This window comes from Triticum urartu, chromosome 2A (assembly GCF_056163025.1).
Source record: "Triticum urartu cultivar PI428250 chromosome 2A, HENAU_Tu73, whole genome shotgun sequence".
Taxonomy (NCBI): domain Eukaryota; kingdom Viridiplantae; phylum Streptophyta; class Magnoliopsida; order Poales; family Poaceae; genus Triticum; species Triticum urartu.
Genome location: NC_141874.1, coordinates 4,872,638 through 4,944,726, shown reverse-complemented (window position 1 = coordinate 4,944,726; position 72,089 = coordinate 4,872,638). Strand labels below are relative to the sequence as shown.

At 42.5% G+C, this 72,089-nt stretch overlaps 2 protein-coding genes and 2 pseudogenes across 4 annotated transcripts; 2 read left to right on the top strand and 2 right to left on the bottom strand.

The window, feature by feature from the left end:
• The first annotated feature begins 36,454 nt into the window (after positions 1-36,454).
• LOC147982719 (cytochrome P450 89A2-like) lies at positions 36,455-39,247 on the top strand (annotated as a pseudogene).
• Positions 39,248-42,862: 3,615 nt separating this feature from the next.
• LOC147982718 (tau-cadinol synthase-like) lies at positions 42,863-47,233 on the bottom strand. Of its 2 annotated transcripts, none has more exons than XM_087539327.1 (7): positions 47,141-47,233; positions 46,192-46,450; positions 45,598-45,967; positions 44,974-45,192; positions 43,915-44,050; positions 43,515-43,763; positions 42,863-43,144 (listed from the first exon to the last, which is right to left on the bottom strand). In XM_087539327.1, exons 1-7 carry the CDS (start codon positions 47,231-47,233, stop codon positions 42,863-42,865), a joined length of 1,608 nt encoding a protein of 535 aa, XP_087395453.1. The 2 variants fall into 2 exon arrangements, with proteins under 2 accessions (XP_087395453.1, XP_087395454.1); XM_087539328.1 differs by having other exon boundaries at positions 43,548-43,763.
• A 13,715-nt stretch (positions 47,234-60,948) lies between these two features.
• LOC147982717 (cytochrome P450 89A2-like) lies at positions 60,949-63,742 on the top strand (annotated as a pseudogene).
• A 3,615-nt stretch (positions 63,743-67,357) lies between these two features.
• Positions 67,358-71,724, bottom strand: LOC147982716 (tau-cadinol synthase-like). Of its 2 annotated transcripts, none has more exons than XM_087539324.1 (7): positions 71,632-71,724; positions 70,683-70,941; positions 70,089-70,458; positions 69,465-69,683; positions 68,422-68,557; positions 68,010-68,258; positions 67,358-67,639 (listed from the first exon to the last, which is right to left on the bottom strand). In XM_087539324.1, the coding sequence occupies exons 1-7, from the start codon at positions 71,722-71,724 to the stop codon at positions 67,358-67,360; spliced, it is 1,608 nt and encodes a 535-aa protein (XP_087395450.1). The 2 variants fall into 2 exon arrangements, with proteins under 2 accessions (XP_087395450.1, XP_087395451.1); XM_087539325.1 differs by having other exon boundaries at positions 68,043-68,258.
• Between the last annotated feature and the right edge of the window lie 365 nt (positions 71,725-72,089).

Sequence of the window (72,089 nt, the reverse complement as noted above, 5' to 3'; positions counted from 1 at the left end):
ATCTCTGAATAATTTCATTGTGGGCTCCTCTTGAAAGAACACCTCACAGAGCACTTGGAAGTGGCACATATTTGTAACAGAGTTGGGGCCAGTGTCTTGCGGATGGAGTTGGAGATCAGCTAGAACATTCCGGTAGAATTTAGAACCGGGCGGTTTAAAACCCCGGGCTAAGTGGTCTATGAAAACAACAACCTCTCCTTCTCGAGGTGTGGGGGGGCATTCTTTGCCAGGAGCCCTCCAATGGATGGTATCTTTGCTGCCCAAGGCGCCAATCAGGACTAAATCGTCCAGTTGATCCTCTGTGATGCGAGAAGGGACCCAATTGCACTCATACACTTGCTTGGCCATGATGGAATCTACAAGGTAGAAGATCCCGGTTCAAAAATGCATTTGATCAAGATACGTTGGTATGGACACTGTTAAACCAGAGACAAAACTATCTGAACCGGAGTTTCATGAAGCAACCAACATCTGGCGGTTCAACAAGGGGACTAATGGTATATACCGGTTCGTAAAATTTTTCTACAAAGTTAAACCGCCTGATCTAAGCATTGAACAGTCAAGACTGCGGATGAGTAAGTACACAAAAACAGATTTCACAAGATTATACTACAGCTTTGGATCTGGAACATGTTTATAAAGGAGATAAATATTCAAGGCCCTAAAGGAGCAGTGCCGAATCAATAAGCGAAGGTACGGATAAGATCTATGGTCTTAATATGCGAAAGTGAAAATGAAGGATAAAAACTACTGCTACACAGAGCGAAGATTCACAGAACTCGTCTAAGGATCTATCATATGAACAAGAAGCAAGCCATGAATAGTCGAGAACATGGAAACCCTAGAACAGATCTATGATGAAAGGGATAGAAGACTTACCGGAGCAGAGGAAGAAGCGGAAGGTCGCCGACGGCGGTTCAAGGACAACGGACAACGACTCGAGACATAGGCGAAGCTTATTTGCTCCCTAGTCATCGAAACACCCATCAATTCCATCATAACTAGACGTAGGCTTTTACCTTCCTTGAAGGGCCAAACTAGTATAAACTCTCTTGCGTCCTTGTGTCCGCTTTAACCCCTTCAAGCTAACCCGTAGCGATGGCTCCACGACTAAGTCCTTTCTCTAGTACATCTGCCGTGACAAAACCACGACAATACCCACGGATACTTGAGGTGACATTGGAGTATCTAGGTGACATTAGGGTTTTGGTTGATTTTTGTCTTAAGGTGTTATGCTAGTATGAACTCTATGATAGATTGAACGGAAAGAATAGCTTCATGTTATTTTACTACGGACTCTTGAATAGATCGATCAGAAAGGATAACTTTGAGGTGGTTTCGTACCCTACCATAATCTCTTCGTTTGTTCTCTGCTATTAGTGACTTTGAAGTGACTCTTTGTTGCATGTTGAGGGATAGTTATATGATCCATCTATGTTATTATTGTGGAGAGAATTTGCACTAGTGAAAGTATGAACCCTAGGCCTTGTTTCAACACATTGCAATACTGTTTGTGCTCACTTTTATCATTAGTTCCCTTGCTGTTTTTATATTTTCAGATTACAAAAACCTTTATCTACCATGCATATTGCACTTGTATCACCATCTCTTCGCCGAACTAGTGCACCTATACAATTTACCATTGTATTGGATGTGTTGGGGACACAAGAGACTCTTTGTTATTTGATTGCAGGGTTGTTTGAGGGAGACCATCTTCATCCTATACCTCCCACGGATTGATAAACCTCAGGTCATCCACTTGAAGGAAATGTGCTACTGTTCTACAAACCTCTGCACTTGGAGGCCCAACAACGTCTACAAAAAAAAGGTTGTGTAGTAGACATCATCGCCAGGAACCATTGCAGCTGCTGTGACGCGTCGGGTACGCACAGCGTGCCGCCGTGTCCGATCCAATGCGTCGCGTCCCGGGCGTACTCGTCGGCGGTGGCCACAAACGCCGAGAAGGTCATGGTCGCCTTGATCGCCGGAGAAAACATGCCGGTGTGCACGTAGAAGGGGACCTGGCACTGCACGTAAATGCCCTTGCTCTTGTACTCCATGTCGAGGCAGCGCCACAGGTGTTGCACGTACCGTTTTATGGCGCTGTACACGGTGTAGAGCGGGAAGGAGAGCACGACCACCGTCGACCCCGACCCGACGTTAACAGTGGCTCCCCTTCTCTATGCTCTTCAACATGTTAGGGTATTTCACTTTTGTACATAATATTACTCCATCCAATCCGATCCGATCCATATTAACTGTTGCCGATTTAGTACAACTTTGCATTAAATCAGTGACAATTAATATGGATTGGAGGGAGTACTATATTTTTTAAAATTGACCAACATGGATACAAAAACATATGTTAACGTTGTTGCTTTGCTACCTCCGGCTGTGGGCTGAGCTCCTTTGCGACTCCATGATGTGTGGTGCTCCCTACTTATATCCATGCAAAACCTTATGTAGTGATCCCTATTTCATATGTTCACTTGATGTGTGAGATATTTTCAATGAGTGCCATCTCCAATACACGGTCAAAATCACTATTTTTACCTTTAATGAACAGTTTATCACAAAATGACTCACGTCTAAAACTACTTCACGATCTGACCTTCTTGTCTGCCACCAAACACCGTGGAGGTAGAGTAGACAAGGTACCGTCATAGTCTATAGTGGTAGCCCTCGGTCCATATTTGGTCATCGTCCCCTGACCACATTATAATTGCAGAAGTCTACCGCCGATGCCGATGGTGTCGGAGGTAGATTTTTAGGCTACCTCAAATGGCATTGGCAGTAGGTCTCAAGATTACTTCCAACGACAACAGATGTAGACTTATGCATGCTATCTCCAAAGGCATCGGCAGTAAAGTCTCAAGGATACCTCCAACGGCGTCACAGATAGACTTGTGCCACGTAAATGGTCAGCAGGCTTGGAATAGAGTTTAGCATCATTAACCATGGCGGTAGCCCACCAAACCCTACGGCCGCTTTGTATCACAATAGACCAGAGGATCAGATCGTGTAATAATTTAAAGCGGGTCATTTCATCATAATTTTGTTAATAAAGTCAAAACAGTGATTTTGGCCCAAGTTTTTATGTGTCCAGCAAAGATGGCAAATGGAATTTACTCGTCAGTGTCACTAGCAAGTTCTAGCTGTTAGATCCACTTGTCAAGTCGATGATCATATTGGTGCCAAAGAAAGACAGAACGGTCAGCCTATCACCCTAAAATCTAACCATGACCCCCTTCCCGCACCCCCGGCCCGCGGGTGACTGGGAGGGAATGCTAGCACTGCCACCGAGAGATCCCCCCTCTCTCGTCCCTCACCACTGCTAGAGGGCACAGCTGGGCAGAGCTCGGCCGGCACCGACGGGGACTTCTCGTCTCCTTGCATGGCTGCCTTGGTGCGGGTCGGGGTGGCCTGGCCTAGATGTGGCGCATGGCGGCGGGTGCGGCCGCGCAACAGCAAGCCAGCATAGCTCATCGTTGGCAGGTGGTGGCCTTGTGAATGGCGTCGCGGAGGTGGTGTGGGTTGTTGGTTGGGGATGGTGCAGCGGATGCTCGGCCAGATATGCCATTGCGGTGTCGTAGGTTGAGGGTGGCCAGGGCTGCATGCGGTGGCCTCGACTGGGCCATCTCAGGGTGTCGAGGTGGTGGCAGAGTGGCGGTGGTTTGAGCCCCCCCTCCTTCTGGTCCATGGGGTGCTCCAATCTAATGTTGGTGGCGCACCCAGCGGGTCGAGTAAGGCGGCTCGACGCGCTCTCATCTAGCTAGGCTTGCCAGCGCTGGCAAGGGCATTCTAGAGATGATGGCTGGGGTGCCTCTGGGACTTGCTGTCGCCACGGGCGGTGACGGTGGCCGAGGTCCTACATCGCGAAATGGCGAGGTGGTTGCGGCTTCGACGGTGGCCTTCCCGTGTGTGCGCTACTTCGGCCGGCTAGGCCCCATACTCACCATAGGGTTCACTTTTGGGGAGCAGATTGAGGGGCCTTCTGCCCCTTTATCGGCAGCAGCATCGGTGGACCATGGTGAGGGTGGTGATGTGGTCTCGGATCCCAGGGAGGTGGCTCTGGTGGTGGGAGCGCGGTGCGCATGGGGGAAGCCTGTGGCTCAGGTGCTGGCTGGTGACCATGGACGTCTAGGCGGCGTGCTAGCCGAGGTGTGACGTTCGGTGGAGGTGGTGCAGCGTCCGTACCAATTGTCTATGGCAGTGAGTGTTGGTCTGGGTGAAAACATGTTCTGTTTTCGGTCTGACCTGCAGCGCGAAGTTTCTGCGTAGTCCCCTTCTTGAAGGCGTCGTCGCGGCTCTCATTGCCCGTCGTGTTGCTTCAAAGGAAGTCGTGATCCTCGGATCAGGCGGTGGCAGCGCTCCGGTGTTATAAACTTCTTGAAGGCGCCGCCTTGAAGCTCATGGTTCGTCGTATGCGGCTTCATCTCATCACGGCGGCGTGTTCATGGTTGAGGACCACGGTAGCTAGTTGTAATTGTAGGGGTTGGTGTTGTTGCGTTAGGCTACTATGTATTCTTCCTTGGGTGTGTGCGTGTTGTGGTGGCGTGTGTTTGTGTTGGGTTGTTGATGGTCATTGCTTTATATATGAAATGGGGTGACGACCTTTTTTAATAAAATCTAGCCATGACGACAATTGAGGTGGCAATGTGACGTCTACAAATTAACCAAAGTGTTCGTATTAGTAAATTCCATTTTGGTTACTAGGTTGATGCCACACTTGCACAGGGAAAGCATAGGACAGATCCCATACAAATTAACCAAAGTGTCTCGACGATGTGGGACACAGATGGCTTAATTAAGAAGGTGCTTGGATCCAAGGCACTTATCTTAGTCTGGCTAAAAATAGTCTCTTTAAGAGGTTAAAGTTCCAAGCACCCCTGACTAAAGAGGGGCTAAAACTATTCTTGAGACTAAAAAAATTTAGTCAGAGGTATCCCTACTAAAATGTGGATTAGTCATCTCTCTCCTCATTTAACTCCTCTCCTTTAACACATGCAAGTTCTGGATTGGAGGGTTTGAAGGATAATAAATGCTCATTAACTTGATTTTAGTCTCTTTAGTATTTGGATCCAAGCATATGTGAGACTAGCAAATTTTAGTCCCATTACTTTTAGTCATGAGACTAAAACGTATCCAAGCACCCTCTAAGGCTCCAATGTATGGGCTAAATTGACCAATACTACCTTCGTCCTAGTTTATTGATCCTTTTAGTATTTCTTATTAAATTTTGATCATGAATTTAATTAACAAAATATTAATGCATGTCAAAAAAATAGTATCATTAAAAACTATGTTTGAATACAAATCCAACAATTTTTTATGACATGCATTGACATTTTTCTAGTTAAATTTATGGTTAAATTCTGGCACAAAATACAAAGTGAAGAAATAAATCAGGACGGAGGTTGTACATCATTCTCAACATGGCTCAAAATGGCCAGGCTGTCTTAGCTATGGATTTGCTGGTTCTTAAAAATGGTGGATGCAGCAGGGCCATTAATACAGATGGATGCAGCGCTAGTATGCCTTGCAGGCTTGTCTGTCCAGATAGATATAAATATGTGTGATCGATATGGTGCATACGTGTTTGAAGGGCACGTGTGTATAAATCATAATTTAACGGTAGATTAATTGCATGAAAATGATGAAACTAGCTGTTGTATTTAACTCAATGAGGAGACAGAAAACTAGGGCACGATCCTCAGACTCAGAGCCAGCCTACATCACCAAACCATTCACTCTTACTATTAATGTATTTTTTTTATCAAGAATCAGGGGAACCTGTCTAGACCTCTCTCGATCTATCACGTAGTAGGCTGTAACTTCGAGTTCTACTCATTAATTCCTTTCCTCATTGCAATAAACATCAGAAATTCAACTTCGTATCATCTGGTATCAAGTGTTCCAATCTTTCATTAAGATGGATAAGGGCATCTCCAACGTTGATCCTCAAAATAAACACGGTATCCATCTGTGGACTAGTTTGGACCAGCCCTTGCACAGTGATGCGGATGGTGTTCCATCCAACCCCGTTCACAATATCCGGCTATGTTTTTTTTCTAACTGCAACACCCAAAATAATTATAGAAAGCAGTACAATTCATTTATAAATAATATGCAAATATCCCTAATACAACAATAGTTTAAATGTAAATATTACATCCGAAATAACCAGATGGTCAACAAGTTTTTCAAATTCAACGATCCTAGAATCAGAGCAGATGAACCCTGGAACACCCTGTCTCGTCTTGTGCATACTACTGCTACCACACCCATTGACTGGACCTTTGCTACTTCACCATCAACATTAAATTCATGAAGTCAGCCGGTGGTGGAACCCAGCGCGGACATGCCGCCGTCGCCGTGTTTCTCATCCCTGGTTCGGCCGTTACAATTTGTAGCTCGTCTTCAATCCTGGTAAGGAGGCCGTATTTTGTCATCGGACTTTGATATATACCTTTGTGTATCACCTTTCTCCTTGCAGACCAAATCGCCCAAAGGATCAGTAGTGCCGTTGAGAACTCTTCATGTGCTGTTATTTCTAGAAGGTGGAAGAGCCATTCCCGAGCATTTTCACAAGTGTTTCCACTAACATGGTTCGCAAGCTAAGAATCACACAAGGCCCATATACGCATCTAGCCATTGTATAGTCAGCTAAAGAATTTGGCCAGGTATCTCAAGCTCCGTGGCATATCGCACATCTAGGTGTCTTGGCCATGTTTCTGCGATGAAGTACTTCTTCCCGTGGGCAACGATGGCTGAGCCAACATCCATGCGAACAACCGCACCTTTGACAGAACTTTTATTTTCCATAGACGTGAACAACACTTTCCCTCTAACCAGTCCTCTCTAATTTACTTTGTTGTTACGAGCATTCTGTAACATGATCTAACTGAAAAAATTCCATTCTTTTCATGGAACCAAGCCCAGAAATCATCTTGATTCCATGTAGGGATTGGTATTGTATGGATAGGTTCAATTTCCATTGGAAGGATGTTTTCCGCCAAAACTTGTTCATTCCATTCGCCAGAAGCAGATCATTTAGATTTGAAACCTTAAGGGGAGGTTCTTGTTGGGGAACGTGCAGAAATTCAAAAAATTTCCTACGTGTCACCAAGATCAATCTATGGAGAGACTAGCAACGAGAGAGAGGAGTGCATCTACATACCCTTGTAGATCGCTAAGCGGAAGCGTTCAAGAGAACGGGGTTGATGGAGTCGTACTCGTCGTGATCCAAATCACCGATGATCCTAGCGCCGAACGGACGGCACCTCCGCGTTCAACACACGTACGGAGCGGAGACGTCTCCTCCTTCTTGATCCAGCAAGGGGGGAGGAGAAATTGAAGGAGATCTAGCAGCACGACGACATGGTGGTGGAAGTAGCGGGATCCCGACAGGGCTTCGCCAAGCGCAAGCGGGGAGGAAGAGGTGTCACGGGAGGGAGGGAGGCGCCAGGGCTTCAGGTGCGGCTGCCCTCCCTCCCCTCCACTATATATAGGGGCCTAGGGGGGCGCCGGCCCCTTGTAGATCCCATCTAGGGAGGGGGGCGGCAGCCCTAGGGGTGGCTTGGCCTCCAAGCCAAGTGGAGGCGCCACCACCCCTTAGGGTTTCCAACCCTACGCGCATGGGAGGCCCAAGGGGGGCGCACCAGCCCACCAAGGGCTGGTTCCCACGCACCTTCAGCCCATGGGGCCCTCCGGGATAGGTGGCCCCACCCGGTGGACCCCCGGGACCCTTCCGGTGGTCCCGGTACAATACCGATGACCCCGAAACTCTCCCGGTGGCCGAAACTGGACTTCCTATATATAAATCTTTATCTCCGGACCATTCCGGAACTCCTCGTGACGTCCGCGATCTCATCCGTTACTCCGAACAACTTTCGGTTAACCGCATACTAATATCTCTACAACTCTAGCGTCACCGAACTTTAAGTGTGTAGACCCAACGGGTTCGGGAACCATGTAGACATGACCGAGACAACTCTCCGGCCAATAACCAACGGCGGGATCTGGATACCCATGTTGGCTCCCACATGCTCCACGATGATCTCATCGGATGAACCACAATGTCGAGGATTCAATCAATCTCGTATACAATTCCCTTTGTCTACCGGTATAGTACTTGCCCCGAGATTCGATCGTCGGTATCCCGATACCTTGTTCAATCTCGTTGCCGGCAAGTCTCTTTACTCGTTCCGTAACACATCATCCCGTGATCAACTCCTTGGTCACATTGTGCACATTATGATGATGTCGTACCGAGTGGGCCCAGAGATACCTCTCCGTTTACATGGAGTGACAAATCCCAGTCTCGATTCGTGCCAACCCAACAGACACTTTCGGAGATACCCGCAGTGCACCTTTATAGCCACCCAGTTACTTGTGACGTTTGGTACACCCAAAGCATTCCTACGGTATCCGGGAGTTGCACAATCTCATGGTCTAAGGAAATGATACTTGACATTAGAAAAGCTTTAGCATACGAACTACACGATCTTTGTGCTAGGCTTAGGATTGGGTCTTGTCCATCACATCATTCTCCTAATGATGTGATCCCGTTATCAACGACATCCAATGTCCATGGTTAGGAAACTGTAACCATCTATTGATCAACGAGCTAGTCAACTAGAGGCTTACTAGGGACATGGTGTTGTCTATGTATCCACACATGTATCTGAGTTTCCTATCAATACAATTATAGCATGGATAATAAACGATTATCATGAACAAGGAAATATAATAATAACTAATTTATTATTGCCTCTAGGGCATATTTCCAACAGTCTCCCACTTGCACTAGAGTCAATAATCCAATTCACATCGCTATGTGATTAACACTCAAGGTCACATCCCCATGTGACTAACACCCAAAGAGTTTACTAGAGTCAATAATCTAGTTCACATTACCATGTGATTAACACTCAATGAGTTCTGGGTTTGATCATGTTATGCTTGTGAGAGTTGTTATAGTCAACGGGCCTGAACCTTTCAGATCTGTGTGTGCTTTACAAATCTCTATGTCATCTTGTAGATGCAGCTACCACGCTCCTTTTTAGAGCTATTCCAAATAACTGTTCTACCATACGAATCCGGTTTACTACTCAGAATCATCCAGATTAGTGTCAAAGATTGCATCGGTGTAACCCTTTACGACGAACTCTTTTACCACCTCCATAATCGAGAAAATTCCTTAGTCCACTAGTTACTGAGGATAACCTTGACCGTTGTCTTGTGATCCATTCCTAGATCACACTTGTACCCCTTGACTGACTCAAGGCTTAGCATGCTTCAGGTGCGGTACACAACATTGCATACTTTAGAGCCTACGTCTAAAGCATAGGGGACGACCTTCGTCCTTTCTCTCTATTCTGCCGTGGTCAGGTCTTGAGTTTTACTCAATACTCATACCTTATAACACAGCCAAGAACTCCTTCTTTGCCGATCTATTTTTGAACTCCTTCAAAATTTTGTCATGGTATGTGTTCGTTTGAAAGTACTATTAAGCGATTTTGATCTATCCTTATAGATCTTGATGCTCAATGTTCAAGTAGCTTAATCCAGGTTTTCCATTAAAAACACTTCTCAAATAACCCTGTATGCTTTCCAGAAAATCTACATCATTTCTCATCAACCATATGTTAACAACATATACTCATCAAAAATTCTATAGTGCTCCCACTCAATTTTTGGAAATACAAGTTTCTCATAAACTTTGTATAAACCCAAAATCTTTGATCATCTCATCAAAGCGTACATTCCAATTCCGAGATGCATACTCCAGTCCTTAGAAGGATTGCTGGAGCTTTGCATACTTGTCAGCATCTTTCAGGATTGACAAAACCTTCTGGTTGTATCACATACAACATTTCCTCAAGAAAAACGTCGAGGAAACAATGTTTTGACATCCTTTCTACAAGATTTCATAAAAAATGCAGTAACCTAACATAATTCCAATAGACTCTTAGCATCGCTACGAGTGAGAAAGTCTCATCGTAGTCAACTCCTTGAACTTGTCGGGAAACATCTTAACGACAAGTCGAGCTTTCTTAATGGTGACACTTACCATCATTGTCTGTCTTCCTTTTAAAATCCATCTGCACCCAACAGCCTTACGACCATCAAGTAGTTCTTTCAAAGTCTATACATTGTTTTATACATGGATCCTCTCTCGGATTTTATGGCCTCGAGCCATTCGTCGGAATCCGGGCCCACCATCGCTTCTCCATAGCTCGTAGGTTCATTGTTGTCTAGCAACATGACTTCCAAGACAGGATTATGTACCTCTCTGAAGTAGTACGCATCTTTGTCGACCTATGATGTTTGGTAGTGACTTGATCCAAAGTTTCATGATCACTATCATAAGCTTCCACTTCAATTGGTGTAGGTGCCACAAGAACAACTTCCTGTGCCCTACTACACACTAGTTGAAGTGATGGTTCAATAACCTCATCAAGTCTCCACCATCCTCCCACTCAATTCTTTCGAGAGAAACTTTTCCTCGAAAAGGACCCGTTTCTAGAAACAATCACTTTTGCTTCTGAATCTGAAATAGGAGGTATACCCAACTATTTTTGGGTATTCTATGAAGATGCATTTATCCGCTTTGGGTTCGAGCTTATCAGCCTGAAACTTTTTCACATAAGCATCGCATCCCCAAACGTTTAAGAAACGACAGCTTAGGTTTCTCTAAACCATAGCTCATACGGTGTCGTCTCAACGGAATTGTGTGGTGCCCTATTTAAAGTGAATGCGGCTGTCTCTAATGCCTAACCCATAAACGGTAGTGGTAATTCGATAAGAGACATCATGGTATGCACCATATCCAATAGGGTACAATTATGATGTTCGGACTGTTGGGGAACGTAGTAATTTCAAAAAAATTCCTACGCACACGCAAGATCATGTGATGCATAGCAACGAGGGGAGAGTTTGATCTACGTACCCGTAGATCGACAACGGAAGCGTTTGGTTGATGTAGTCGTACGTCTTCACGGCCCGACCGATCAAGCACCGAAACTACGGCACCTCCGAGTTCTAGCACACGTTCAGCTCGATGACGATCCCCGGACTCCGATCCAGCAAAGTGTCGGGGAAGAGTTCCGTCAGCACGACGGCGTGGTGACGATCTTGATGTACTACTACTGCAGTGCTTCGCCTAAGCACCGCTATAATATTATCGAGGACTATGGTGGCTGGGGGCGCCGCACACGGCTAAGAATAAGAACACGTGGATCAACTTGTGTGTCTCTAGGGTGCCTCTGCCTCAGTATATAAAGGACAAAAAGGGGGGGAGGCCGGCCGGCCACATAGGGTGCGCCAGGAGAGTCCTACTCCCTCTGGGAGTAGGATTCCCCCCCCCCCCCCAATCCTAGTTGGAATAGGACTCGCGGAGGGGGGGAAAGAGAGAGAGGGGCCGGCCCCCTCTCCTTGTCCAATTCGGACCAAGGGAGGGGAGGGGCGCGCGGCCCACTATGGGCTGCCTCTTCTCTTTTCCACTAAGGCCCAATAAGGCCCATCTAGCTCCCTAGGGGGTTCCGGTAACCTCCCGGTACTCCGGTAAAATCCCGATTTCACCCGGAACACTTTCAATATCCAAACATAGGCTTCCAATATATCAATCTTTATGTCTCGACCATTTCGAGACTCCTCGTCATGTCCGTGATCACATCCGGGACTCCGAACAACCTTCGGTACATCAAAATGCATAAACTCATAATATAACTGTCATCGTAACCTTAAGCGTGCGGACCCTACGGGTTCGAGAACAATGTAGACATGACCGAGACACGTCTCCGGTCAATAACCAATAGCGGGACCTGGATGCCCATATTGGCTCCTACATATTCTACGAAGATCTTTATCGGTCAGACCGCATAACAACATACGTTGTTCCCTTTGTCATCGGTATGTTACTTGCCCGAGATTCGATCGTCGGTATCCCATACCTAGTTCAATCTCGTTACTGGCAAGTCTCTTTACTCGTTCTGTAATACATCATCCCGCAACTAACTCATTAGTCGCAATGCTTGCAAGGCTTAAGTGATGTGCATTACCGAGAGGGCCCAGAGATACCTCTCCGACAATCGGAGTGACAAAACCTAATCTCGAAATACGCCAACCCAACATGTACCTTTGGAGACACCTGTAGTACTCCTTTATAATCACCCAGTTACGTTGTGACGTTTGGTAGCACCCAAAGTGTTCCTCCGGTAAACGGGAGTTGCATAATCTCATAGTTATAGGAACATGTATAAGTCATGAAGAAAGCAATAGCAACATACTAAACGATCGGGTGCTAAGCTAATGGAATGGGTCATGTCAATCAGATCATTCACTTAATGACGTGATCCCGTTAATCAAATAACAACTCCTTGTTCATGGTTAGGAAACATGACCATCTTTGATTAACGAGCTAGTCAAGTAGAGGCATACTAGTGACACTCTGTTTGTCTATGTATTCACACATATATTATGTTTCCGGTTAATACAATTCTAGCATGAATAATAAACATTTATCATGATATAAGGAAATAAATAATAACTTTATTATTGCCTCTAGGGCATATTTCCTTCAGTCTCCCACTTGCACTAGAGTCAATAATCTAGATTACACAGTAATGATTCTAACACCCATGGAGCCTTGGCGATGATCATGTTTTGCTCGTGGAAGAGGCTTAGTCAATGGGTCTGCAACATTCAGATCCATATGTATCTTGCAAATCTCTATGTCTCCCACCTGGACTAGATCCCGGATGGAATTGAAGCGTCTCTTGATGTGCTTGGTTCTGTTGTGAAATCTGGATTCCTTTGCCAAGGCAATTGCACCAGTATTGTCACAAAAGATTTTCATTGGACCCGATGCACTAGGTATGACACCTAGATCAGATATGAACTCTTTCATCCAGACTCCTTCATTTGCTGCTTCCGAGCAGCTATGTACTCCGCTTCACATGTAGATCCCGCCACGACGCTTTGTTTAGAACTGCACCAACTGACAGCTCCACCGTTTAATGTAAACACGTATCCGGTTTGCGATTTAGAATCGTCCGGATCAGTGTCAAAGCTTGCATCAACGTAACCGTTTACGATGAGCTCTTTGTCACCTCCATATACGAGAAACATATCCTTAGTCCTTTTCAGGTACTTCAGGATGTTCTTGACCGCTCTCTAGTGATCCACTCCTGGATTACTTTGGTACCTCCCTGCTAGACTTATAGCAAGGCACACATCAGGTCTGGTACACAGCATTGCATACATGATAGAGCCTATGGCTGAAGCATAGGGAACATCTTTCATATTCTCTCTATCTGCTGCAGTGGTCGGGCATTGAGTCTTACTCAACTTCACACCTTGTAACACAGGCAAGAACCCTTTCTTTGCTTGATCCATTTTGAACTTCTTCAAAACTTTGTCAAGGTATGTGCTTTGTGAAAGTCCAATTAAGCGTCTTGATCTATCTCTATAGATCTTAATGCCTAATATGTAAGCAGCTTCACCGAGGTCTTTCATTGAAAAACTCTTATTCAAGTACCCCTTTATGCTATCCAGAAATTCTATATTATTTCCAATTAGTAATATGTCATCTACATATAATATCAGAAATGCTATAGAGCTCCCACTCACTTTCTTGTAAATATAGGCTTCTCCAAAAGTCTGTATAAAACCAAATGCTTTGATCACACTATCAAAACGTTTATTCCAACTCCGAGAGGCTTGCACCAGTCCATAAATGGATCGCTGGAGCTTGCACACTTTGTTAGCTCCTTTTGGATCGACAAAACCTTATGGTTGCATCATATACAACTCTTCTTCCAGAAATCCATTCAGGAATGCAGTTTTGACATCCATCTGCCAAATTTCATAATCATAAAAGCGGCAATTGCTAACATGATTCGGACAGACTTAAGCATCGCTATGGGTTAGAAGGTCTCATCGTAGTCAATCCCTTGAACTTGCCGAAAACCTTTTGCGACAAGTCGAGCTTTGTAGACAGTAATATTACCGTCAGCGTCAGTCTTCTTCTTGAAGATCCATTTATTCTCAATTGCTTGCCGATCATCGGGCAAGTCAACCAAAGTCCATACTTTGTTCTCATACATGGATCCTATCTCAGATTTCATGGCTTCAAGCCACTTTGCGGAATCTGGGCTCACCATTGCTTCTTCATAGTTCGTAGGTTCATCATGATCTAGTAGCATGACTTGCAGAACAGGATTACCGTACCACTCTGGCGCGGATCTTACTCTGGTTGATCTACGAGGTTCAGTAGTATCTTGTTCTGAAGTTTCATGATCATCATCATTAGCTTCCTTACTGACTGGTGTAGGTGTCACAGAAACAGTTTTCTGTGATGCACTACTTTCCAATAAGGGAGCAGGTACAGTTACCTCGTCAAGTTCTACTTTCCTCCCACTCACTTCTTTCGAGAGAAACTCCTTCTCTAGAAAGTTTCCGAACTTAGCAACAAAAGTCTTGCCTTCGGATCTGTGATAGAAGGTGTATCCAATAGTCCCCTTTGGATATCCTATGAAGACACATTTCTCCGATTTGGGTTCGAGCTTATCAGGTTGAAGCTTTTTCACATAAGCATCGCAGCCCCAAACTTTCAGAAACGACAACTTTGGTTTCTTGCCAAACCATAGTTCATAAGGCGTCGTCTCAACGGATTTTGATGGTGCCCTATTTAACGTGAATGCGGCCGTCTCTAGAGCGTATCCCCAAAACGATAGCGGTAAATCAGTAAGAGACATCATAGATCGCACCATATCTAGTAAAGTACGATTACGACATTCAGACACACCATTGCACTGTGGTGTTCCGGGTGGCGTGAGTTGCGAAACTATTCCACAATTTTTCAAATGTACACCAAACTCGTAACTCAAATATTCTCCTCCACAATCAGATCGTAGAAACTTTATTTTCTTGTTACGATGATTTTAAACTTCACTCTGAAATTTTTTGAACTTTTCAAATGTTTCAGACTTATGTTTCATTAAGTAGATATACCCATATCTGCTTAAGTCATCTGTGAAGGTGAGAAAATAACGATATCCGCCACGAGCCTCAATATTCATCGGGCCAAATACATCTGTATGTATGATTTCCAACAAATCTATTGCTCTCTCCATAGTACCGGAGAATGGTGTTTTGGTCATCTTGCCCATGAGGCACGGTTCGCAAGTACCAAGTGATTCATAATCAAGTGGTTCCAAAAGTCCATCAGTATGGAGTTTCTTCATGCGCTTTACACCGATATGACCTAAACGGCAGTGCCACAAATAAGTTGCACTATCATTATCAACTCTGCATCTTTTGGCTTCATCATTATGAATATGTGTGTTACTACTATCGAGATTCAATAAGAATAGACCACTCTTCAAGGGTGCATGACCATAAAAGATATTACTCATATAAATAGAACAACCATTATTCTCTGATTTAAATGAATAACCGTCTCGCATCAAACAAGATTCAGATATAATGTTCATGCTCAACGCTGGCACCAAATAACAATTATTTAGGTCTAATATTAATCCCAAAGGTAGATGTAGAGGTAGCATGCCGACCGCGATCACATCGACTTTGGAACCGTTTCCCACGCGCATCGCCACCTCGTCCTTAGCTAATCTTCGCTTAATTCGTAGTCCCTGTTTCGAGTTGCAAATATTAGCAACAGAACCAGTATCAAATACCCAGGTGCTACTGCGAGCATTAGTAAGGTACACATCAATAACATGTATATCACATATACCTTTGTTCACCTTGCCATCCTTCTTATCCGCCAAATACTTGGGGCAGTTCCGCTTCCAGTGACCAGTCTGCTTGCAGTAGAAGCACTTAGTTTCAGGCTTAGGTCCAGGTTTGGGTTTCTTCTCTTGAGTAGCAACTTGCTTGCCGTTCTTTTTGAAGTTCCCCTTCTTCTTCCCTTTGCCCTTTTTCTTGAAACTAGTGGTCTTGTTGACCATCAACACTTGATGCTCCTTCTTGATTTCTACCTCCGCCGCTTTCAGCATTGCGAAGAGCTCGGGAATAGTCTTATTCATCCCTTGCATATTATAGTTCATCACGAAGCTCTTGTAGCTTGGTGGCAGTGATTGGAGAATTCTGTCAATGACGCAATCATCTGGAAGATTAACTCCCAATTGAATCAAGTGATTATTATACCCAGACATTTTGAGTATATGCTCACTGACAGAACTATTCTCCTCCATCTTTGCAGCTATAGAACTTATTGGAGACATCATATCTCTCAATCCGGGCATTTGCTTGAAATATTAACTTCAACTCCTGAAACATCTCATATGCTCCATGACGTTCAAAACGTCGTTGAAGTCCCGATTCTAAGCCGTAAAGCATGGCACACTGAACTATTGAGTAGTCATCAGCTTTGCTCTGCCAGACGTTCATAACATCCGGCGTTGCTCCTACAACAGGCCTGGCACCCAGCGGTGCTTCCAGGACGTAATTCTTCTGTGCAGCAATGAGGATAATCCTCAAGTTACGGACCCAGTCCGTGTAATTGCTACCATCATATTTCAACTTTGCTTTCTCAAGGAACGCATTAAAATTCAACGGAACAACAGCACGAGCCATCTATCTACAAACAAGCATAAACAAGCAAGATACTTATCAGGTACTAAGTTTCATGATAAATTTAAGTTCAGTTAATTTACTTAAAGAACTCCCACTTAGATAGACATCCCTCTAATCCTCTAAGTGATTACGTGATCCAAATCAACTAAACCATGTTCGATCATCACGTGAGATGGAGTAGTTTCATTGGTGAACATCACTATGTTGATCATATCTACTATATGATTCACGCTCGACCTTTCGGTCTCCGTGTTCCGAGGCCATATCTGTATATGCTTGGCTCGTCAAGTATAACCTGAGTATTCCGCGTGTGCAACTGTTTTGCACCCGTTGTATTTGAACGTAGAGCCTATCACACCTAATCATCACGTGGTGTCTCAGCACGAAGAACTTTCGCAACGGTGCATACTCAGGGAGAACACTTCTTGATAATTAGTGAGAGATCATCTTATAATGCTACCGTCAATCAAAGCAAGATAAGATGCATAAAAAGATAAACATCACATGCAATCAATATAAGTGATATGATATGGCCACCATCATCTTGTGCTTGTGATCTCCATCTCCGAAGCACCGTCGTGATCACCATCGTCACCGGCGCGACACCTTGATCTCCATCGTAGCATCGTTGTCGTCTCGCCAAGCTTGTGCTTCCACGACTATCGCTACCGCTTAGTGATAAAGTAAAGCATTACATCGCGATTGCATTGAATACAATAAAACAACAACCATATGGCTCCTGCCAGTTGCCGATAAACTCGGTTACAAAACATGATCATCTCATACAATAAAAATCAGCATCATGTCTTGACCATATCACATCACAACATGCCCTGCAAAAACAAGTTAGACGTCCTCTACTTTGTTGTTGCAAGTTTTACGTGGCTGCTACGGGCTTAAGCAAGAACTAATCTTACCTACGCATCAAAACCACAAACACCAAATAACAATTATTTAGGTTTAACACCAATCTCGATGGTAGAGGGAGCATGCGATGCTTGATCACATCAACCTTGGAAACACTTCCAACACATATCGTCATCTCACCTTCAGCTAGTCTCCGTTTATTCCGTAGCCTTTTATTTCGAGTTACTAACACTTAGCAACTAAACCAGTATTTTAATACCCTGGTGCTACTAGGAGTACTAGTAAAGTACACATTAATATAACGTATTTCGAAAATACTTCTGTCTATCTTGCTAGCCTTCTCATCTACCAAGTATCTAGGGTAGTTCTGCTTTAGTGACCGTTCCCCTCATTACAGAAGCACTTAGTCTCGGGTTTGGTTCAACCTTGGGTTTCTTCACTGGAGCAGCAACTGATTTGCCGTCTCATGAAGTATCCCTTCTTTCCCTTGCCCTTCTTGAAACTAGTGGTTTAACCATCAACAATTGATGCTCCTACTTGATTTCTACTTTCTCGGTGTCAAACATCGCGAATTGCTCAAGGATCATCATGTCTATCCCTGATATGTTATAGTTCATCACGAAGCTCCAGTAGCTTGGTGGCAATGACTATGGAGAACTATCACTATCTCATCTGGAAGATTAACTCCCACTCGATTCAAGCAATTGTAGTACTCAGACGATCTGAGCACATGCTCAACGATTGAGCTTTTCTCCCTCAGTTTGCAGGCTTAAGAAACTTGTCAGAGGTCTCATACCTCTTGATATGGGCACTAGTCTGAAATCCCAATTTCAGTCTTTGGAACATCTCGTATGTTCTGCGACGTTTCAAAAAACTGTCTTTGGTGCCACAATTCTAAACCGTTAGCATCACACACTGAACTATCACGTAGTCATCAAAACGTGTATGTCAGATGTTTCCCAACATCTACAGACGACGCTCGAGGATCAGCACACTGAGCGGTGCATTAAGGACATAATCCTTCTGTGCAGCAATGAGGACAATCCTTAGTTTACGGACCCAGTCCGCATAGTTGCTACTGTCAACTCTCAACTAAATTTTCTATAGGAACATATCTAAAACAGTAGAACTATAGCGCAAGCTATGACATAATTTGCAAAGACCTTTTGACTATGTTCATGATAATTAAGTTCATCTAATCAAATTATTTAATAAACTCCCACTTAGATAGACATCCCTCTAGTCATCTAAGTGATACATGATCCGAGTCAACTAGGCCGTGTCCGATCATCACGTGAGACGGCCTAGTCATCATCGGTGAACATCTTCATGTTGATCGTATCTTCTATACGACTCATGTTCGACCTTTCGGTCTTCCGTGTTCCGAGGCCATGTATGTACATGCTAGGCTCGTCAAGTCAATCTAAGTGTATTGCGTGTGTAAATCTGGCTTACACCCGTTGTATGCGAACGTTAGAACCTATCACACCCGATCATCACGTGGTGCTTTGGAACAACGGACCTTAGCAATGGTGCACAGTTAGGGGGGAACACTTTCTTGAAATTATTGCGAGGGGTCATCTTATTTATGCTACCGTCGTTCTAAGAAAATAAGATGTAAACATGACAAACATCACATGCAAATCATAAAGTGACATGATATGGCCAATATCATCTTGCGCCTTTGATCTCCATCTTCGAGGCGCGGCATGAACACCATCGTCACCGGCATGACACCATGATCTCCATCATCATGATCTCCAGCATTGTGTCTTCATGAAGTTTCCTCGCCAACTATTACTTCTACTACTATGGCTAATGGTTAGCAATAAAGTAAAGTAATTACATGGCGTTTTCATTGACACGCAGGTCATAAATAAATTAAGACAACTTCTATGGCTCCTGCCGGTTGTCATACTCATCGACATGCAAGTCGTGATTCCTATTACAAGAACATGATCAATCTCATACATCACATATATCATTCATCACATCCTTTTGGCCATATCACATCACATAGCATACCCTGCAAAAACAAGTTAGACGTCCTCTAATTGTTGGTGCAGGTTTTACATGGCTGCTATGGGTTTCTAGCAAGAACGTTTCTTACCTACGCAAAACCACAATGGTGATATGCCAATTGCTATTTACCCTTCATAAGGACCCTTTTCATCGAATCTGATCCGACTAAAGTGGGAGAGACAGACACCCGCCAGCCACCTTATGCATCAAGTGCATGTCATTCGGTGGAACCAGTCTCACGTAAGCGTACGTGTAAGGTCGGTCCGGGCCGCTTCATCCCACAATGCCTCCGGATCAAGATAAGACTAGTAACGGTAAGCAAATTGAACAAATCATCGCCCACAACTACTTTGTGTTCTACTCGTGCATAGAAACTACGCATAGACCTAGCTCATGATGCCACTGTTGGGGAACGTAGCAGAAATTCAAAAAATTTCCTACGTGTCACCAAGATCAATCTATGGAGAGACTAGCAACGAGAGAGAGGAGTGCATCTACATACCCTTGTAGATCGCTAAGCAGAAGCGTTCAAGAGAACGGGGTTGATGGCGTCGTACTCGTCGTGATCCAAATCACCGATGATCCTAGCGCCGAACGGACAGCACCTCCGCGTTTAACACACGTACGAAGCGGAGACGTCTCCTCCTTCTTGATCCAGCAAGGGGGGGAGAAGTTGAAGTAGATCCAGCAGCACGACGGCGTGGTGGTGGAAGTTGCGGGAACCCGACAGGGCTTCGCCAAGAGCAAGCGGGGAGGAAGAGGTGTCACGGGAGGGAGGGAGGCGCCAGGGCTTCAGGTGCGGCTGCCCTCCCTCCCCTCCACTATATATAGGGGCCTAGGGGGGCGCCGGCCCCTTGTAGATCCCATCTAGGGAGGGGGGCGGCAACCCTAGGGGTGGCTTGGCCTCCAAGCCAAGTGGAGGCGCCCCCACCCCTTAGGGTTTCCAACCCTAGGCGCATGGGAGGCCCAAGGGGGGCGCACCAGCCCACCAGGGGCTGGTTCCCACGCCCCTTCAGCCCATGGGGCCCTCCTGGATAGGTGGCCCCACCCGGTGGACCCCCGGGACCCTTCTGGTGGTCCCGGTACAATACTGATGACCCCGAAACTCTCCCGGTGGCCGAAACTGGACTTCCTATATATAAATCTTTACCTCCGGACCATTCCGGAACTCCTCGTGACGTCCGGGATCTCACCCTGGACTCCGAACAACTTTCAGTTAACCGCATACTAATATCTCTACAACTCTAGCGTCACCGAACTTTAAGTGTGTAGACCCTACGGGTTCGGGAACCATGTAGACATGACCGAGACAACTCTCCGGCCAATAACCAATAGCAGAATCTGGATACCCATGTTGGCTCCCACATGCTCCACGATGATCTCATCGGATGAACCACAATGTCGAGGATTCAATCAATCCCGTATACAATTCCCTTTGTCTACCGGTATAGTACTTGCCCGAGATTCGATCGTCGGTATCCCGATACCTTGTTCAATCTCGTTGCCGGCAAGTCTCTTTACTCGTTCCATAACACATCATCCCGTGATCAACTCCTTGGTCACATTGTGCACATTATGATGATGTCCTATCGAGTGGGCCCAGAGATACCTCTCCGTTTACACGGAGTGACAAATCCCAGTCTCGATTCGTGCCAACCCAACAGACACTTTCGGAGATACCCGCAGTGCACCTTTATAGCCACCCAGTTACGTTGTGACGTTTGGTACACCCAAAGCATTCCTACGGTATCCGGGAGTTGCACAATCTCATGGTCTAAGGAAATGATACTTGACATTAGAAAAGCTTTAGCATACGAACTACACGATCTTGTGCTAGGCTTAGGATTGGGTCTTGTCCATCACATCATTCTCCTAATGATGTGATCCCGTTATCAATGACATCCAATGTCCATGGTCAGGAAACCATGACCATCTATTGATCAACGAGCTAGTCAACTAGAGGCTTACTAGGGACATGTTGTGGTCTATGTATTCACACATGTATTACGGTTTCCGGTTAATACAATTATAGCATGAACAATAGACAATTATCATGAACAAGGAAATACAATAATAACTAATTTATTATTGCCTCTAGGGCATATTTCCAACAGTTCTTCCACAAGTGCAACTATGGGTGAAAGCCTTTCCTTGCGTGGGATCCAATTCTTACTCCAAACTCTACTACACCGGCTATCTCCGATGCGATGAACCGGACCAGTCTCAAGCACATCTCTTCCTTCAATAACTGCCCTCCATACCTATGATGGCCGACTCCCGAGAGTTGCACTATGGATATCTCCCTAAGGGAAGTACACTGCTCGAAGGATTTTTGCTCTTAACGTCTTTGGGAATTGGAGAACATGCCATGCTTTCCTTTGCCAACAATGCTAAATTGAAGAGCTGAATGTCTTGAAAGCCCAGTCCACCCATGTAGTTAGGCATTTTCATGGTATCCCAGCTGACCCATTGCATTTTATGTTTACCTTGTTTGCTTCCCCACCAAAAAATTCAACAAATCAATTTTCTGACAGAGGCCTCAAGGGAGCTTGAAAAAAATACATTGAGTGTGTTGGAGCCACTTGATCAATATATTTTATTAGTACTTCTATTCATGCACCCAACAACGTTTGCTCAAACCATCAACTGTGGGTGTCACTACGATGCTTTGAATTACCCCTGCTCCTTAGTAGGCAAGACAAACCTTTAGCTTCTAAAAAAATAAGGTGAGATGGGGCCCCCTTGATGGATTCGCCGAGTTGGCTTAAACTCCTCGGTTTTTTCTCCGTTAAAAAGCATTGAGAACTTTACTGACTAAGCAGCTTCATGATAGAGGGCAGTCATCACTAACTGAAACAAAGTTTTTAAATTATAGCAACTAGAGAATTCCATTCCACCATGTCATAAGCCTTCATCATATCCAATTTAATGCACAAAACTGCGACCCCCTTGCTCTATTTTTCTTCATAAAGTGGAGAAACTCATATGCCGTTATAATATTTTTCGTGATCATCCTTCCTGCTGGGACAAACGTGGATTGCTCCTCAGAAATAATTTCCGTTAAGAATTCTTTCAACCTGCTAACTTGTACTTTGGAGGCAAGTTTTAGCAGAACATTGGATAAATTGACCGAGCGAAATTGAGTTAACGATGAGACTCCCTTCAACTTAGGGATGAGAACTATAAGTGTATGATTTACCTCACCGGGATCCTCTAACCAATTAAGAATGCTCAGTACCGCTTTAGTAACCTCCTCCCCATGGACATCCTAGTGGTGTTGGAAAAAATATATTGGATATCCGTCTGAACCCAACGCCTTAGTGGGGAACATTTGAAAAAGGGAAGCCTCACCTCATCGGCCGAAAACTCCTGGTCGAGTCTGGAGTTCATTCATGTCGTCGCATTTACTCGAATATTTTCCAAGACTATGTCAGTCCCCGCTGTCACTTCAGAAGTGTACAATGTTTTATAAACCAGAACTATAAGGTTATGCAGCCCGTGAACATCTGTCACGATTGTTCCGTCAGCCAAAATAAGTTGTTCGATCTTATTCTTCTCTTCCACCCACTTGCCCTATGATGATTTTTTTGTGGTATTGCTGCCTCCTTCTAAGAGCCACTGAAACCTCGACCGTTGTTTCCACATAATGTCCTCCATATGGTTCCATTCAGTAAGTTTGTCAAGAATTTTTTAACTCCTCCCGTGACAATCCGACTCAGTGGGACGGTGCCCACAATTGCTCAAGTTCAACAAGCAACTCCCTTGTCTGCTTATGCACGCGGCCAAATACATCATCATTCCAAGTTGCAATATCACCCACCTTAGTATGTAATTTAGTATGCAACTCCTCCATGGCGTGCCACAATGCAGGTTGTTTCTCCAAATGCTTTCAATAAGTGATTTGAACTGTTGTGTGTTTCCCACATAGGTTCATACCCAAAGCTCCTATATATCCAGGCACATCTTCGGTCTCTTGCAAGGTTCGGTCAGCTTCAAGAGAAGGGGGTTATGATCTGAGTGCGCGGCTGTTAAGTGCAATATAGACCAAATGGAAAATGTGCCCACCAAGATGTTGATGCCAAAGCGTGATCAAGCCGAACCCGAGTGTATGTGCCGCCTCATACCTTCTTCTCAAAAGCCCACGGTAGCAAACTAAACCCCAAATCACACAAACCTATTATGTCAACTGCTTCACACGAAAGCTACTCAATTGCTTGGTGTCTCTCTCCTCAACACCATCATGCTCACTCAGGTGTAATACTTCATTGAAGTCTCTAATGCATACCCATGGAAGATCAGACCCGGACGCAAAAACTTAAGGAGTTACCATTTTTTTGTCTTTCCCTCATATTGGGCTCTCCATAGATGCTAGTGAGGTGCCATTATTCTTCTCAATAAATCCTAATTTTCATATCAATATGGTACTTCGAATTGTCAATTAATTCCACTGAAACATCATTATTCCAGTACATAGCTAAGCCGACCCTACGACCATCACTTCGTACGGCATAGCAATTACCAAAACCCAAACTAAAAGTTTGCTGCAAGAGGTATTTTTGACTCACCTACATGAAGGGACATGCCCCCAAAAGTAGATCATATGGCCTTTCTTTCACCAAAATCAAGTAAAGCCCCGGCCCAAGACATGCAGCAAAACAAGTCATTTTTGGTTCGGAGCTAAACTCCCGGATGTATAGGCTTCATCGAGTGCCTTACCTGAAATCGGCGATATAAAGTGGCCTGTTTAGCTTGCTCCGATAGAGGTCTCCTTCTCCCTTAGCAGCGAGACCAATCCTGTTCAAACTTGGCCGACCCACTGACGGTGTTTTTTTCTTCGACTTGCGATCATGTTCGTTCATTTTTTTCTATTTATTATATTTTATAAATATTCTAAATACATTTATTCCGAAATGAATTCACTTAATTTTTGTAAAACGTTTATCTTGTACTATTATGTTCATGCATTATAAAAGTTTGTTGCAGTTTGTGCAAAAATGTTCGTACCATTGAAAAAATGATTGTGACATGAAATGTTCCCACATTAAAAAAAGTCTTCAAAAATCTTCGTGACATTTTAAAAAATATCCATGCAGTCTAAAATAATTTGATCCTCACAAAAAGGGTTCTGCAATTTAAAAAAAATGTCCCACTCGTGTTTCAATACAAAGTTTGTGATACTTAAAAAATATTAATACAACATAATTTTATTTTTCATAGTAAAAAAGTTCTGTACCATTCAAAAAAAATGTGCATCACATTAAGAAATTTTTTATACAATGTAAAAAATATTAATACAACATAATTTTATTTTGCATAATAAAAAAGTTCTGTACCATTCAAAAAAATGTGCATCACATTAAGAAAAATTTTATACAATGTAAAAAATGTTCGGTACCATTCAAAAAAAATCTTCTAACACTTAAAATGTTTTGCACTTCAAAAAATATTCATGGCATTTATGAAAAATGGTCAATGTGTGTTACAAAAGGTTGACCGTGTATTAAAAATAATAAATGTGCATTTGACAAATGTTTAACCTGCATTTTCAGAAAAATGTTATACATGAATCTAAAAAATTTCAACTTGTTTACAAAAAGTGTTCAACGTGTAAGCCCAAGCCCAACTGGCGCTTAGCTCGACCATAGTCAATCCTGGATCAGATCTAGCTGACTCGGTTCCTCTGCTATCGATGTGTTACTTGCAGGTGGCTAGGGGAGGTCCGGAGGGTTTGCAAAGATACATGTGGATGCTGGCATTACGAGCTCCAAGCTTGGAGGTGCGACAGCAGTAGTGTGCCGCGACGCAGAAGGAAACTACCTCAGCAGCTCTTCCCTGGCGTAACTGATGTAGCCACTCTAGAAGCTTTCACTTGCCGAAAAGCGTTGTCCCTCACTGAGGATCAGCTGCTACAAAACTTCATCATCGCCTAGGATTTGAAGCAGATAGTGACTGACATTGACAAAGGCACACATGGCAGCTACTAGATAAGGTGTCATCATCAACGAGATCAAGCAACAGGCAAGGATGTTCAACTGCAAATTCACTTTCAAAGGACGAGTTGTTAATACTGAAGCTGAATTGTATCACGTATCAGTTTGTGTTCCCCACTTGTTGTTGCCCTGTTTTGCCTGAATTTTGTCTCTCTGTGATCCTTATTGGTCGGCCGATAACTAGATGACAGGATTGGTTGATTTGTTGCTTAGTACGATTGTTTAGCATGGCAGAGTAGCTCTCAAGAGTACACTGCTTATCTTGTACCCACGCCTGAGTTCGTCGGAAGGCATGGAGTAATCGGTCGTGGAACACCTCATTGACGTGGTGTGTACTTTTGGCCCGACGGTCGGTTGAGCTAATTAATTGTACTAACATGGACTCTTGATGCGTGAAATGCTCGCTTAGAGCATCTCCAACAGCTGCGCTATATAAACGTCGCGTCGGAAATTTATGGTTTTTAGCATGCGCGCAATCGCTAACTGAGCTCCAGCGAAGGCGCAATAACCGCGCGCGCAGCATAAAGAGTTTAGCGCGCGTTCTGAAACACCATCGTGCACCGTTTATTTGGTGCGCCCGCTTCGGCGCGCCGCACTCTCTCCGCCGCGCCACTTTCGCCCCGCCCGCACCGGCACCCCCCCTCACTCCTTCCTACACCCGCGAACCCTCCGCCGCTGCTGCAAACCCTAGCGTGGGGAGTTTTGGCTTCGCCTCCGCCAGTGCTCCTCTGGGCACCGGTATCTATCGTATATGAAATTGCATAAGAGCACCCGCGGGCGCAGCCTCCTAATATCTCACCATTGAATATGCATAGGGATCTGCACCATTATATGTATTCATCATTTTAGTTGCACGTATGTTCTGATTTAGAGATGCATAGCGCTGTATTCTCTGCATGCACTGGCCCACTCAACAGCATGCTCCTCTAGCCGCCAACATCCAACTACTAAAGCTACATTTACTCAAGCAATGATCACATCATCGGTTAATGCCTTTCCCATCGATTCCATCTATCCTGTTTCATCTTCCTTCAATTCCTTCGTCTCAAACTTAAAAGCCATTTCACAAAATCACACATTTCTACAAAGCTTAATTTTTATGATACTAATTCTTGTGAAATTATCTAATAAGATTTGAGAGATTTTCAAAGATATTTCATATTTTTCCCCGTTAATTGAGAAACTGAGTACACCATGAGAATAATTCCAGAAATCTTTTCTATAACAATCTCAGGTATTATCCTGTTCTAAGAAAGCCGAGAATTTACTGTACTCCCTCCGGTTGTCTTTAGTCATATAAGTTTTGGCCGAAGTCAGAGTATCTCTATGTTAACAAACTTATAAGAAAAAGTAACAACATTGATAATACTAAATCAACATTGTTAGACTCATCATGAAATGTAGTTTCATAGTATATATATTTGATATTGTAGATGTTGATATTTTCTAATATAAACTTGATCAAACTTTGTAAAGTTTGACTTGACAAAAATCTAATATGCGGAGTAAAAAAACCCAGAGGGAGTACGCGCTCTAAATTGGTCCCACCATGCATCTATCACATGTACATGCTCTAATTGCCAACCTCCGGCCGTACACTCCATTTACTACTCACGCGGTAACGTTTCTTCCTCGGCACACTAAACTCCGTCCACAGTTGTTCATTAGCAGTTTAGTACTTCATTCTTCTTTCACTAATGAACTAATACTGGATGCCCTATACGCCCCATAAGAGATCAGAATCATCTAAAAGAAGAACAATACTTGGATTGATATGCCTTAATAGATAACAGGGTTTAGAACATACAGTGGTTGGTTCATCTGGGAGACAAACCCGCTGAAAGGAGTTTAACTCATGTTTGTGTAAGCATCAACTTCTCACTTTAACGGATTTTCTTTAAAAAAAATTATCTACATAAATTATTCATCCCCCTCCAACTGGAATGTCGTATTAATTGCTGCATTTATAACTGACACCTGCACTTTCGCATGCAAACGCAGGTGACATTCATTGAGAATATTGACTCTACATGCAGAAGGCAGCAGTCACAGTGTATCATTGGGTATTTGATAATGTATCTACAACTAGCAAATTCATTGTGCCTTTAATGCAGTCATGCCATCGCAGAAACTCAATGACACAGATATCAGGGTGCGTCGTCGCTGAGAGCCATTCGTCCGCCTCCCTATCATATACTAGTACTAGTATCATGCATATGATACTATATCCATAATGGATAGTATAATAGAGTAGTATCATAGGTGGTCTCATTTATTGTCATGCATGACACATAGTAGTATACTTCCTCCGTTCCTAAATATTTGTCTTTCTAGAGGTTTCAACAAGTAACTACATACGGAGCAAAATGAGCGAATCTACACTCTAAAATATGTCTATATACATCCGTATGTGGTAACCATTTGAAATCTCTAGAAAGAAAAATATTTAGGAACGGAGGGAGTATAATTTATTATGACACGGTATTATAATATGATACTCAACCCTCTCTTCCTTCATTTAATTCTACGCCACCTTATCAAAATTGCCTAGTTCACATGCATAATACTCCCTTCGTTTTTATTTACTACGAATACTAGAATTGACCGAAGTCAAATTCCTAAAGTTTGACCAAGTTTACAGAAAAGAATATAAATATTTATCATAACAAATCTATATGATGTGGAAGTACATTCAATAATGAATCTGATGGTATTGATTTGTTATTGTGTATGTTAATAATTTTGTCTATAAACTTTGTCAAAGTTTACAAAGCTTGATTTTGACCAAACCTAATATGGGTTGAAGGGAGTAGCACAATTTCACAAATACGATAACAACCTCATGAATGGTAGCATGTGGCCATCTAGCCAGGGTCGAGTAATAAATGACGACCATCAGGGCGTTCGCTGGCAGGTTACCAGATCAACTACCTGTTGAGCAGCTTGAAAATGATCAATCGCAATATTTCACGCCTTGTCCATGCATGGAATTCTTGATACTATCTCCTTCCTGATTTACAAGTCATTCTCGTATTTTGGACCATTTTTATCATGATTTCAACTAATAAAATATAAGTTATAATAGCAAAAATGATATCATTGAAACCTATATTTAAATACGAATCCAATAATATAATTTTTTGTGACATGCATTGACATTTTGCTAGTCAAATATGTGATTAAATTTTGACTAAAAATATGGGAGGGACTAATAAACCATACTCAAAAGTCAAAAGTATTTTCTTTTTGGCCTACTCGACAGTTGGCGATACATAAATTCCCCAACCGTCGATGCATGACCAATAAATTGTATCCCGTCCCCTGCAGTATCTGCCAAAGATAGTGTTAAGAATAGAATAGTTGATTACAATTAAGCTAATTAGGATTAAGTTAATTGTTAGATAGGTTGCTTGGTTCTCAAGTAAGGATGGCAATTTTATCTATGGACATGTATACCCATGGATATCCAACCCGAATGGATAGGGTTTGGATATGCTTTTATGCCCATGGGCGACGCCCAAACCCGACCCGATTGCTCATGGGTAGGGCATGGATATAATCTTGTACCCGTGGGTATATCCAAACCTGACCCGGTAGTATGCATTAATGGGCAAAAATCTGCTATACCTACCCCACAGTCACATGTCCCACTGCAATTTTAGACATTGCTATGCAAAACATGCAAAAGAAATTGTACAATCCCCACCGTAACTTTTATTAGTTGACATTCCATCCCCACTAACATACTCCAGCGCCCCTTCCCTTATTTCATCTCCTCGTTAAATGATACATCATTCTAATCTTTTAGAAAAATACTAAATGATATTAGGTTGTTAGTGGGCGTTGATTTACTATAAGTTGATGTTTACAATAAGTGAAGCCTAGCTTGCCAAAAGGTGAAGAATGGAAGAGCTTATGTTAACATTATGTTATGTCTTATTTATATGTGTTGAGAGGACCCAATGGATATCCAGTGGGTATGAATATCGATCGGGTTTGGACATGGACACAATTTCTCACCCATGGATATTTTCATGGGTGGGCAAAGACTGTCTTCATGGATATGGATATGGATCTGATATTGTTCAACCCGATCCAAACCCGACCCATTGCCATCCTTATTCTCAAGCAACCATGTACTTCCTTGGCTCTCAAGTAACTATGTGTTTACTTGACCGCCAAGCACCATGTGTACTTCCTCCTGGATATAAATAGCCCACTTCTATCATCAATCAAGACTGATGGATCATCTTTCATTCAAACTTTCTAGTTCTTTATTTTCTACTTTAAACACGTTATCATGCACTTTTGCCCTCCGGTCGAGCGATTTAGCCACACACAAGGAAAGAGATTACACACAAGAGGGATCGCCTCACAATCAGGGTCTAGAAGAACGGATAAATAGCAACTTAATGATTCTGTCGGAATCAACACCTGAGAGCAGCACGGAAGAATCGCACCAATACAAGCAAATGCGAGTTTAATCTAATTGCTATGATACATCATATGCTAGTGCGATTTACCTAATCTTTGTTCTTGACTATCAGGAATTGCCGCCCTGGGTACGACAAGACAGTCGAATGGCCTTCACGGCGCAGCACTCCAGACCAATGCATGAACGCCGCACTTCTCGACCAGCGCGCTGCGCATGCAAGAACTAGGCGTCACATTTACCCCTTTTTTCTAACCAAGGCGACCAGTCCAGGAAACAGGACAAGAATAGAAAAAGAACTCCGAAACAAAAGGATCCACATACATGAATAAGTCTACGCGTCCTGGACTACTTCTCACATGAAGCTTACGATCAAAGTACTTGATCGCAATACCTATCAGGTGCTATGATCCCAATTTTATTCATAGTACATAATCATGTTCAACCAGAAATCAGCACCGTGGGCACCGGCCATGCCACAACAACAGTACTTGTTGAAGGCACTCAAGAACTGGACCGCATCAGCATCCCACTTCGTGTAGCGGCGCTTGGCGCTACCCTCCGGTGCGCAGCCTTCCGTGCAGCGACCCAGACTGGCAGGTAACAGCACGCGGCGAAGCCCTCCGGCATGCGGCGGCATCGCCTCGACTCCGGCCACACGTGTACTGAAGCCCCGCCGACTCCACCCGCGCATCACCTTCCATCCCCGCGCTCCCTCTCAGTCATGGCCTGCCTACTCGATTTTGGGCCAGTGCACGGCGCAATGCGCCCTCCAGCGCGGCTTCCTCTGGCAGAAGGAGGGCCAACCAATGCAACGCTTCCCAGCGGCGCGGCGGTGGATGATAATCCTTAGCCGCACGTGAGAAATTGGGGATTTCTATCCTCTAGTCCTCTAGGTTATCTTTTAGTTTAAGCATTTAAGTTTCTATTATCCACAGAAAGGTCCCTGTAATATCTGTTAAGCCCTCAGGCTTAGTTCATCATGCAGTATAGCGCTCAACTTCAACTCTCAAGTTGTCTATAGTACTGCAATTTGTAGTACAACCCTCTATTTTAGCACTTTAACCATCAGGTTCTTACTATTTGTATTCTATAAGCCCTCGGTTTTAGAAAACATACGTGGGAGAACCTCAGTTCATCCTAAATTACATAAAATAACTATACACCATTTTTTTAATGGCAATACCACTGCAAAAGAATGTATTGATTATATTTCAGATCCTATTTTTTCTGGAATTTAAGACATCAATTATGTTTTTACCGCAAACATTCTATATGACATGTGATTTTAGGACAACTATATTTTTGCAGTCGAAAACAATTTTTCTTGCAAATCTTAATGAAACTCAAATAAGAATTATAAATTGTCATACTTCATATGACATGCCCAAATTTTATTTGTGAATCACAAGGTATTGGTGGCATCTACTGCACCGTTTGCAGATTATCCATCATTACTGTGAGGTGTACATCTTGTTACCAACAAGATGACTACCTTCAAAGTGCTCTTCCAAATATCAATATTAGCTGTGACTACCCTCAAGATATCATAAGGTAATACTGGCATCTACTGCAAAATTTTGCAGACTATCTGCTATTACTGTAAGGTCTACATCATGTCACTCTGACAGATGATTACATTCAAAGTGATTTCATAAATTTAGCATAATATAAGGTAATAGAGATATGAACATCTACTGACAAAAGTCAGACTATGTTTCCTATTACTGTGAGATCTACACCGCATTTGGTGATTATCTTAAAAGTGTTATCTATTTAATTTGTAGTATACACATAAGACCCCAATAGCATCAGCTACATTTATAAAATTTGCTCCTCACAAGCATTTGTTGTTGTTCACTAAAATGATTTGCTCTCATAGTAAATATAGTTCTCGCACACTTGATATATACCAAAATGGTATTGTGTGCTAATATCAACTAGTCAAGCCTCATTTTGCTTGAATATGTCATAGAAAACTATGCAAATATTTGCATATACTAGTGATTACCTTCTATTACATTGGTAAAATACATGGCAGTGAAGCCTATGTCACTATTTATAATTATAGTGTTGCCCGTCCATCAAGATGGATTGCATAATTATGGAAACGATTGAGTGTCTCAACACTTTTGCAATGTCCACATCACATTATGGTTAAACTTTCACAGTGACTAACAAATGTCATACATGCAATGCGGTGACTCTAAAGTTGCAACACTCATATGCATTTTATGTGTCCCAACTTCACTTAGTTCTCAAACTAAGTACATAATGGATGACATTTTATTCACCTTGAATATTTCCCTTAATATAAAAATGATGCCTTGAGCATATCACGAATGATTACCCATTCGTTTTTCAAGACTTCAAGTCATCGCAGCTCACAATTATGTCACTTAATCAACCTCAAGTTGAGATCTCGTGGTCAATGTTTTCATATGCCTTAAATACACTTTACATCCTCTTATGATGGTACTACAAATTTCCATGATGAAGAAATATAGAATTTCTTAAAATCATCATATCCACCCAACAGGTGATATACCATTATTTGAAATATTTGCTAGTACTGAGAATACTATGCAAGTCAGTGGTCTCAAAAATGAACCACGAGGAATTCAAAGTATAGTGTAGGCTAAAAGACAAAATTACCTCTTAATAGGGAATATATCGTTTTCAAATGATCACAAAGAAAATTCTCCAGTTTGTCAAATGTGTGGTTATACAAACATCATACCTATGATTACCAAACCCTCAAACATATGGTCAAACGACACCACAAATTTTAAAAGGCCAATAAGTTAAATGGGATAAATTTGCAAATTTGCAAATAACAACAAAATTCTGGTAAAGGATTGTTCTCAGAATCTTCATCAGAAGGAGAACAAAATCTAGTGCGGAAAATGGAGGATGAAAACATTTGCACTCAAAAATATCGGAGACCCTCAGGTAATCTCCTAACTGTCCCAATATATTATTAGCCCATACTTGTACTACTACATGTAGTAAAATGTCCAATATCATATCCATTGGATACAATATGCGATAAAGTTGAATGTATGTTCCAATTCATACTCAATATTGTTGCATACACAATGATTTTCTAAGTATTAATAAATTAAATATTAGGCTTGATAGCCTTAGCCATCCTGGTTTGGGGATGATTAGAAAATTGTTGACAATTCGGTTGGTCACAACTTAACAAATTGCAAAAATATTCCCCAGATCATCAGATTATATGTGCACCACATGTGCCATAGGGGAAATAAGTTTTAAGGCACTCTCACCTTAAAATTCTAAGCATGACACTTATTCTTCCTTGAACACATTCAAAAGATATGTCTGGATTGCTTAACCATTATCTGGGGTAATTTAGATACTTCATGGTACTCATATACACATTCATAAAATGTTTTTAAGTGTGTCTCTTATCACACGCAACAATGCATGATCTTACTAAAAAAATTGCTCAACTTATCAAAGTAAGAGCAAATTCTCTTGAAAACAGGATCTATAAACCCATTCAAATGAACAATGTTGTTGAACTCATTCAATGAGCTTTTTTTTGCATTAAGTACTTTATGTACATACCCAAAATGGTTTAGCTAAATTTCTTATCAAAGAGAGTTAAATGAATTACATGACCACTTTTAAAGAATTGTAAAATTACCAGCCTCTTGCTGCACACATACGGCCTTACACACCGTAAGTATGATCTAAATCATACCAACTGCATATCATACTACTTTCCCTTGTAGTTACTACGTGGAAATCAAAAAAGTATTTCTTATCTGCGATAATTCGGTTACATGCCGATATCACCACTCCAGCGTACATCAATGGGCACTCGCAAAAATTAGGGATCTATGTGAGGAATAACAATTTTTATCCGTCAATCAAAATTATTCATAGCCTGTATGCTGATTGCATCAGCAATAAGGATATTTTCCGGCATTAGGGGGAGATAAGTACCACAAAGAATGACAAGAAATAAATTAGAAATGCTATTGACATTCTATCCTTATATCCACGTACTCAAAGAATATGAACTAGAAGTTTAGAGAATCATATATTTGCAACACATTGCAAATCTGCCACATACATTTATGGATGACAACGTGTCACTAAATTCTATATTCCTGCAGTAAAGTATCAGAAAAAGTGGAGGTACCTGATAAACCACTCTTCTTCCCAAATGAGAGCAAGAGGGGGAGAAAATCTAACAAGACGAGATATAAGTTCTCATATGCTTCCGCAGAAACAGAGGAAATCAAATCCTCAACCAGTAAATGTAATTCAACATCAAATTGAAAGACACCTCACTGGATGCTCATCATCCAAAGCCCGGCATAAATGTGCATAAATATTTTGGTGACGGGACATCGAAACACCTTGACTCCATTTGTTGTAGAAAATCACGAGGAGTTAAAAGGAATAAATATTTTATCCACAAACTTCAATGATTCCACCAGGATCATATAAACTAAAGACTACATTTGTCGACATATATTTCTTCTCAATTTGCTAAAACCTTTTGGGCCCAGAACCAAAAGCCATGGTAGAGTGCCTCTTGCACTCATATTGGTTCACATAAAATGAAGCAAGTAATGAAGAATAGCACTCGCTCAACAAATGAGTGGTATTTACCGCAGTAATACCTACTCCTCATAAGTATCTTCCGTACGAAATACTAAAAACTTCTCATTCATAGACAAAGTCAATGAGGTGGTGAGAAAGCGAGGCTTGTAGCAAAGGGTTCACGCAGAGACCCGACATCAATTATGATGTAACATACCCTCTTGGTATGAGTGGAATTATGTTTCGATACTAAATATCATTGGCAATAAAAATAACAATATCCATGTAGTTAATGGGTGTTAATGAAGTGATATCAGGACCTGAAGTTCTATATCTCACTAATGTCAAAGCACTCATATAATTGCAAACTACGCCAGGCCTAGCACTATATTTTCTATCTTTGTTCAGAGTGTAAACCCCAACAAAAGGTATATGGTTGATATAGGAAATATCAGCTTATATCTCAAGCTCACAATAAATCATGGATATTTCCATCAGGAAATACAAGATATGGCCATGATATGATATAATGATATTGGCTCTTTCTTTGATCCCAACAATACCATATCAATGATTGAATTTGCTGGAATAGCCTTCATATGGAAGTCATATAAATGGGCTTTAACGGCTATTTCCAGTTATCATTCTGACATAATCGCTTTATCTAAAAGCATTGCAAAATATGCATGGCTTAGCAGAATGATTAACCACACTCAAAATCATGTGGTTGAGATTCATCAGAATCACATAACTTGATTTATCAAGACGCTACCACTTGTGTTACTCAATACGTACAGGTTATATGAAGAGCAATATCATAAAGTACATTGCTCGAAAATTACTTATCCTCACGAATTATAGAAAGTGAGGAAACAATATGCAAACAACATACTTTGGAAATCTTACAGGTTATTCATAATTTCATGATCATATCAATGGAGTTTGTATTACACATTCTCCAGGTTTGCAAAGTTCAGGGGGAGTAATTTCCCAAATCTATAACCTATTAACAATCCTAAGATTGCATATATTGTACTCTTTTTCCCTTCATGAGTTTTCCCTAATGGTTTCTCATAAAGGTGTTTAACGAGACAATCTAAACACAAGTGCCTATATATGTCATATCATTTTCTCCTTATATTTTTTCCACTGGGTTTTAAAGGAGTTTTCAATGGCATATCATATCACACTCTTTTCCCTTATGAGTTTTCTATCAAAGCTTCTCATAATGGATTTTAGTGAGGCAATATCTTATCAAAGATCATACGTCATACTTTCTATTTTCCCTATCGGGGTTTTTAAAGAAAGTACTCAAGACATTTTTTTTGAGGGAAAGTACTCAAGACATATTAATTGTTCTCTAAACTCATCGATGAGTTTTCTCCTTCTTGAAAGGTTTTTCTCATATGAGTTATCAAGAGACAATAATCATTATATGTTGCATCATTTTCTCCTTATTATTTTTCCCACTGGGTTTAAAGGACTTTTAGCAACATATCTGCATTATTCTCCTCATATTTTTCCCACAGGGTTTTTGGAGGAGACAGTCAAGATTATTCAAAGAATTTGTCAAGATGATGGATATACCAAAGAAGAGACGTTGTACAAGGGGGAGTGTTAAGAATAGAATAGTTGATTACAGTTAAGCTAATTAGGATTAAGTTAATTGTTAGATACGTTGCTTGGTTCTCAAGCAACCATGTACTTCCTTGGCTCTCAAGGCAACTATGTAATTTCTTGGCTCTCAAGTAACTATGTGTGTGTACTTCCGCCTGGGTATAAATAGCCCACTTCTATCATCAATAAAGACTGATGGATCATCTTTTATTCAAACTATCTCATTCTTTATTTTCTACTTTAAACAGATAGCATTAAAATGGCATCAATGGAGCTCAACTACCCCGTGCCATGCCCATGCGTGCGTAAATATGGCAGGCGCGGCTCAGTCCATCAAGCCATGGCAGACCTGCTCCTCCTTATGCTTCCCTTGGCTTTTCTCTTCTTCCTCCTCCACCATGCATCGCCAATCAAGGCCCTCCTCACGAGGGCCAAGTCGGTTCTAGCGCCAGAGCTCTCCACGGTGTGGAAGCCGCAGCCCGCTAGTATCTTCGTCACCGACCACGAGACGGCGCATAGCCTTCTCGTGCACGGCAGTGCCGACGGCTCCTTCTCCAACCGCCCACCATCCATTTCTCCAAGCGCCATCCTCTCGCGCCGTCAATACCAGAACATCACCTCCGCTCTGTTGGCGCCGCCTTCTCGCAACGCCGCACTTTTTCCGCCTCGAGCTGCCTTACACAACTCTCTCTTCTCACTTTGTCCTTCTCTCAAGAACACACACACGTTGGAACTCTACACACACACGCCAAGGCAGACCAGCCGCTAGCTTTGCCGGCCGGGAGGCTCTTCACCTTGGTGAAACAAGAGACTACATATTTTCCCTCAGCCCTCACGGGTCACGGCCTCCCTTCTCATTACTGAATATGACATATATATACAAAAGTGACTCACGCAGGCACTAAACACAGCCAGGCCACTAAGTCACGTACTCACACATGACCCCCTCTCTCTCACCTAGAATCGCTCCAGGATCGGCACGATCGGTGGTTTCACAGCTTGTGCGCTAACTAACTTATGCATGCAAAGTAATCAACAGCTAACTACATGCACACCCCTTGACCAGCTAACAACCTCCATGCGGCCACTACTTACCCACGAAGCTGGCTAACCACTTGCATGCATCTAACTAATCCATTCAGCCAGCCGGTTCACTTTGCGGTCCATGCGCTTGTCGCATCACACGACTTTGCTGCCTCATGCAACACTGCAGCTTCGCACTGCCGTCGGCATCTCGCTGTGCTCGCCGCATCGCAAGGCAGTTCGGCATATCTCCTTCTCGGCACGCCTTTGTCGAAGCAACACCGGACTAGCTACTCTAGACCATCTACACTATATGCAAAACTTAAAACAAATATGCAGATACAAAACACGCTCCCTATGGTGAGCACCGGCGCACCATTCGTCACAACCTCACATCGGAGGTCCTTCACCCGACGCGGCTCCACCGGTACGCGTCGGCACGCCGCGGTGCACTTTGTGGTCTCGTCGCGGACCTCGCCGAGCAGAGGAAAAACGGCGTGGTCCATGCGGCCGAGAGCATCCGATACGCCATGTTTGGGCTCATCGCCACCATGTGTTTCGGTGATGGCATCGACAATACCCACGTCCGTGTCATGGCCGACGCTAAGAGTGACCTCGTCAAGTCCCTAGCTACGGCGCGCGTGTTCGCGCACGCGAAGCTCCCGGCAGTGACTAGGTTCATTTATCGTAATCGTTGGAAGAAGCTAGCCGCCTGCGACAGCAGCAGGAGGAGACGTACCTACCGCTCATAGATTCCCGTCGCGGCCGGCACCGGCAACCTAGCGAGACGCCGGTGTATGTGGACAGGCTCATCGACCTCGCGGTGCCGGACGACCACAATCAGGACCCAAGGCGGCATCGAAGAAGGCTGTCCGACGGTGAACTCGTGGGCATGTGCTCCGAGTTTGTTGGTGCTGGAACCGACAGCCTCAGCGCTGCAGTGGATCATGGCCAACTTAGTGAAGCGCCCTGACATACAGGAGGCCGTCCGGAGGGAGAACGATGCCGTCGTGAATGCAGACGCCGACGAAGTGAGCGAGAATGTTCTTGGGGACCTGGAGTACCTACACGCTGTGGTCATGAAGACACTCCGGCTGCATCCGCCGACGTCTTTTGCATTCAGGCAGGTGATGGAAGAGGACCATGTGGTTCACAATGGCCAGCGTATTCCGGTGGGCACCAAAGTGTACTTCCCACTGGCGGCTATAGCACGAGACAGCACAGCGGGGGACAACCCTGATGAGTTCAAGCCACAACGGTTCCTGGCCTCCAAAGGTGCATCAGAAGGAACCGACAACACGATCAAAATGATGCCTTTCGGTGGTGGTCGGAGGATATGCCCTGGCAGGGGTGTCGCGATGCTGCACTTAAGCTACTTCACCGCCAACCTCGTGAGGGAGTTCCGGTGGAGGGAGGGAGAAGGTGAGCTTGCCGTCGATCTCCAGCTGCATGTTGAGTTCTTCACTGTCATGAAGCGGCCATTGTGTGCTCACCTAGAGCTTTGAGGAACAGAGATCAAAACTAGAGTTAATTAGCTGGCCAAAGTCTCTTGGTTGTACCGTGTTTGCTAATAAGGAGCCATATGAATGTTTTTTCAGCATTAGTCGATTTCCACCGTACGCAGAGTGTCGAACCGAGACGGAGCGTCGCCAGCGAGGACTTGCCAGGAATGGGTCGGAGCAGGCAACAAAGTCGCTACATCGTAGGCGGAGGTGAGATAGAGGCTTTACTAGTTCGGCTGATTGGCAGTTGTTGGCGTAAAGAAAACTGGAACACATGATTATGTATCTGTTAATGCCGTAATAGTTGTGGTTAAGTTAGCTATTCCTTAAACCATGCACTTGAGCAGGCTAGGCATTTCTTATTCAAACATTATGATGAAAATAATTAATATTGTTAACCATTCAAAAACACTTTGTCAATAGGAAAAAGTATTATACGCATAAATGAATGTTATGCATTTTCATAATTCCCTTTAACATTTGTAAATCCACCAATTAACTCATGCTCCTACCTATAAAAAGAATCTAAGATTAATAATGCATATGCTATTTACATAAATAATAAGATATTTTTAAATTAATCAATCCGGATACAGAGGCATATATTAATGTTTGTAGCTTTGTTACCCCATAATGTGCGATGTTCCCTATTTATATCCATGCAAAACTTTATGCAGTAGGATACAAGACGTGTGACATTTTTTCAATAAAATTCTAGTTCCAATACACTTGTCCAAGTTTTATTGTGTCCAACACGGATGGCAAATGAAACTTGTCAATCTCACTAGCAAATTCTAGCTAGGTCCACTTGTCGAGTTGACGGTCATGTCAATGCGAAAGAAGGGCATAGCTGTCAACTTGTCACCCTAAAATCTAACCATGTCAACAATGGAGGTAGGTGAATTCGTGATAGCAGAGGAAGAAGAAAATAATAATTGTGTCATGTCAAAGTATACAAATGAGCTTTGTTTTTCAAAATAAACAGCCTGAATTCTTCAAGGATAAAGTAGCTACAAATAAATCAAAGTGTTCGTCCTAGTAAATTCTATTTTTGTTACTAGGTTACTGCCACGCTTCTGCCACGTTTGGAATTGGCTAGTTCAATTTCTACTTTTCTCCTCCAACGATTCAGCTGTCCCCCCTCCTTTCCTGCAGTATACGTATACCCTAAAAAGCTTTGTTGGTTGTTTGCTAAAATGTACCATGTCCCTGGTGTATTATGAGATCGTATTTGCTAATGAATTCTTGGTACTGTTGTTTAGTTAGTTGTTTGAAGTCCGATAAACTTTTGTGATATATATCAGTATGAATGAAATTATTGACTATGTCTTTCAAAAAGAAATGTCTTTCTTCATGGGGCCCACTTTTGAAGCTCGCCCCGGGCCTCGGAAAAGTCAGGACCGGCCCTGATCACATGCTTATCCATTATCCATGATGCAAGTGTATGAACATGCGTGAAGGATGTTGGACACCGAAGAATTAATTAAGGCTCTAAAGTGTTAGCTATAAATTGGCCTATACATCATTCTCAACATGGCTTAGAATGGCCAGATTGTCTTAGCTATACCTTTGCTGGTTTGTCGGGTTATTATAGCGGGTGGATGCAGGGCCATTAATACAGATGGATGCCGCGCTACTCCTATAGATATTATAAATATGTGAGATCTATCGGGTATGTTCTTGTTTGAATGGTTATTCTTGCTTGTCAGGCCACTCTTTATTTGTCTTTTTACATTCATAATAGCTTAACATCAGTCGCCTGAAAGTCCAATTTGGATTGTTCGATTTTCGCTAGAAGGAAGCATGCGCCAGAGGGAAGGAAGAAGCAGCCGCTGGCTCGCCGGAGTGAAAGAAGGAGTTCGCTGGCAGGCTACCCCATCATCTTTCGTTGATGGAGGGTGGGAGGAGGTTGGGTGGCACCACGGCTGTGGTGTAAGTTCGCCGGAAAAAAACTGGTCATCGCCGGGGCTAGAGGGATGGCCAAAGGCAGCAGCATTTTGGTGGGAGGAGGTTGAGGGGAGGGCGGGGCGGTGAGGCTGAGCGGGAGCGCTGCTGGCCGCGGGTGGTGGTGGCCGACAGTTCGGCCAGTGGTACGTTCGGCGGTTGGGGGAAGAAGAAGAAGGTTGTCTGGAGGTTGGAGAAGTAATCTGCACCACCTGTATTCCATCCTATGGCTGAATCGAATGACCAAAATTGAAATTTTAGTTAACTGGCCACTAGCCATTCCCTTTACTACGTCGTTGTTTGTAGAATAACCCTGACGCTATGGCTAAGGCACATCTATAGATCCGGGAAGAGCCAGGCCAAGATCGATATGTAATGAAGAGTACTGATCTCAGTGAGCTGTGCTACATGCTTACGGTCATCAAGGAGGTGTTTAGGTTGCATCCTCCTACTCTACTGCTCGTCCCAAGAGAGACAAGTGAAGACTGTGAAATCATGGGCTATGACATGCCTAAAGGCACCAATATCTTCATTATTGTTTTTTTCTAATTTCCCGAGATCCTAAATTATTCCCAAATAGACGAAGAAGAAAATAGGGCCAAGGTACTATTGGAGATGCGCAAAAAATATCCATCGGGAGATGGCGCTGACGCTAACGCTCGCATGGCGGTTTTGCAGGCAATTTCACAAAATCATTTTTTTCGTTGAGCACATAACCCTGTTTGGGCCGATTGACTCTGAGAGCGAGCGAGGGATCGTTCAAGCTGGAGATGTTTGAGAATAACAACGTGGATTATTATGGAACACATTTTGAACTCACCTCTTTCGACACTGTTCAACATCGCCACCGTAGAGATTGTCTTGGCAAATCTTCTCCACGACTTTGACTGATGCTAATTCCCGATGAGCCAATTGAAGAGTCACTGAACATGTCTAAGAAATTTGGGATCACCGTAAGCAGGAAGTTTGACCTTCGGCTACTAGCTATTCCATGCCCACGCTCCAAAGCTATTTCGATATACACATGGAATGTATATAGCAATAATTATGTAGAGCACCTTTATTGAACCGGAATGTTTTTGTTGCTCTGTAGTTTGTACATCTTTACATGTTTGTATAGCTCTTGTTGGACTATCAGACTATTTTTCATATTATTTTGACTGACATTGGCTATGTCAAATAATATCTCTATGCAAATATTTGCATGTACCTCTATGTAAAAAAGTATGAGCAAGCTTATCCATGAGTCAAGTTTGATATATGCACAACTCTTTCAATCTTTGAAACTAGATCGACGTATGTTCTGCAAAATGGTGAGAACATAAACTGCGAAAGAAAATATAAGTTTCCATAGCTATTGTACAGCTAATATATATGAACAACTCACGACTATCACGAGTTCATTTTAAATGTTCCGTATTAGTTACCTTAGTAGTGCAATAAAATATCATGTAACATGTCAAAAGTGTTTTAATAATTCATCACAATATACAAAAAATGGATTTTTTTGGGGTAAAAAAGGATGTTATGGGAAGGAAGTAGTGCCCAGTTAAATCAGACATGATGATTCACATCAGCAATGGTCGTGTTCACATCCTGGCAGCCATGGCACCAATAACCATATTCATGACCTCGTTGTGGAAGAACGTCTGCGCTTTGATGGCGAAGATGGCTGCTTGCCAGATAAGAGAACTAGGAGGCCTATGTACAATAAATGTACAAAAGGAGTGAGGGATTAGAGGGACAATAGAGGATGGGGTATTTCGTATCCACATTGATATTATGGTTAGATGGGTTTTGAGGTGGTCTAAAAGAACAACACAGCTGGAAAACACATAGAGCTTCTTCCAAAAGCCGGGATGTAATTGTTATAATAAATAAAATTGTGATGTAAATCAAATCTGAGTTGTGGCCACCCATGTGCATGAGTCTTGGCTGAGAATCTTATAGTTGCTAGTGTCAATGAAAACTTGTTTAAATCTGTGATCATGTAATCTCCACTGCTGTTACTAGTTCTACATGCAACACATTGTGCAACTATATAATTTCTCTGACGAACTCAAAACATACCTAGATATGTTTAGTCCTTTACATAAGATAAAATTTTAGTAGAGATATAATTATAACCAAAATTATCACACTGTAACAAAATGACCCAGTACAACTTTCTTTCACTGTAGCATTTTACATATTATCAGTGAATCACATGCATGCTTATCAACATTGACCTTTTTATGGTTAAAACTAGGGAACAAATACACGATGAATTTGGCCAAGGCCTACATATTCTTCAGGAAGAGCCTCTCAATAGTCCACTGCATATGTGCGCTGTGCGTGTATACATCATTTCTGTTACCATAGAAAAATGTTGTGCTAATCGCTAAGCTAATGAACTGCTGCAATGCAGGGAGAAGATGATTTTCAAAGCGAGCTTGGTTCAGGGTCTTCCATTCTTGTTCTATCAGGGCAACAATTTTGGTAATGGCCACTTCACTTGTCACGTTGTACTCATTGATGTAACACTCTACGGTGCTTGCCAGATCCCCCTTGCATTTTCGACGCTGTATGATGACATCAATAATCATCTTTATGTAAGTATGTATCAATTTAATAATCTTCCATGCACGCACAATGATAGTACAAACTTGGTAACTGAACCCTGCCCCCTTTTCCATAGGTGCCCACACATTTTGATGTGTACAAATTTATAAAAAAAATAGACCAATGAAGTTAAGGTAGCATCACAAAACTGACATTGTTGTAAAATAATTCCAAGTATAATCCATACTATGATTTTTTGTCAAACAAATCACATTTTAGTACTCAAATTGTTGGTCAAAATTATATCTCAATATGCTCGAACTTGACATTCTTACATGTGTGAAAAGTAACATCCAAGCAAAAATTAATTTTGAAATATTATATATATACCTCAAATGCACCGATATCATTCATGAAACGGGAAATCTTCCCGACTGATATGACGACGTCCGGAACACTAGCAGCCCATTTGAGTGCTGGCTTCATCATTGCATCACTCATTCCAGCCATCATACTCACACATATTGTTGGCACGCCGATGTTCAGGCTAGTCAACTTGACCTGATCTACAAAGCTTGGCTTGTGGTTCCTGTGTGACCATTTCGCTTCTTCCAGGTAACCAGTCACGTTATTTTGGACCTGCACGCAAACAAAGAGAGGTAATCCCAAAATTAACGAGAGAGAGAGAGAGAGAGAGAGAGAGATGCACAACCATACACACATACACACAGAGAGAGAGAGATATTTATATGTTATTTTTTACAAGACAGAAAATGGTACATGAAGTTACCGCTTTTTTCAGGTGTGCTATATCGTAGTTCGTATTGGCTGGCATTTCAGCCTCAATATTCTCAAATGTCCTCAGCATCTCCGTATAGAACTTCTTCAAGTACTCCGGTAGAACAAAAGCGGCGCTCTTATCCCATCTGGAAGGCCAATTCACAAAAATAATCTTAAGATAAGTTATGGTAGTTTGACAATTCTTTGTTTGCATGTTAACCTAACCTTTTATTTTTCTATACTCTTCATCTTTCTTCAACACATTAAGAACCACTAGTTTCACTTTGCTCCATGAGGTAAATAGTGTAACATGACATCAAAGATTTCATTATAGTTAATATATCTCATTCGTTACTGCATTTAGATTTTCTTTCATCCACCTCTTATTATGGCAACATATATATATATATATATATATATATATATATATTTGTGTTAATAAAATAATAATCTAAGTATGAGTCACATTTCCATTTGAAATTGCAATTGTAAACAGATAGTAGTGAGCATTAGCTCATTACTTGTATGTACTAATGAGTGCTATTGTGTTAAGACTTATGAAGATTGCACGTCAACATGGAATTTTAGCCGTGGATTCATTCATACCCCAATTGATTTTATCTTTTCCTAATAGAGAATTTCCATTAATCATTGCACACCACACATGTAGTATACACTGGGCAAATCGATTATCCACCATTGGATTCAGCTCGTCCACGTCCGGACGCGGTAATTATCTAAAGAATAGTAATATGCTCTTGGTTTGAAGCATGATTTGTATACCACTTTTTTCTTGTTAGAATTGCACTCTTATGGTCGCGGTAATGCAGGGTGTTCAATTACTTCTTCATAAATACTAAAAATAGTTATTATCCAGTACATGCATGTTCATAATTACTTGATCACTTTAAACATCATGGAAAAATCACGTTGCACACATATTTACTGACCGTGATTGCCAGTGATTCTAAGGACATACTGATATGATATGGAATGGTTATCTTAGTGGAATATACATTAGATGCATTGACAATTTGAGAGATAAAATGTAGAGATTAATCAATCCCACCTTTGTATTGCTTCATGTAGCTTCCAACTGTCCTCTAGGGTGGCATGGTTATCATATATGTCATCTAATGTGGTAATCAGTACAATCATCTTTGTGATCATACTTCGAGTGAGCTCAAATTTTGTGTCATAGTACAACACAGAGGCCCATGTATAACCCTCCACCACACGATCGCGGATAAAGCTTAGCTCAATATATCCAGAAAAATGTTTCCACCACCTGCGAATTAATTAAGCAATGTTATCTGAACTAGTACATAAATAGTCCACATAGAATATAACATCGCTAGCCTCATTAAGAGATAAAAGAGACAATGCTCAATTATTATTAAAAGCATGTGCATTCCTCTATCACTACACCGTGCATGTAATTATTCTACAATGCACAGGAACTAATGAAACACTGAAGCGTCATGAACCATTAATGAATATGAATTCTCATATTAATCAAAAATGCGACCACGTAAACTCTTATTTTCAATGATGTTAAGTACAAGAAATGTAGTAGTAACTAGACTTCTGGTTTTTTGTTTGTTTGAAGATGTAGTATGCGAGGGCAACCACCCGTGAATCATTACTGGGTTACATATATGTTCTGTTTATATAAGAAAGATCAATAACATACCTGGTAATAGCTTTCAGCTCCTTCGAGTGGACAGTTTGCTGAATGTTGAAATCCAATTTGGCAAGCTCCAGTAGGATTGGGTTATGCTCCTCTTGTTCGTACTCTAGGATATAATGTAGCATTTCGACCCTCTTATTTGTCCTTGGCATTGGTATGTGAAGGGCACGTTGGACTTGTTGAGCTAGGGGGGTCTTGAAACTACCACTACATGATTCAAGATGATGCCTTGCAAAAGCTATGGTTTCTTCGAGTGCCAGCTCACCATGAACTAGAAGATGAGATGCATTGTATAGACACAATAGTATCCTGGGCTCATTTGTTATATCATTGATGAAGCTTCCATCTTCAGTTTTGAATCGATTGAAAACATCTATAAATCGATAAATAAATGTTGTTGGTGTTCTCGTGACCACATTGTCAATGGAGCTTCTATTGTTGTAGACATGTCGTCCACATTATGAAATAATTTTGCAAATAAGGTTACCAATCTATTCTTGATAACTCAATTTCTTAGCTAGTTAAAAATTTGTACATCATGACTTTTCGTAACCAACTATGTATAACAAGAAAAAATTGTTAGGAATATACATATACCTGGAGATACCCAGTGTCCATGTTCCCTCAGCAGGCGAAACCGAAGGGCCACTTCATAGAGGTTGTACTTACTAAATTCACTCTTCAGGATTTGCCTCATAGCGGTGTTAATCTGGTCTTCAAAGTGGTGATCGATTCCGAGATGTTGTAGTGTATCCACTAAGGACATTTTTACCACTGTGTCATTGCTGGTTTTAAACAACATACATATGTCTTCCTTCAGTTTTTTTGCCCTAAGCGTCATCCACTGCTTGGATTTCTGCAGTGCATACATTTTTAATTAACCGAAAGGGACAAGGGTTAGCTAGGTAAAAAAATTGTCACCAAAACCAAAAATAGTTGGAAAAAAATCTAACAACTTGTATATCCAATGAAAGAAAATGGACCAAAAGTACATGACTCTATAGAATAACCATATATCCTTTCATTGAGTCCAACTTTCCAACATATGCCAACCAAAGGCTATTCACATGTATCTTCTAAGGGTGTCGGCCGTGGCCAGCATATTTCATTTCAAAAGCATGCATGTGGTTTCAAGTTGCTTCTACTCAAGCATGGAGTTACACTAGACGATGTACGCTATGACTATGAGTGATGTTGATAATATACAAAGTAGACATCTCAATATGACAAATCTGTACTGCTGGATATGTGAAATATAAAGTCTGTACACATATTCAGATACTATAAGAAGTGTCGACTAGTGAAGTACACACGATAAGCAACCGGTTGACATGGATCTCTAGAGGAGCACATATGGTAATTAGAAATGTGTTCCTACTTGGGCCTGCAAGTAGTGGGTGCATGGTGTATATTTTGCAACCTCTTGGGCTGGCCCAGCGTAGATCGGAGTAGTAGGTACTAGTACAAAAATGCATACAATAATTACAAATAAATACCTTCGTGCATGGTGACATTTTGTGCCATAGATAGTTAGATTTTATTATACCTGTAGCGGCGGTGGCTCATATCCAGCAAAGAAGTCGATCCATGGTGAGGGCTCGTAGCTGAACGCAGGAGTAGCAGCACTGCCGGACGCCATGGAAATTAACCGTTGCTTCTTTGTTTTAAAGAATTAGCAGCTTGGACTATAGATAGTTTTCTTTGGGGAGGAAGGAGAATGTGTGCGTGAGGCCTTTAAATAATGTCCACGCGATGGCAGGTCCATGCATATTTCTCATTGTTAGCAGCCGGCCGACCGAACTATAAAGGCGACCACATGCACTACTAATCTACCTACCTTCCAGTTAATTATCTGGTAGTGCCTTTAGACCCACCCGGTTGATGGGCATAAAAAATCGTGTATTTCCAACGTGGAGAAATCTATTTTAGATTGCTCTACTTGTGACTTGCGCTGTTCCTTAGCCATTTTGTCCGTTTTTACATGTCACATAGTATTGTCATGTTTATGTTCAGAATTTACATACACATACTTGTAACCATCCTCTATATACATGAATCTTTTGTATTCATTATATCTTTTTTTGGCGGTTCATATGTACCTCAGATCAGAAAATTCCAGCCCTTTCTGGGTGCAGTTGTTTGTGGTACATATACTTAATAGACAAAAACTAGTTGCCAAATTTACATTCAACTCATGTCATAATCCAAAATATCACACTAATTTAAACTTGATAGAGCATGTAAAAAAATAAGTCAAAACTATTTTAATTTGTGTAGAATGTAAAAAGAAAGATGATGGACCTGCCAAAGTTAAATCAAAGTTACTTTCAGGAATGTATTCCTTGTCGCATGTGTTATACTAATCTTCATAGGACCGATCCTTGGTCAACGACCATGGCAGCCCCAAGATTGCATCTCATAGCAGCCGCACCAGGAACAGTACAAAGCTAGCTCAACGAATGCAATTGGCATGACAATGTATAGTCAGCAAAACACTCATGCCAATTGTTGTGATCACTCAGGCATGCATCATGCATGCAAGTCTCTTGTGCATAGAGCCAAGAATCCCTTGTACATCATTTTTCGATTATACTACATCGAGTTTAAGATGAATGCATGATGCGTATTAGCGGCTGGGCGAATTATACTAGATAGTCCCTCTTTTGATTTATAAGGCCCAAGTGTATCCCTAAATTAACCATTTAATCAAAGTAACACCAAATGTATATCATAAATGGTATATATTTAGAAGTTTTTTATGGAATATTTTTTGTGATATAATACTAGCATTATGTTGTTCGAATTGATGATTATTCAGTACATGTGGGCCTTAGAGCATCTCCAGCCGCGCCCCAGAAAGGCCTCCCCAGGCGTTTTCTTCGCGCCGGCGCAGAAAAATCGGCCCAGTCGCGTCCCCAGGAGCCCGATTTTCGCAGGCATGGGCCGAATTTAGCGCCGGCGGACCCAGGCCAAACTCGGCGCGCTCGGGGGTGATGGAGCGAGTGGTTTTGGCGCGAAAGTGCCGCGGGCCTGCCGCGTCAGCGACACCGCGCGTCTTCTTCCCCGAACGACTCGGTTTCCCGCGGGGAATCAATGGCAAGGCTGCCGTCGGTCAGCCTTACCATTGGTTCCTCACGGGCAGCGCGTCACGGGGCGGCGCGCCGACGCCCCCCCTCCCTCGCACGCGTACACACGGGGCGGCGCCACTATATAAGCCGGTGGCCTCCCTCGCCTCTGGCCACACCAGCCACATCAGACCTAGCCCGCCCTCTACCTCCCCCGAGAGCCGCCGCCGAGCCCTCCCTCTCCCGAGCGCCGCCGTCGAGCCCTCCCTCTCCCAGAGATGAGGCCGCGGCCAACGGCTTCGGCCGCCGCTCGCTCCGCGAACAGGAGTCTTGACTCCTGTTCCAGGCGAACATCCCGGCGCCTCCGGACATGCGTGCCTGGCCAACGGGGTGGAGACTCAGCAACGGGGAAGTGCCCATTACCCATTGCCGACGCCGTGGCGAAACCGGGCTACTTCGCCGACGAGGTCGATGTCGTGCGCGCCTCCCTCACCGACGCCTAGCTCGCCCTCCCCGAGTACGCCGCCGACAACATAGCGGCGTGGACGGCGTACTTCCAGCGCCGGCAGCAGCAGAGGATGGCGTCCACCAACGGTGCGCCGGTGGTGGCCGGACCGAAGAACAGCGAGGGACGCCACCTGTGGTGGGGTGTCCCCGGCTGCACCCTCGAGGGTGTTCTGACGTACCTCGAGGGAGGCAACGACCCGCCGCTAGCATATCCCCCGGCGAGGGCGGCCGCCACGGCCCCGGCTCACCGCCGACGCGACGGGCAATGGTTGCCCAGGAGGTTCGGCGCCTCCTCTTCTTCCACCTCCTCCCGCTCTTCCTCACACTCGTCCGGCGCTCCGGCGTTGCTCGGCGTCAAGGCCGAGCCCGCGGCGGAGACGCCGCTCGGCCGGCGCACTCGACGCGCCGGCATCGTCATCAATGAGGGCGGCCGGCGCGCCTCCTCGTCGGCTCCTCCGCGCTTTGTCAAGCCCAAGACGGAGCCGGGCCTGGCGCCGGTGAAGACGGAGCCGGGCCTCCCCACGGTGAAGACGGAGCACGGCGGCGACGTCGAGCTCGACGATGACGTGGCCCTAGAATAGGCGCGCGCGGACTCCCTGAAGATGGCGAGGGAGCGCCAGTGCGCCGCCCTGCGGCGATTCGCGTAGCGCCGCCGGGGCCGCGACGAAGGAGGAATCATCGTCATCGAGGACAGCGACGACAACGCCGCGCCGCCGCCACCAGCCCGCATAGGCGACGCCGGTCAGGGGTCCACCAGGGACGGCCGCGTCAAGGAGGAGAAGCCAGACCACGACGGCGACAACGGCGACGACAGCGACTACTCCGCTTTTAGCCAGTTCCTTTTTTAATTATATATATTATGTAATAAAACCCCGCTTTTTTAATGTAATATATGCCGAACTTCGCCGAACTTTGAACTTTGCTATATTTTTTAATTTTTTGAACGCGCCTGGGGACGGCCTTGGGGCCGGCGGCTGGGGACCAACTCGCTCTCAGACCGATTTTTTGCGCCGGCTCACCCCTAGAGGGCGATTTTAGGCGCCCCCTAGAGGGCCAACGGCTGGAGATACTCTTATAAACAGGAGAAGGAGAACAAAGAAAATGCTTATATTCTACTCCATGATTGAACTGTGTGCTCTGGTTGCTGCCGCTGCCTGTGGAGGAAGGATAGGTAGTCAGTTGTGGCTGCTCCACCACCGGAGACCTGGGGTAGCAGCCCCTGCTCACCACGGTGGATCCGCCACTTGACTCCATCATCAGTAGTAGAGTTCAACTTCATCTTTGTGTTGATGCTCAAAAGTGGCACGTTTATAAAGAGTGGTTTGAAGGTATGTCAAGAGTAATTTAAACTTACTATTGCAAGTCACTATGAGATGGCTCTCTTCGAGAAGATCAAGATGAATATGAAGATGGTCTAAAATGTAGTTCGGATGCAGAAGTTATGACAACTTCAGAGATGCTCATGTTGACACCAGATTAAAGAATGGCTTGAAACCCAATTAAGATGTCCTCGTATGGAAATATGATCAACACAAATTGTCTTCGTCTCGTCAAAACGGCCGATTTTGATATAAAAACGTCCCAATCCGAATGCGTATGCAAAAGTTAGAGCTATCAGAGTGCGGCCCTGTCACGAGGCAAGATGTGGCGCGCCCCACCCGACATAGGTCTGATGGGTAGCGCGAGCGAACAGGTGTTCTGCGTGACCGTTTTGGCCCAGAATATGGCCTCAAATCGAAAAATGTTCAACATGAAAGTTGTTCGTCACGTCGAAACGGTCAAGATTGCTTTTGGGCTCGTTTCCATCCGAGATCGTTTACCACCACAAAAAGGACCCGCAAAGTGCAGCCAGTTTAAACCGAACAGTTTTGGAAAGTTCGGACAAACCAATCCGAATTTGACTAGGGTTTTGGACGTGAATCCAAGCCTTTTCCGTGCACGGGAAGTCCAGCTGCCTCTTATATACCTAAGGGTTGACGGCCAATTGAACAAGACACAATCGATCAATTCATCTATCATTTTTTATCTTTTATCTTTTCTCCTTAACCCTAGTTCTTCTTCTTCCTCGTTCTTCGTCTATTCTTTTTCTTTGCAGGGCGGCGAACCTCGAGGCCCTAGGGGCGATCAGGTCGACCTAGGGCAGCCCATAGCCACCGTGTGTCCAGACGGGGTCCCTCCCGGGCGTGCGGAGTTTCGGGTCTTCAAAAGCGCCCACTGGATTGCCTGCGTACCGCGCTTCCGGTCGGGTCTCCTTCGACGTGAGCTGCGGTGCATCACCCTCGGCATCGAGGGTACACGGTGACGTGTTCGTGTGCAAACACACTTTTTGGTGACTCCACTGGGGGTGTTCGCACACGAACACATCACCGTGTACCCTCGACGCCGAGGGTGATGCACCACAGCTCACGTCGAAGGAGACCCGGCCGGAAGCGCGGTACGCAGGCAATCCGGCGGGCGCTTTTGAAGACCCGAAACCCCGCACGCCCGGGAGGTACCCCGTCTGGACGCGCGGCGGCTATGGGCTGCCCTAGGTCGACCTGATCGCCCCTAGGGCCTCGAGGTTCGCCGCCCTGCAAAGAAGAAGAACAGACGAAGAACGAGGAAGAAGAAGAACTAGGGCTAAGGAGAAAAGATAAAAGATAAAAAATGGTAGATGAATTGATCGATTGTGTGTTGTTCAATCGGCCGTCACCCCTTAGGTATATAAGAGGCGGATGGACTTCCCGTGCAAGGAAAAGGCTTGGATTCACGTCCAAAACTCAAATTCGGATTGGTTTTGTCCGAACTTTCTAAAACTGTTCGGTTTAAACTGGCTGCACCTTGCGGGTCCTTTTTGTGGTGGCAAACGATCTCGGATGGAAACGAGCCCAAAAGCAATCTTGACGGTTTCGACAAGACAAACAACTTTCATGTTGAACATTTTCCATTTGAGGCCATATTCTGGGCCAAAACGGTCACGCAGAACACCTGTTCGCTCGCGCTGCCCATCAAACCTATGTCTGGTGGGGGGCGCCACATCTCGCCTCGTGACAGGGCCGCACTCCGATAGCTCTAACTTTTGCATACGAACTCGGATTGGGATGTTTTTTATATCAAAATCGGCCGTTTTGATGAGACAAAGACAATTTGTGTTGATCATATTTCCATATGAGGACATCTTAATTGGGTTTCAAGCCATTCTTTAATCTGGTGTCAACATGAGCATCTCTGAAGTTGTCATAACTTTTGAATCCGAACTCCATTTTAGACCATCTTCATATTCATCTTGATCTTCTCGAAGAGAACCTTCTCATAGTGACTTTCAATAGTAAGTTTGAATTACTCTTGACATACCTTCAAGCCACTCTTTATAAACATGCCACTTTTGAGCGTCAACACATGCCCCCCTGTTTTCCGGCAAAGCTAGCGTGCCGAAAAATAACTTGTACCAAGTTTGTTATAAGGACGATATCAACACTCCATCAGCCATTTATATGTCCTTAGGACAATAAGTATATATCGACCATGTCTTATGTGAACTTTCTGATGCAAACTTGGGTGAAACCTTCTCAGCTTCATTAACAATCTGGTGATAAAGTACCATAGATATGTATCTCAAGGTCATCCTCCAAACCATATTGTTCACCCTTTTGCTAGGATTTTGTAGATAATCAACAATACTTTCTCCAATCCTTACTTTCGCTTGCTTACGATGTAACTTTTCTAGTAGATGATTTTTCATATAAAAAACTTTTTCATCCGAGTTAGTATGCAAAAGTTATGCCCATTTTTACAAATTTCAGAGAGATTTTGCAAATAAAGTCAAAATTCACATTTGCAAATTTTCCCAACAACTAGACCACATATCACATGGTAAACTTATTTTCTTTTATTTTTTGACATCTCCATCATTTTCTTTTATTTTTTTAAAAACTGAAAAGTTGAAACCTATATTTAAATACGAATCCAATAATATAATTTTTTGTGACATGCATTGACATTTGCTAGTCAAATATGTGATTAAATTTTGACTAAAAATATGGGAGGGACTAATAAACCATACTCAAAAGTCAAAAGTATTTTCTTTTTGGCCTACTCGACAGTTGGCGATACATAAATTCCCCAACCGTCGATGCATGACCAATAAATTGTATCCCGTCCCCTGCAGTATCTGCCAAAGATAGTGTTAAGAATAGAATAGTTGATTACAATTAAGCTAATTAGGATTAAGTTAATTGTTAGATAGGTTGCTTGGTTCTCAAGTAAGGATGGCAATTTTATCTATGGACATGGATACCCATGGATATCCAACCCGAATGGATAGGGTTTGGATATGCTTTTATGCCCATGGGCGACGCCCAAACCTGACCCGATTGCTCACGGGTAGGGCATGGATATAATCTTGTACCCATGGGTATATCCAAACCAGACCCGGTAGTATGCATTAATGGGCAAAAATCTGCTATACCTACCCCACAGTCACATGTCCCACTGCAATTTTAGACGTTGCTATGCAAAACATGCAAAATAAATTGTACAATCCCCACCGTAACTTTTATTAGTTGACATTCCATCCCCACTAACATACTCCAGCGCCCCTTCCCTTATTTCATCTCCTCGTTAAATGATACATCATTCTAATCTTTTAGAAAAATACTAAATGATATTAGGTTGTTAGTGAGCGTTGATTTACTATAAGTTGATGTTTACAATAAGTGAAGCCTAGCTTGCCACAAGGTGAAGAATGGAAGAGCTTATGTTAACATTATGTTATGTCTTATTTATATGTGTTGAGAGGACCCAATGGATATCCAGTGGGTATGAATATCCATCGGGTTTGGACATGGACACAATTTTTCATCCATGGATATTTTCGTGGGCGGGCAAAGACTGTCTTCATGGATATGGATATGGATCTGATATTGTTCAACCCGATCCAAACCCGACCCATTGCCATCCTTATTCTCAAGCAACCATGTACTTCCTTGGCTTTCAAGTAACTATGTGTTTACTTGACCGCCAAGCACCATGTGTACTTCCGCCTGGATATAAATAACCCACTTCTATCATCAATCAAGATTGATGGATCATCTTTCATTCAAACTTTCTAGTTCTTTATTTTCTACTTTAAACACGTTATCATGCACTTTTGCTCTCCGGTCGAGCGATTTAGCCACACACAAGGAAAGAGATTACACACAAGAGGGATCGCCTCACAATCAGGGTCTAGAAGAACGGATAAATAGCAACTTAATGATTCTATCGGAATCAACACCTGGGAGCAGCACGGAAGAATCGCACCAATACAACCAAATGCGAGTTTAATCTAATTGCTATGATACATCATACGCTAGTGCGATTTACCTAATCTTTGTTCTTGACTATCAGGAATTGCCGCCCTGGGTACGACAAGACAGTCGAATGGCCTTCACGGCGCAGCACTCCAGACCAGTGCATGAACGCCACACTTCTCGACCAGCGCGCCGCGCATGCAAGAACTAGGCGTCACATTTACCCCTTTTTTCTAACCAAGGTGACCAGTCCAGGAAACAGGACAAGAATAAAAAAAGAACTCCGAAGCAAAAGGATCCACATACATGAATAAGTCTACGCGTCCTGGACTACTTCTCACATGAAGCTTACGATCAAAGTACTTGATCGCAATACCTATCAGGTGCTATGATCCCAATTTTATTCATAGTACATAATCATGTTCAACCAGAAATCAGCGCCGTGGGCACCGGCCACGCCACAACAACAGTACTTGTTGAAGGCACTCAGGAACTGGACCGCATCAGTATCCCACTACATGTAGCGGCGCTCGGCGCTACCCTCCGGTGCGCAGCCTTCCGTGGAGCGACCCAGACTGGCGGGTAACAGCAAGCGGCGAAGCCCTCTGGCATGCGGCGGCATCGCCTCGACTCCGGCCGCACGTGTATCGAAGCCCCGCCGACTCCACCTGCGCATCACCTTCCATCCCCGCGCTCCCTCTCGGTCATGACCTGCCTACTCGATTTTGGGCCAGTGCGCAGCGCAATGCGCCCTCTAGCGCGGCTTCCTCTGGCACAAGGAGGGCCAACCAATGCAACGTTTCCCAGCGGCGCGGCGGTGGATGATAATCCTTAGCCGCACGTGAGAAATTGGGGATTTCTATCCTCTAGGTTATCTTTTAGTTTAAGCATTTAAGTTTCTGTTATCCACAGAAAGGTCCCTGTAATATCTGTTAAGCCCTCAGGCTTAGTTCATCATGCACTATAGCGCTCAACTTCAACTCTCAAGTTGTCTATACTCCTGCGATTTGTAGTACAACTCTCTGTTTTAGCACTTTAACCATCAGGTTATTACTATTTGTATTCTATAAGCCCTCGGTTTTAGAAAACATACGTGGGAGAACCTCAGTTCATCCTAAATTACATAAAATAACTATACACCATTTTTTTAATGGCAATACCACTGCAAAAGAATGTATTGCTTATATTTCAGCTCCTATTTTTTCTGGAATTTAAGACATCAATTATGTTTTTACCGCAAACATTCTATATGACATGTGATTTTAGGACAACTATATTTTTGCAGTCGAAAACAATTTTTCTTGCAAATCTTAATGAAACTCAAATAAGAATTATAAATTGTCATACTTCATATGACATGCCCAAATTTTATTTGTGAATCACAAGGTATTGGTGGCATCTACTGCACCGTTTGCAGATTATCCATCATTATTGTGAGGTCTACATCTTGTTACCAACAAGATGACTACCTTCAAAGTGCTCTTCCAAATATCAATATTAGCTGTGACTACCCTCAAGATATCATAAGGTAATACTGGCATCTACTGCAAAATTTTGTAGACTATCCGCTATTACTGTAAGGTCTACATCATGTCACTCTGATAGATGATTACATTCAAAGTGATTTCATAAATTTAGCATAATATAAGGTAATAGAGATATGAACATCTACTGACAAAAGTCAGACTATGTTTCCTATTACTGTGAGATCTACACCGCATTTGGTGATTATCTTAAAAGTGTTATCTATTTAATTTGTAGTATACACATAAGACCCCAATAGCATCAGCTACATTTATAAAATTTGCTCCTCACAAGCATTTGTTGTTGTTCACTAAAATGATTTGCTCTCATAGTAAATATAGTTCTCGCACACTTGATATATACCAAAATGGTATTGTGTGCTAATATCAACTAGTCAAGCCTCATTTTGCTTGAATATGTCATAGAAAACTATGCAAATATTTGCATATACTAGTGATTACCTTCTATTACATTGGTAAAATACATGGCAGTGAAGCCTATGTCACTATTTATAATTATAGTGTTGCCCATCCATCAAGATGGATTGCATAATTATGGAAACGATTGAGTGTCTCAACACTTTTGCAATGTCCACATCACATTATGGTTAAACTTTCACAGTGACTAACAAATGTCATACATGCAATGCGGTGACTCTAAAGTTGCAACACTCATATGCATTTTATGTGTCCCAACTTCACTTAGTTCTCAAACTAAGTACATAATGGATGACATTTTATTCACCTTGAATATTTCCCTTAATATAAACATGATGCCTTGAGCATATCACGAATGATTACCCATTCGTTTTTCAAGACTTCAAGTCATCGCAGCTCACAATTATGTCACTTAATCAACCTCAAGTTGAGATCTCGTGGTCAATGTTTTCATATGCCTTAAATACACTTTACATCCTCTTATGATGGTACTACAAATTTCCATGATGAAGAAATATAGAATTTCTTAAAATCATCATATCCACCCAACAGGTGATATACCATTATTTGAAATATTTGCTAGTACTGAGAATACTATGCAAGTCAGTGGTCTCAAAAATGAACCACGAGGAATTCAAAGTAAAGTGTAGGCTAAAAGACAAAATTACCTCTTAATAGGGAATATATCGTTTTCAAATGATCACAAAGAAAATTCTCCAGTTTGTCAAATGTGTGGTTATACAAACATCATACCTATGATTACCAAACCCTCAAACATATGGTCAAACGACACCACAAATTTTAAAAGGCCAATAAGTTAAATGGGATAAATTTGCAAATTTGCAAATAACAACAAAATTCTGGTAAAGGATTGTTCTCAGAATCTTCATCAGAAGGAGAACAAAATCTAGTGCGGAAAATGGAGGATGAAAACATTTGCACTCAAAAATATCGGAGACCCTCAGGTAATCTCCTAACTGTCCCAATATATTATTAGCCCATACTTGTACTACTACATGTAGTAAAATGTCCAATATCATATCCATTGGATACAATATGCGATAAAGTTGAATGTATGTTCCAATTCATACTCAATATTGTTGCATACACAATGATTTTCTAAGTATTAATAAATTAAATATTAGGCTTGATAGCCTTAGCCATCCTGGTTTGGGGATGATTAGAAAATTGTTGACAATTCGGTTGGTCACAACTTAACAAATTGCAAAAATATTCCCCAGATCATCAGATTATATGTGCACCACATGTGCCATAGGGGAAATAAGTTTTAAGGCACTCTCACCTTAAAATTCTAAGCATGACACTTATTCTTCCTTGAACACATTCAAAAGATATGTCTGGATTGCTTAACCATTATCTGGGGTAATTTAGATACTTCATGGTACTCATATACACATTCATAAAATGTTTTTAAGTGTGTCTCTTATCACACGCAACAATGCATGATCTTACTAAAAAAATTGCTCAACTTATCAAAGTAAGAGCAAATTCTCTTGAAAACAGGATCTATAAACCCATTCAAATGAACAATGTTGTTGAACTCATTCAATGAGCATTTTTTTGCATTAAGTACTTTATGTACATACCCAAAATGGTTTAGCTAAATTTCTTATCAAAGAGAGTTAAATGAATTACATGACCACTTTTAAAGAATTGTAAAATTACCAGCCTCTTGCTGCACACATACGGCCTTACACACCGTAAGTATGATCTAAATCATACCAACTGCATATCATACTACTTTCCCTTGTAGTTACTACGTGGAAATCAAAAAAGTATTTCTTATCTGCGATAATTCGGTTACATGCCGATATCACCACTCCAGCGTACATCAATGGGCACTCGCAAAAATTAGGGATCTATGTGAGGAATAACAATTTTTATCCGTCAATCAAAATTATTCATAGCCTGTATGCTGATTGCATCAGCAATAAGGATATTTTCCGGCATTAGGGGGAGATAAGTACCACAAAGAATGACAAGAAATAAATTAGAAATGCTATTGACATTCTATCCTTATATCCACGTACTCAAAGAATATGAACTAGAAGTTTAGAGAATCATATATTTGCAACACATTGCAAATCTGCCACATACATTTACGGATGACAACGTGTCACTAAATTCTATATTCCTGCAGTAAAGTATCAGAAAAAGTGGAGGTACCTGATAAACCACTCTTCTTCCCAAATGAGAGCAAGAGGGGGAGAAAATCTGACAAGACGAGATATAAGTTCTCATATGCTTCCGCAGAAACAGAGGAAATCAAATCCTCAACCAGTAAATGTAATTCAACATCAAATTGAAAGACACCTCACTGGATGCTCATCATCCAAAGCCCGGCATAAATGTGCATAAATATTTTGGTGACGGGACATCGAAACACCTTGACTCCATTTGTTGTAGAAAATCACGAGGAGTTAAAAGGAATAAATATTTTATCCACAAACTTCAATGATTCCACCAGGATCATATAAACTAAAGACTACATTTGTCGACATATATTTCTTCTCAATTTGCTAAAACCTTTTGGGCCCAGAACCAAAAGCCATGGTAGAGTGCCTCTTGCACTCATATTGGTTCACATAAAATGAAGCAAGTAATGAAGAATAGCACTCGCTCAACAAATGAGTGGTATTTACCGCAGTAATACCTACTCCTCATAAGTATCTTCCGTACGAAATACTAAAAACTTCTCATTCATAGACAAAGTCAATGAGGTGGTGAGAAAGCGAGGCTTGTAGCAAAGGGTTCACGCAGAGACCCGACATCAATTATGATGTAACATACCCTCTTGGTATGAGTGGAATTATGTTTCGATACTAAATATCATTGGCAATAAAAATAACAATATCCATGTAGTTAATGGGTGTTAATGAAGTGATATCAGGACCTGAAGTTCTATATCTCACTAATGTCAAAGCACTCATATAATTGCAAACTACGCCAGGCCTAGCACTATATTTTCTATCTTTGTTCAGAGTGTAAACCCCAACAAAAGGTATATGGTTGATATAGGAAATATCAGCTTATATCTCAAGCTCACAATAAATCATGGATATTTCCATCAGGAAATACAAGATATGGCCATGATATGATATAATGATATTGGATCTTTCTTTGATCCCAACAATACCATATCAATGATTGAATTTGCTGGAATAGCCTTCATATGGAAGTCATATAAATGGGCTTTAACGGCTATTTCCAGTTATCATTCTGACATAATCGCTTTATCTAAAAGCATTGCAAAATATGCATGGCTTAGCAGAATGATTAACCACACTCAAAATCATGTGGTTGAGATTCATCAGAATCACATAACTTGATTTATCAAGACGCTACCACTTGTGTTACTCAATACCTACAGGTTATATGAAGAGCAATATCATAAAGTACATTGCTCGAAAATTACTTATCCTCACGAATTATAGAAAGTGAGGAAACAATATGCAAACAACATACTTTGGAAATCTTACAGGTTATTCATAATTTCATGATCATATCAATGGAGTTTGTATTACACATTCTCCAGGTTTGCAAAGTTCAGGGGGAGTAATTTCCCAAATCTATAACCTATTAACAATCCTAAGATTGCATATATTGTACTCTTTTTCCCTTCATGAGTTTTCCCTAATGGTTTCTCATAAAGGTGTTTAACGAGACAATCTAAACACAAGTGCCTATATATGTCATATCATTTTCTCCTTATATTTTTTCCACTGGGTTTTAAAGGAGTTTTCAATGGCATATCATATCACACTCTTTTCCCTTATGAGTTTTCTATCAAAGCTTCTCATAATGGATTTTAGTGAGGCAATATCTTATCAAAGATCATACGTCATACTTTCTATTTTCCCTATCGGGGTTTTTAAAGAAAGTACTCAAGACATTTTTTTTGAGGGAAAGTACTCAAGACATATTAATTGTTCTCTAAACTCATCGATGAGTTTTCTCCTTCTTGAAAGGTTTTTCTCATATGAGTTATCAAGAGACAATAATCATTATATGTTGCATCATTTTCTCCTTATTATTTTTCCCACTGGGTTTAAAGGACTTTTAGCAACATATCTGCATTATTCTCCTCATATTTTTCCCACAGGGTTTTTGGAGGAGACAGTCAAGATTATTCAAAGAATTTGTCAAGATGATGGATATACCAAAGAAGAGACGTTGTACAAGGGGGAGTGTTAAGAATAGAATAGTTGATTACAGTTAAGCTAATTAGGATTAAGTTAATTGTTAGATACGTTGCTTGGTTCTCAAGCAACCATGTACTTCCTTGGCTCTCAAGGCAACTATGTAATTTCTTGGCTCTCAAGTAACTATGTGTGTGTACTTCCGCCTGGGTATAAATAGCCCACTTCTATCATCAATAAAGACTGATGGATCATCTTTTATTCAAACTATCTCGTTCTTTATTTTCTACTTTAAACAGATAGCATTAAAATGGCATCAATGGAGCTCAACTACCCCGTGCCATGCCCATGCGTGCGTAAATATGGCAGGCGCGGCTCAGTCCATCAAGCCATGGCAGACCTGCTCCTCCTTATGCTTCCCTTGGCTTTTCTCTTCTTCCTCCTCCACCATGCATCGCCAATCAAGGCCCTCCTCACGAGGGCCAAGTCGGTTCTAGCACCAGAGCTCTCCACGGTGTGGAAGCCGCAGCCCGCTAGTATCTTCGTCACCGACCACGAGACGGCGCATAGCCTTCTCGTGCACGGCAGTGCCGACGGCTCCTTCTCCAACCGCCCACCATCCATTTCTCCAAGCGCCATCCTCTCGCGCCGTCAATACCAGAACATCACCTCCGCTCTGTTGGCGCCGCCTTCTCGCAACGCCGCACTTTTTCCGCCTCGAGCTGCCTTACACAACTCTCTCTTCTCACTTTGTCCTTCTCTCAAGAACACACACACGTTGGAACTCTACACACACACGCCAAGGCAGACCAGCCGCTAGCTTTGCCGGCCGGGAGGCTCTTCACCTTGGTGAAACAAGAGACTACATATTTTCCCTCAGCCCTCACGGGTCACGGCCTCCCTTCTCATTACTGAATATGACATATATATACAAAAGTGACTCACGCAGGCACTAAACACAGCCAGGCCACTAAGTCACGTACTCACACATGACCCCCTCTCTCTCACCTAGAATCGCTCCAGGATCGGCACGATCGGTGGCTTCACAGCTTGTGCGCTAACTAACTTATGCATGCAAAGTAATCAACAGCTAACTACATGCACACCCCTTGACCAGCTAACAACCTCCATGCGGCCACTACTTACCCACGAAGCTGGCTAACCACTTGCATGCATCTAACTAATCCATTCAGCCAGCCGGTTCACTTTGCGGTCCATGCGCTTGTCGCATCACACGACTTTGCTGCCTCATGCAACACTGCAGCTTCGCACTGCCGTCGGCATCTCGCTGTGCTCGCCGCATCGCAAGGCAGTTCGGCATATCTCCTTCTCGGCACGCCTTTGTCGAAGCAACACCGGACTAGCTACTCTAGACCATCTACACTATATGCAAAACTTAAAACAAATATGCAGATACAAAACACGCTCCCTATGGTGAGCACCGGCGCACCATTCGTCACAACCTCACATCGGAGGTCCTTCACCCGACGCGGCTCCACCGGTACGCGTCGGCACGCCGCGGTGCACTTTGTGGTCTCGTCGCGGACCTCGCCGAGCAGAGGAAAAACGGCGTGGTCCATGCGGCCGAGAGCATCCGATACGCCATGTTTGGGCTCATCGCCACCATGTGTTTCGGTGATGGCATCGACAATACCCACGTCCGTGTCATGGCCGACGCTAAGAGTGACCTCGTCAAGTCCCTAGCTACGGCGCGCGTGTTCGCGCACGCGAAGCTCCCGGCAGTGACTAGGTTCATTTATCGTAATCGTTGGAAGAAGCTAGCCGCCCTGCGACAGCAGCAGGAGGAGACGTACCTACCGCTCATAGATTCCCGTCGCGGCCGGCACCGGCAACCTAGCGAGACGCCGGTGTATGTGGACAGGCTCATCGACCTCGCGGTGCCGGACGACCACAATCAGGACCCAAGGCGGCATCGAAGAAGGCTGTCCGACGGTGAACTCGTGGGCATGTGCTCCGAGTTTGTTGGTGCTGGAACCGACAGCCTCAGCGCTGCAGTGGATCATGGCCAACTTAGTGAAGCGCCCTGACATACAGGAGGCCGTCCGGAGGGAGAACGATGCCGTCGTGAATGCAGACGCCGACGAAGTGAGCGAGAATGTTCTTGGGGACCTGGAGTACCTACACGCTGTGGTCATGAAGACACTCCGGCTGCATCCGCCGACGTCTTTTGCATTCAGGCAGGTGATGGAAGAGGACCATGTGGTTCACAATGGCCAGCGTATTCCGGTGGGCACCAAAGTGTACTTCCCACTGGCGGCTATAGCACGAGACAGCACAGCGTGGGACAACCCTGATGAGTTCAAGCCACAACGGTTCCTGGCCTCCAAAGGTGCATCAGAAGGAACCGACAACACGATCAAAATGATGCCTTTCGGTGGTGGTCGGAGGATATGCCCTGGCAGGGGTGTCGCGATGCTGCACTTAAGCTACTTCACCGCCAACCTCGTGAGGGAGTTCCGGTGGAGGGAGGGAGAAGGTGAGCTTGCCGTCGATCTCCAGCTGCATGTTGAGTTCTTCACTGTCATGAAGCGGCCATTGTGTGCTCACCTAGAGCTTTGAGGAACAGAGATCAAAACTAGAGTTAATTAGCTGGCCAAAGTCTCTTGGTTGTACCGTGTTTGCTAATAAGGAGCCATATGAATGTTTTTTCAGCATTAGTCGATTTCCACCGTACGCAGAGTGTCGAACCGAGACGGAGCGTCGCCAGCGAGGACTTGCCAGGAATGGGTCGGAGCAGGCAACAAAGTCGCTACATCGTAGGCGGAGGTGAGATAGAGGCTTTACTAGTTCGGCTGATTGGCAGTTGTTGGCGTAAAGAAAACTGGAACACATGATTATGTATCTGTTAATGCCGTAATAGTTGTGGTTAAGTTAGCTATTCCTTAAACCATGCACTTGAGCAGGCTAGGCATTTCTTATTCAAACATTATGATGAAAATAATTAATATTGTTAACCATTCAAAAACACTTTGTCAATAGGAAAAAGTATTATACGCATAAATGAATGTTATGCATTTTCATAATTCCCTTTAACATTTGTAAATCCACCAATTAACTCATGCTCCTACCTATAAAAAGAATCTAAGATTAATAATGCATATGCTATTTACATAAATAATAAGATATTTTTAAATTAATCAATCCGGATACAGAGGCATATATTAATGTTTGTAGCTTTGTTACCCCATAATGTGCGATGTTCCCTATTTATATCCATGCAAAACTTTATGCAGTAGGATACAAGACGTGTGACATTTTTTCAATAAAATTCTAGTTCCAATACACTTGTCCAAGTTTTATTGTGTCCAACACGGATGGCAAATGAAACTTGTCAATCTCACTAGCAAATTCTAGCTAGGTCCACTTGTCGAGTTGACGGTCATGTCAATGCGAAAGAAGGGCATAGCTGTCAACTTGTCACCCTAAAATCTAACCATGTCAACAATGGAGGTAGGTGAATTCGTGATAGCAGAGGAAGAAGAAAATAATAATTGTGTCATGTCAAAGTATACAAATGAGCTTTGTTTTTCAAAATAAACAGCCTGAATTCTTCAAGGATAAAGTAGCTACAAATAAATCAAAGTGTTCGTCCTAGTAAATTCTATTTTTGTTACTAGGTTACTGCCACGCTTCTGCCACGTTTGGAATTGGCTAGTTCAATTTCTACTTTTCTCCTCCAACGATTCAGCTGTCCCCCCTCCTTTCCTGCAGTATACGTATACCCTAAAAAGCTTTGTTGGTTGTTTGCTAAAATGTACCATGTCCCTAGTGTATTATGAGATCGTATTTGCTAATGAATTCTTGGTACTGTTGTTTAGTTAGTTGTTTGAAGTCCGATAAACTTTTGTGATATATATCAGTATGAATGAAATTATTGACTATGTCTTTCAAAAAGAAATGTCTTTCTTCATGGGGCCCACTTTTGAAGCTCGCCCCGGGCCTCGGAAAAGTCAGGACCGGCCCTGATCACATGCTTATCCATTATCCATGATGCAAGTGTATGAACATGCGTGAAGGATGTTGGACACCGAAGAATTAATTAAGGCTCTAAAGTGTTAGCTATAAATTGGCCTATACATCATTCTCAACATGGCTTAGAATGGCCAGATTGTCTTAGCTATACCTTTGCTGGTTTGTCGGGTTATTATAGCGGGTGGATGCAGGGCCATTAATACAGATGGATGCCGCGCTACTCCTATAGATATTATAAATATGTGAGATCTATCGGGTATGTTCTTGTTTGAATGGTTATTCTTGCTTGTCAGGCCACTCTTTATTTGTCTTTTTACATTCATAATAGCTTAACATCAGTCGCCTGAAAGTCCAATTTGGATTGTTCGATTTTCGCTAGAAGGAAGCATGCGCCAGAGGGAAGGAAGAAGCAGCCGCTGGCTCGCCGGAGTGAAAGAAGGAGTTCGCTGGCAGGCTACCCCATCATCTTTCGTTGATGGAGGGTGGGAGGAGGTTGGGTGGCACCACGGCTGTGGTGTAAGTTCGCCGGAAAAAAACTGGTCATCGCCGGGGCTAGAGGGATGGCCAAAGGCAGCAGCATTTTGGTGGGAGGAGGTTGAGGGGAGGGCGGGGCGGTGAGGCTGAGCGGGAGCGCTGCTGGCCGCGGGTGGTGGTGGCCGACAGTTCGGCCAGTGGTACGTTCGGCGGTTGGGGGAAGAAGAAGAAGGTTGTCTGGAGGTTGGAGAAGTAATCTGCACCACCTGTATTCCATCCTATGGCTGAATCGAATGACCAAAATTGAAATTTTAGTTAACTGGCCACTAGCCATTCCCTTTACTACGTCGTTGTTTGTAGAATAACCCTGACGCTATGGCTAAGGCACATCTATAGATCCGGGAAGAGCCAGGCCAAGATCGATATGTAATGAAGAGTACTGATCTCAGTGAGCTGTGCTACATGCTTACGGTCATCAAGGAGGTGTTTAGGTTGCATCCTCCTACTCTACTGCTCGTCCCAAGAGAGACAAGTGAAGACTGTGAAATCATGGGCTATGACATGCCTAAAGGCACCAATATCTTCATTATTGTTTTTTTCTAATTTCCCGAGATCCTAAATTATTCCCAAATAGACGAAGAAGAAAATAGGGCCAAGGTACTATTGGAGATGCGCAAAAAATATCCATCGGGAGATGGCGCTGACGCTAACGCTCGCAAGGCGGTTTTGCAGGCAATTTCACAAAATCCTTTTTTTCGTTGAGCACATAACCCTGTTTGGGCCGATTGACTCTGAGAGCGAGCGAGGGATCGTTCAAGCTGGAGATGTTTGAGAATAACAACGTGGATTATTATGGAACACATTTTGAACTCACCTCTTTCGACACTGTTCAACATCGCCACCGTAGAGATTGTCTTGGCAAATCTTCTCCACGACTTTGACTGATGCTAATTCCCGATGAGCCAATTGAAGAGTCACTGAACATGTCTAAGAAATTTGGGATCACCGTAAGCAGGAAGTTTGACCTTCGGCTACTAGCTATTCCATGCCCACGCTCCAAAGCTATTTCGATATACACATGGAATGTATATAGCAATAATTATGTAGAGCACCTTTATTGAACCGGAATGTTTTTGTTGCTCTGTAGTTTGTACATCTTTACATGTTTGTATAGCTCTTGTTGGACTATCAGACTATTTTTCATATTATTTTGACTGACATTGGCTATGTCAAATAATATCTCTATGCAAATATTTGCATGTACCTCTATGTAAAAAAGTATGAGCAAGCTTATCCATGAGTCAAGTTTGATATATGCACAACTCTTTCAATCTTTGAAACTAGATCGACGTATGTTCTGCAAAATGGTGAGAACATAAACTGCGAAAGAAAATATAAGTTTCCATAGCTATTGTACAGCTAATATATATGAACAACTCACGACTATCACGAGTTCATTTTAAATGTTCCGTATTAGTTACCTTAGTAGTGCAATAAAATATCATGTAACATGTCAAAAGTGTTTTAATAATTCATCACAATATACAAAAAATGGATTTTTTTGGGGTAAAAAAGGATGTTATGGGAAGGAAGTAGTGCCCAGTTAAATCAGACATGATGATTCACATCAGCAATGGTCGTGTTCACATCCTGGCAGCCATGGCACCAATAACCATATTCATGACCTCGTTGTGGAAGAACGTCTGCGCTTTGATGGCGAAGATGGCTGCTTGCCAGATAAGAGAACTAGGAGGCCTATGTACAATAAATGTACAAAAGGAGTGAGGGATTAGAGGGACAATAGAGGATGGGGTATTTCGTATCCACATTGATATTATGGTTAGATGGGTTTTGAGGTGGTCTAAAAGAACAACACAGCTGGAAAACACATAGAGCTTCTTCCAAAAGCCGGGATGTAATTGTTATAATAAATAAAATTGTGATGTAAATCAAATCTGAGTTGTGGCCACCCATGTGCATGAGTCTTGGCTGAGAATCTTATAGTTGCTAGTGTCAATGAAAACTTGTTTAAATCTGTGATCATGTAATCTCCACTGCTGTTACTAGTTCTACATGCAACACATTGTGCAACTATATAATTTCTCTGACGAACTCAAAACATACCTAGATATGTTTAGTCCTTTACATAAGATAAAATTTTAGTAGAGATATAATTATAACCAAAATTATCACACTGTAACAAAATGACCCAGTACAACTTTCTTTCACTGTAGCATTTTACATATTATCAGTGAATCACATGCATGCTTATCAACATTGACCTTTTTATGGTTAAAACTAGGGAACAAATACACGATGAATTTGGCCAAGGCCTACATATTCTTCAGGAAGAGCCTCTCAATAGTCCACTGCATATGTGCGCTGTGCGTGTATACATCATTTCTGTTACCATAGAAAAATGTTGTGCTAATCGCTAAGCTAATGAACTGCTGCAATGCAGGGAGAAGATGATTTTCAAAGCGAGCTTGGTTCAGGGTCTTCCATTCTTGTTCTATCAGGGCAACAATTTTGGTAATGGCCACTTCACTTGTCACGTTGTACTCATTGATGTAACACTCTACGGTGCTTGCCAGATCCCCCTTGCATTTTCGACGCTGTATGATGACATCAATAATCATCTTTATGTAAGTATGTATCAATTTAATAATCTTCCATGCACGCACAATGATAGTACAAACTTGGTAACTGAACCCTGCCCCCTTTTCCATAGGTGCCCACACATTTTGATGTGTACAAATTTATAAAAAAAATAGACCAACGAAGTTAAGGTAGCATCACAAAACTGACATTGTTGTAAAATAATTCCAAGTATAATCCATACTATGATTTTTTGTCAAACAAATCACATTTTAGTACTCAAATTGTTGGTCAAAATTATATCTCAATATGCTCGAACTTGACATTCTTACATGTGTGAAAAGTAACATCCAAGCAAAAATTAATTTTGAAATATTATATATATACCTCAAATGCACCGATATCATTCATGAAACGGGAAATCTTCCCGACTGATATGACGACGTCCGGAACACTAGCAGCCCATTTGAGTGCTGGCTTCATCATTGCATCACTCATTCCAGCCATCATACTCACACATATTGTTGGCACGCCGATGTTCAGGCTAGTCAACTTGACCTGATCTACAAAGCTTGGCTTGTGGTTCCTGTGTGACCATTTCGCTTCTTCCAGGTAACCAGTCACGTTATTTTGGACCTGCACGCAAACAAAGAGAGGTAATCCCAAAATTAACGAGAGAGAGAGAGAGAGAGAGAGAGAGAGAGAGAGAGAGATGCACAACCATACACACATACACACAGAGAGAGAGAGATATTTATATGTTATTTTTTACAAGACAGAAAATGGTACATGAAGTTACCGCTTTTTTCAGGTGTGCTATATCGTAGTTCGTATTGGCTGGCATTTCAGCCTCAATATTCTCAAATGTCCTCAGCATCTCCGTATAGAACTTCTTCAAGTACTCCGGTAGAACAAAAGCGGCGCTCTTATCCCATCTGGAAGGCCAATTCACAAAAATAATCTTAAGATAAGTTATGGTAGTTTGACAATTCTTTGTTTGCATGTTAACCTAACCTTTTATTTTTCTATACTCTTCATCTTTCTTCAACACATTAAGAACCACTAGTTTCACTTTGCTCCATGAGGTAAATAGTGTAACATGACATCAAAGATTTCATTATAGTTAATATATCTCATTCGTTACTGCATTTAGATTTTCTTTCATCCACCTCTTATTATGGCAACATATATATATATATATATTTGTGTTAATAAAATAATAATCTAAGTATGAGTCACATTTCCATTTGAAATTGCAATTGTAAACAGATAGTAGTGAGCATTAGCTCATTACTTGTATGTACCAATGAGTGCTATTGTGTTAAGACTTATGAAGATTGCACGTCAACATGGAATTTTAGCCGTGGATTCATTCATACCCCAATTGATTTTATCTTTTCCTAATAGAGAATTTCCATTAATCATTGCACACCACACATGTAGTATACACTGGGCAAATCGATTATCCACCATTGGATTCAGCTCGTCCACGTCCGGACGCGGTAATTATCTAAAGAATAGTAATATGCTCTTGGTTTGAAGCATGATTTGTATACCACTTTTTTCTTGTTAGAATTGCACTCTTATGGTCGCGGTAATGCAGGGTGTTCAATTACTTCTTCATAAATACTAAAAATAGTTATTATCCAGTACATGCATGTTCATAATTACTTGATCACTTTAAACATCATGGAAAAATCACGTTGCACACATATTTACTGACCGTGATTGCCAGTGATTCTAAGGACATACTGATATGATATGGAATGGTTATCTTAGTGGAATATACATTAGATGCATTGACAATTTGAGAGATAAAATGTAGAGATTAATCAATCCCACCTTTGTATTGCTTCATGTAGCTTCCAACTGTCCTCTAGGGTGGCATGGTTATCATATATGTCATCTAATGTGGTAATCAGTACAATCATCTTTGTGATCATACTTCGAGTGAGCTCAAATTTTGTGTCATAGTACAACACAGAGGCCCATGTATAACCCTCCACCACACGATCGCGGATAAAGCTTAGCTCAATATATCCAGAAAAATGTTTCCACCACCTGCGAATTAATTAAGCAATGTTATCTGAACTAGTACATAAATAGTCCACATAGAATATAACATCGCTAGCCTCATTAAGAGATAAAAGAGACAATGCTCAATTATTATTAAAAGCATGTGCATTCCTCTATCACTACACCGTGCATGTAATTATTCTACAATGCACAGGAACTAATGAAACACTGAAGCGTCATGAACCATTAATGAATATGAATTCTCATATTAATCAAAAATGCGACCACGTAAACTCTTATTTTCAATGATGTTAAGTACAAGAAATGTAGTAGTAACTAGACTTCTGGTTTTTTGTTTGTTTGAAGATGTAGTATGCGAGGGCAACCACCCGTGAATCATTACTGGGTTACATATATGTTCTGTTTATATAAGAAAGATCAATAACATACCTGGTAATAGCTTTCAGCTCCTTCGAGTGGACAGTTTGCTGAATGTTGAAATCCAATTTGGCAAGCTCCAGTAGGATTGGGTTATGCTCCTCTTGTTCGTACTCTAGGATATAATGTAGCATTTCGACCCTCTTATTTGTCCTTGGCATTGGTATGTGAAGGGCACGTTGGACTTGTTGAGCTAGGGGGGTCTTGAAACTACCACTACATGATTCAAGATGATGCCTTGCAAAAGCTATGGTTTCTTCGAGTGCCAGCTCACCATGAACTAGAAGATGAGATGCATTGTATAGACACAATAGTATCCTGGGCTCATTTGTTATATCATTGATGAAGCTTCCATCTTCAGTTTTGAATCGATTGAAAACATCTATAAATCGATAAATAAATGTTGTTGGTGTTCTCGTGACCACATTGTCAATGGAGCTTCTATTGTTGTAGACATGTCGTCCACATTATGAAATAATTTTGCAAATAAGGTTACCAATCTATTCTTGATAACTCAATTTCTTAGCTAGTTAAAAATTTGTACATCATGACTTTTCGTAACCAACTATGTATAACAAGAAAAAATTGTTAGGAATATACATATACCTGGAGATACCCAGTGTCCATGTTCCCTCAGCAGGCGAAACCGAAGGGCCACTTCATAGAGGTTGTACTTACTAAATTCACTCTTCAGGATTTGCCTCATAGCGGTGTTAATCTGGTCTTCAAAGTGGTGATCGATTCCGAGATGTTGTAGTGTATCCACTAAGGACATTTTTACCACTGTGTCATTGCTGGTTTTAAACAACATACATATGTCTTCCTTCAGTTTTTTTGCCCTAAGCGTCATCCACTGCTTGGATTTCTGCAGTGCATACATTTTTAATTAACCGAAAGGGACAAGGGTTAGCTAGGTAAAAAAATTGTCACCAAAACCAAAAATAGTTGGAAAAAAATCTAACAACTTGTATATCCAATGAAAGAAAATGGACCAAAAGTACATGACTCTATAGAATAACCATATATCCTTTCATTGAGTCCAACTTTCCAACATATGCCAACCAAAGGCTATTCACATGTATCTTCTAAGGGTGTCGGCCGTGGCCAGCATATTTCATTTCAAAAGCATGCATGTGGTTTCAAGTTGCTTCTACTCAAGCATGGAGTTACACTAGACGATGTACGCTATGACTATGAGTGATGTTGATAATATACAAAGTAGACATCTCAATATGACAAATCTGTACTGCTGGATATGTGAAATATAAAGTCTGTACACATATTCAGATACTATAAGAAGTGTCGACTAGTGAAGTACACACGATAAGCAACCGGTTGACATGGATCTCTAGAGGAGCACATATGGTAATTAGAAATGTGTTCCTACTTGGGCCTGCAAGTAGTGGGTGCATGGTGTATATTTTGCAACCTCTTGGGCTGGCCCAGCGTAGATCGGAGTAGTAGGTACTAGTACAAAAATGCATACAATAATTACAAATAAATACCTTCGTGCATGGTGACATTTTGTGCCATAGATAGTTAGATTTTATTATACCTGTAGCGGCGGTGGCTCATATCCAGCAAAGAAGTCGATCCATGGTGAGGGCTCGTAGCTGAACGCAGGAGTAGCAGCACTGCCGGACGCCATGGAAATTAACCGTTGCTTCTTTGTTTTAAAGAATTAGCAGCTTGGGCTATAGATAGTTTTCTTTGGGGAGGAAGGAGAATGTGTGCGTGAGGCCTTTAAATAATGTCCACGCGATGGCAGGTCCATGCATATTTCTCATTGTTAGCAGCCGGCCGACCGAACTATAAAGGCGACCACATGCACTACTAATCTACCTACCTTCCAGTTAATTATCTGGTAGTGCCTTTAGACCCACCCGGTTGATGGGCATAAAAAATCGTGTATTTCCAACGTGGAGAAATCTATTTTAGATTGCTCTACTTGTGACTTGCGCTGTTCCTTAGCCATTTTGTCCGTTTTTACATGTCACATAGTATTGTCATGTT

Coding starts and splice junctions, on each gene's coding strand:
- LOC147982718 (XM_087539327.1), bottom strand. CDS start 47,233: ATGGCGTCCGGCAGTGCTGCTACTCCTGCGTTCAGCTACGAGCCCTCA. Junction 45,193..45,597: donor GAGCTGAAAGCTATTACCAG/GTATGTTATTGA, acceptor ATTAATTCGCAG/GTGGTGGAAACATTTTTCTG. Junction 43,764..43,914: donor TAGCACACCTGAAAAAAGCG/GTAACTTCATGT, acceptor GTTTGCGTGCAG/GTCCAAAATAACGTGACTGG.
- LOC147982716 (XM_087539324.1), bottom strand. CDS start 71,724: ATGGCGTCCGGCAGTGCTGCTACTCCTGCGTTCAGCTACGAGCCCTCA. Junction 68,558..69,464: donor CTACATGAAGCAATACAAAG/GTGGGATTGATT, acceptor TTGGCCTTCCAG/ATGGGATAAGAGCGCCGCTT. Junction 68,259..68,421: donor TAGCACACCTGAAAAAAGCG/GTAACTTCATGT, acceptor GTTTGCGTGCAG/GTCCAAAATAACGTGACTGG.